Source organism: Pholcus phalangioides, unplaced genomic scaffold (assembly GCF_987345545.1).
Source record: "Pholcus phalangioides strain wild (caught in Gottingen) unplaced genomic scaffold, Ppha-v1.0 ptg000024l_1, whole genome shotgun sequence".
Lineage (NCBI taxonomy): Eukaryota > Metazoa > Arthropoda > Arachnida > Araneae > Pholcidae > Pholcus > Pholcus phalangioides.
The window spans coordinates 17239815-17301095 of NW_028301616.1; the positions used below are offsets into that span (position 1 = coordinate 17239815).

Here is a 61281-nt window from a genome sequence, read left to right on the forward strand (position 1 = left end):
ATCTCTCCACTATTATGGAATCACACTTATGTCTCCTCCCTTATGGAATCAAAGTTATCACACCTGCATTGTGAAATCACCGTTATCTCTCCTCCATTATGGAATCACCGTTATCTCTCCTCCATTATGGAATCGGTGTTACCTATCCTCCATTATGGAATCACCGTTATTTCTCCACCATTACGGAATCACACTTATGTCTCCTCCATAATGGAATCACCTTTATCTATCCTCCATTATGGAACCACCGTTATCTCTTAGTCATTATAGAATCACCGTTATCTCCCCTCCATTATGGAATCACCGTTATCTCCCCTCCATTATGGAATCACCGTTATCTCTCCTCCATTATGGAATCACCGTTGTCTCTCCTCTATTATGGAATCACCGTTATCTCTCCTTAATTATACAATCACCGTTATCTCTCAGTCATTATGGAATCACTGTTATGTCTTTGTCATTAAGGAATCACCGATTTCTCTTCTCGATTATGGAATCACCGTTATCTCTCCTCCATTATGGAATCACCGTTACCTCTCCACCATTACGGAATCACACTTACGTCTCCTCCATTATGGAATCAAAGTTATCACACCTGCATTGTGAAATCACCGTTATCTCTCCTCCATTATGGAATCACCGTTATCTCTCCTCCATTATGGAATCGGTGTTACCTATCCTCCATTATGGAATCACCGTTATTTCTCCACCATTACGGAATCACACTTATGTCTCCTCCATAATGGAATCACCGTTATCTATCCTCCATTATGGAACCACCGTTATCTCTTAGTCATTATAGAATCACCGTTATCTCCCCTCCATTATGGAATCACCGTTATCTCCCCTCCATTATGGAATCACCGTTATCTCTCCTCCATTATGGAATCACCGTTGTCTCTCCTCCATTATGGAATCACCGTTATCTCTCCTTAATTATACAATCACCGTTATCTCCCCTCCATTATGGAATCACCGTTATCTCCCCTCCATTATGGAATCACCGTTATCTCTTCTCAATTATGGAATCACCGTTATCTCTCCTCCATTATGGAATCACCGTTACCTCTCCACCATTACGGAATCACACTTACGTCTCCTCCATTATGGAATCAAACTTATCACACCTCCATGGTGGAATCACTGTTATCTATTCTCCATTATGGAATCACAGTTATCTCTCCCCCATTATGGAATCACCGTTATCTATCCCCCCATTATGGAATCACCGTTATCTCTCCACCATTATGGAATCACCGTTATCTTTCCCCCATTATGGAATCAAAGTTATCACACCTACATTGTGGAATCACCGTTATCTCTCCACCATTATGGAATCACACTTATGTCTCCTCCCTTATGGAATCACAATTATGTCTCCTCCATTATGGAATCAACGTTATCACACCTGCATTGTGGAATCACCGTTATCTCTCCTCCATTATGGAATCACCGTTATCTCTTCCCCATTAAGGAATCAAAGTTATCACACCTCCATTGTGGAATCACCGTTATCTCTCCACCATTAAGGAATCACCGTACTCTCTCCACCATTATGGAATCACATTATGTCTCCTCCATTATGAAATCACCGTTATCTATCCTCCATTTTGGAACCACCGTTATCTCTTAGTCATTATGGAATCACACTTATGTCTGCTCCATTATGGAATCCCCGTTATCTATCCTCCATTTTGGAACCACCGTTATCTCTTAGTCATTATGGAATCACCGTTATCTCTCCACCATTATGGAATCACCGTTATCTCTCCCCCATTATGGAATCAAAGTTATCACACCTCCATTGTGGAATCACCGTTATCTCTCCTCCATTATGGAATCACCGTCATCTCTCCTCCATTAAGGAATCACCATTATCTCTTAGTTATTATGGAATCACCGTTATCTCTCCCCCATTAAGGAATCAAAGTTCTCTCACCTCCATTATGGAATCATCGTTATCTCTCCTCCATTATGGAATCACCGTCATCTCTCCTCCATTATGGAATCACCATTATCTCTTAGTCATTGTGGAATCACCGTAATCTTTCCACCATTATGGAATCACACTTATGTCTCCTCCATTATGGAATCACCGTTATCTATCCTCCATTGTGGAACCACCGTTATCTCTTATTCATTATGGAATCACCGTTATCTCTCCCCCATTATGGAATCACAATAATCTCTCCACTATTATGGAATCACACTTATGTCTCCTCCATTATGGAATCAAAGTTATCACACCTGCATTGTGGAATCATCGTTATCTCTCATCCATTATGGAATCACCGTTATCCATCCTCCATTATGGAATGACCGTTATCTCTCCACCATTATGGAATCACACTTATGTCTCCTCCCATATGGAATCACAATTATGTCTCCTCCATTAAGGAATCAACGTTATCACACCTGCATTATGGAATCACCGTTATCCATCCTCCATTATGGAATCACCGTTATCTCTCCTCCATTATGGAATCAGCGTTACCTATCCTCCATTATGGAATCACCGTTATCTCTCCACCATTACGGAATCACCGTTATCTATCCTCCATTATGGAACCACCGTTATCTCTTAGTCATTATGGAATCACCGTTATCTCTCCTCCATTATGGAATCACCGTTATCTCTCCTCCATTATGGATTTACCGTTATCTCTCCTCAATTATAGAATCACCGTTACCTCTCAGTCATTATTGAATCACCGATTTCTCTTCTCGATTATGGAATCACCGCTTACTCTCCTCCATTATGGAATCATCATAGTTTCTCCACCATTATGGAATCACCATTATCTCTCCACAATTATGGAATCACACTTATGTCTCCGCCATTATGGAATCAAAGTTCTCACACCTCCATTATTGAATCAAAGTTCTCACACCTCCATTATGGAATCAAAGTTCTCACACCTCCATTATGGAATCAAAGTTCTCACACCTAGATTATAGAATCAAGGTTCTCACACCTCCATTATGGAATCATCGTTATCTCTCCTCCATTATGGAATCACCGTTATCTTTCCAACATTATGAAATCACCGTTATCTCTCCCCCATTAAGGAATCAAAGTTATCACACCTGCATTGTGGAATCACCGTTATCTCTCCACCATTATGGAATCACCGTAATCACTCCACCATTATGGAATCACACTTATGTCTCCTCCATTATGGAATCAAAGTTATCACACCTGCATTGTGAAATCACCGTTATCTCTCCTCCATTATGGAATCACCGTTATCTCTCCTCCATTATGGAATCGGTGTTACCTATCCTCCATTATGGAATCACCGTTACCTCTCCACCATTACGGAATCACACTTACGTCTCCTCCATTATGGAATCAAAGTTATCACACCTGCATTGTGAAATCACCGTTATCTCTCCTCCATTATGGAATCACCGTTATCTCTCCTCCATTATGGAATCGGTGTTACCTATCCTCCATTATGGAATCACCGTTATTTCTCCACCATTACGGAATCACACTTATGTCTCCTCCATAATGGAATCACCGTTATCTATCCTCCATTATGGAACCACCGTTATCTCTTAGTCATTATAGAATCACCGTTATCTCCCCTCCATTATGGAATCACCGTTATCTCCCCTCCATTATGGAATCACCGTTATCTCTCCTCCATTATGGAATCACCGTTGTCTCTCCTCCATTATGGAATCACCGTTATCTCTCCTTAATTATACAATCACCGTTATCTCTCAGTCATTATGGAATCACTGTTTTGTCTTTGTCATTAAGGAATCACTGATTTCTCTTTTCGATTATGGAATCACCGTTATCTCTTCTCCATTATGGAATCACCGTTACCTCTCCACCATTACGGAATCACACTTACGTCTCCTCCATTATGGAATCAAACTTTTCACACCTCCATGGTGGAATCACTGTTATCTATTCTCCATTATGGAATCACAGTTATCTCTCCTCCATTATGGAATCACCGTTATCTATCCCCCCATTATGGAATCACCGTTATCTCTCCACCATTATGGAATCACCGTTATCTTTCCCCCATTATGGAATCAAAGTTATCACACCTACATTGTGGAATCACCGTTATCTCTCCACCATTATGGAATCACACTTATGTCTCCTCCCTTATGGAATCACAATTATGTCTCCTCCATTATGGAATCAACGTTATCACACCTGCATTGTGGAATCACCGTTATCTCTCCTCCATTATGGAATCACCGTTATCACTTCCCCATTAAGGAATCAAAGTTATCACACCTCCATTGTGGAATCACCGTTATCTCTCCACCATTATGGAATCACCGTACTCTCTCCACCATTATGGAATCACACTTATGTCTCCTCCATTATGGAATCACCGTTATCTATCCTCCATTTTGGAACCACCGTTATCTCTTAGTCATTATGGAATCACACTTATGTCTGCTCCATTATGGAATCACCGTTATCTATCCTCCATTTTGGAACCACCGTTATCTCTTAGTCATTATGGAATCACCGTTATCTCTCCACCATTATGGAATCACCGTTATCTCTCCCCCATTATGGAATCAAAGTTATCACACCTCCATTGTGGAATCACCGTTATCTCTCCACCATTATGGAATCACCATAATCTCTCCCCCATTATGGAATCACACTTATGTCTCCTCCATTATGGAATCAAAGTTATCACACCTGCATTGTGGAATCACCGTTATCTCTCATCCATTATGGAATCACCGTTATCCATCCTCCATTATGGAATGACCGTTATCTCTCCTCCATTATGGAATCAGTGTTACCTATCCTCCATTATGGAATCTCCGTTATCTTTCCTTCATTATGGAATCAGCGTTACCTATCCTCCATTATGGAACTACCGTTTTCTCTCCAATATTACGGAATCACACTTATGTTTCTACCATTATGGAATCACCGTTTTCTCTTAGTCATTATGGAATCACCGTTATCTCCCCTCCATTATGGAATCACCGTAATCTCTCCACCATTATGAAATCACACTTATGTCTCCTCCATTATGGAATCAAAGTTATCACACCTGCATTGTGAAATCACCGTTATCTCTCCTCCATTATGGAATCACCGTTATCTCTCCTCCATTATGGAATCACCGTCATCTCTCCTCCATTATGGAATCACCATTATCTCTTAGTCATTGTGGAATCACCGTTATCTCTCCACCATTATGGAATCACCGTAATCTCTCCACCATTATGGAATCACACTTATGTCTCCTCCATTATGGAATCACCGTTATCTATCCTCCATTGTGGAACCACCGTTATCTCTTATTCATTATGGAATCACCGTTATCTCTCCCCCATTATGGAATCAAAGTTATCACACCTCCATTGTGGAATCACCGTTATCTCTCCACCATTACGGAATCACAATAATCTCTCCACTATTATGGAATCACACTTATGTCTCCTCCCTTATGGAATCAAAGTTATCACACCTGCATTGTGAAATCACCGTTATCTCTCCTCCATTATGGAATCACCGTTATCTCTCCTCCATTATGGAATCGGTGTTACCTATCCTCCATTATGGAATCACCGTTATTTCTCCACCATTACGGAATCACACTTATGTCTCCTCCATAATGGAATCACCTTTATCTATCCTCCATTATGGAACCACCGTTATCTCTTAGTCATTATAGAATCACCGTTATCTCCCCTCCATTATGGAATCACCGTTATCTCCCCTCCATTATGGAATCACCGTTATCTCTCCTCCATTATGGAATCACCGTTGTCTCTCCTCTATTATGGAATCACCGTTATCTCTCCTTAATTATACAATCACCGTTATCTCTCAGTCATTATGGAATCACTGTTATGTCTTTGTCATTAAGGAATCACCGATTTCTCTTCTCGATTATGGAATCACCGTTATCTCTCCTCCATTATGGAATCACCGTTACCTCTCCACCATTACGGAATCACACTTACGTCTCCTCCATTATGGAATCAAAGTTATCACACCTGCATTGTGAAATCACCGTTATCTCTCCTCCATTATGGAATCACCGTTATCTCTCCTCCATTATGGAATCGGTGTTACCTATCCTCCATTATGGAATCACCGTTATTTCTCCACCATTACGGAATCACACTTATGTCTCCTCCATAATGGAATCACCGTTATCTATCCTCCATTATGGAACCACCGTTATCTCTTAGTCATTATAGAATCACCGTTATCTCCCCTCCATTATGGAATCACCGTTATCTCCCCTCCATTATGGAATCACCGTTATCTCTCCTCCATTATGGAATCACCGTTGTCTCTCCTCCATTATGGAATCACCGTTATCTCTTCTTAATTATACAATCACCGTTATCTCTCAGTCATTATGGAATCACTGTTATGTCTTTGTCATTAAGGAATCACCGATTTCTCTTCTCAATTATGGAATCACCGTTATCTCTCCTCCATTATGGAATCACCGTTACCTCTCCACCATTACGGAATCACACTTACGTCTCCTCCATTATGGAATCAAACTTATCACACCTCCATGGTGGAATCACTGTTATCTATTCTCCATTATGGAATCACAGTTATCTCTCCTCCATTATGGAATCACCGTTATCTATCCCCCCATTATGGAATCACCGTTATCTCTCCACCATTATGGAATCACCGTTATCTTTCCCCCATTATGGAATCAAAGTTATCACACCTACATTGTGGAATCACCGTTATCTCTCCACCATTATGGAATCACACTTATGTCTCCTCCCTTATGGAATCACAATTATGTCTCCTCCATTATGGAATCAACGTTATCACACCTGCATTGTGGAATCACCGTTATCTCTCCTCAAATATGGAATCACCGTTATCTCTTCCCCATTAAGGAATCAAAGTTATCACACCTCCATTGTGGAATCACCGTTATCTCTCCACCATTAAGGAATCACCGTACTCTCTCCACCATTATGGAATCACACTTATGTCTCCTCCATTATGAAATCACCGTTATCTATCCTCCATTTTGGAACCACCGTTATCTCTTAGTCATTATGGAATCACACTTATGTCTGCTCCATTATGGAATCACCGTTATCTATCCTCCATTTTGGAACCACCGTTATCTCTTAGTCATTATGGAATCACCGTTATCTCTCCACCATTATGGAATCACCGTTATCTCTCCCCCATTATGGAATCAAAGTTATCACATCTCCATTGTGGAATCACCGTTATCTCTCCTCCATTATGGAATCACCGTCATCTCTCCTCCATTATGGAATCACCATTATCTCCTAGTTATTATGGAATCACCGTTATCTCTCCCCCATTAACGAATCAAAGTTCTCTCACCTCCATTATGGAATCACCGTTATCTCTCCTCCATTATGGAATCACCGTCATCTCTCCTCCATTATGGAATCACCATTATCTCTTAGTCATTGTGGAATCACCGTTATCTCTCCACCATTATGGAATCACCGTAATCTCTCCACCATTATGGAATCACACTTATGTCTCCTCCATTATGGAATCACCGTTATCTATCCTCCATTGTGGAACCACCGTTATCTCTTATTCATTATGGAATCACCGTTATCTCTCCCCCATTATGGAATCAAAGTTATCACACCTCCATTGTGGAATCACCGTTATCTCTCCACCATTACGGAATCACAATAATCTCTCCACTATTATGGAATCACACTTATGTCTCCTCCATTATGGAATCAAAGTTATCACACCTGCATTGTGGAATCACCGTTATCTCTCATCCATTATGGAATCACCGTTATCCATCCTCCATTATGGAATGACCGTTATCTCTCCTCCATTATGGAATCAGTGTTACCTATCCCCCATTATGGAATCAAAGTTATCACACCTACATTGTGGAATCACCGTTATCTCTCCACCATTATGGAATCACACTTATGTCTCCTCCCATATGGAATCACAATTATGTCTCCTCCATTAAGGAATCAACGTTATCACACCTGCATTGTGGAATCACCGTTATCTCTCCTCCATTATGGAATCACCGTTATCCATCCTCCATTATGGAATCACCGTTATCTCTCCTCCATTATGGAATCAGCGTTACCTATCCTCCATTATGGAATCACCGTTATCTCTCCACCATTACGGAATCACCGTTATCTATCCTCCATTATGGAACCACCGTTATCTCTTAGTCATTATGGAATCACCGTTATCTCTCCTCCATTATAGAATCACCGTTATCTCTCCTCCATTATGGATTTACCGTTATCTCTCCTCAATTATAGAATCACCGTTACCTCTCAGTCATTATGGAATCACCGATTTCTCTTCTCGATTATGGAATCACCGCTTACTCTCCTCCATTATGGAATCATCATAGTCTCTCCACCATTATGGAATCACCATTATCTCTCCACAATTATGGAATCACACTTATGTCTCCGCCATTATGGAATTAAAGTTCTCACACCTCCATTATGGAATCAAAGTTCTCACACCTCCATTATGGAATCAAAGTTCTCACACCTCCATTATGGAATCAAAGTTCTCACACCTAGATTATAGAATCAAGGTTCTCACACCTCCATTATGGAATCATCGTTATCTCTCCTCCATTATGGAATCACCGTTATCTTTCCAACATTATGAAATCACCGTTATCTCTCCCCCATTAAGGAATCAAAGTTATCACACCTGCATTGTGGAATCACCGTTATCTCTCAACCATTATGGAATCACCGTAATCACTCCACCATTATGGAATCACACTTATGTGTCCTCCATTATGGAATCAAAGTTATCACACCTGCATTGTGAAATCACCGTTATCTCTCCTCCATTATGGAATCACCGTTATCTCTCCTCCATTATGGAATCGGTGTTACCTATCCTCCATTATGGAATCACCGTTATTTCTCCACCATTACGGAATCACACTTATGTCTCCTCCATAATGGAATCACCTTTATCTATCCTCCATTATGGAACCACCGTTATCTCTTAGTCATTATAGAATCACCGTTACCTCTTAGTCATTATAGAATCACCGTTACCTCCCCTCCATTATGGAATCACCGTTATCTCCCCTCCATTATGGAATCACCGTTATCTCTCCTCCATTATGGAATCGGTGTTACCTATCCTCCATTATGGAATCACCGTTATTTCTCCACCATTACAGAATCACACTTATGTCTCCTCCATTATGGAATCACCGTTATCTATCCTCCATTATGGAACCACCGTTATCTCTTAGTCATTATAGAATCACCGTTATCTCCCCTCCATTATGGAATCACCGTTATCTCCCCTCCATTATGGAATCACCGTTATCTCTCCTCCATTATGGAATCACCGTTGTCTCTCCTCCATTATGGAATCACCGTTATCTCTCCTTAATTATACAATCACCGTTATCTCTCAGTCATTATGGAATCACTGTTATGTCTTTGTCATTAAGGAATCACTGATTTCTCTTTTCGATTATGGAATCACCGTTATCTCTTCTCCATTATGGAATCACCGTTACCTCTCCACCATTACGGAATCACACTTACGTCTCCTCCATTATGGAATCAAACTTATCACACCTCCATGGTGGAATCACTGTTATCTATTCTCCATTATGGAATCACAGTTATCTCTCCTCCATTATGGAATCACCGTTATCTATCCCCCCATTATGGAATCACCGTTATCTCTCCACCATTATGGAATCACCGTTATCTTTCCCCCATTATGGAATCAAAGTTATCACACCTACATTGTGGAATCACCGTTATCTCTCCTCCATTATGGAATCACACTTATGTCTCCTCCCTTATGGAATCACAATTATGTCTCCTCCATTATGGAATCAACGTTATCACACCTGCATTGTGGAATCACCGTTATCTCTCCTCCGTTATGGAATCACCGTTATCTCTTCCCCATTAAGGAATCAAAGTTATCACACCTCCATTGTGGAATCACCGTTATCTCTCCACCATTATGGAATCACCGTACTCTCTCCACCATTATGGAATCACACTTATGTCTCCTCCATTATGGAATCACCGTTATCTATCCTCCATTTTGGAACCACCGTTATCTCTTAGTCATTATGGAATCACACTTATGTCTGCTCCATTATGGAATCACCGTTATCTATCCTCCATTTTGGAACCACCGTTATCTCTTAGTCATTATGGAATCACCGTTATCTCTCCACCATTATGGAATCACCGTTATCTCTCCCCCATTATGGAATCAAAGTTATCACACCTCCATTGTGGAATCACCGTTATCTCTCCACCATTATGGAATCACCATAATCTCTCCCCCATTATGGAATCACACTTATGTCTCCTCCATTATGGTATCAAAGTTATCACACCTGCATTGTGGAATCACCGTTATCTCTCATCCATTATGGAATCACCGTTATCCATCCTCCATTATGGAATGACCGTTATCTCTCCTCCATTATGGAATCAGTGTTACCTATCCTCCATTATGGAATCTCCGTTATCTTTCCTTCATTATGGAATCAGCGTTACCTATCCTCCATTATGGAACTACCGTTTTCTCACCTAGTATTACGGAATCACACTTATGTTTCTACCATTATGGAATCACCGTTTTCTCTTAGTCATTATGGAATCACCGTTATCTCCCCTCCATTATGGAATCACCGTAATCTCTCCACCATTATGAAATCACACTTATGTCTCCTCCATTATGGAATCAAAGTTATCACACCTGCATTGTGAAATCACCGTTATCTCTCCTCCATTGTGGAATCACCGTTATCTCTCCTCCATTATGGAATCAGTGTTACCTATCCTCCATTATGGAATCACCGTTATTTCTCCACCATTACGGAATCACACTTATGTCTCCTCCATAATGGAATCACCGTTATCTATCCTCCATTATGGAACCACCGTTATCTCTTAGTCATTATAGAATCACCGTTATCTCCCCTCCATTATGGAATCACCGTTATCTCCCCTCCATTATGGAATCACCGTTATCTCTCCTCCATTATGGAATCACCGTTGTCTCTCCTCCATTATGGAATCACCGTTATATCTCCTTAATTATACAATCACCGTTATCTCTCAGTCATTATGGAATCACTGTTATGTCTTTGTCATTAAGGAATCACCGATTTCTCTTCTTGATTATGGAATCACCGTTATCTCTCCTCCATTATGGAATCACCGTTACCTCTCCACCATTACGGAATCACACTTACGTCTCCTCCATTATGGAATCAAACTTATCACACCTCCATTGTGGAATCACTGTTATCTCTCCTCCATTATGGAATCACCGTTATATATTCTCCATTATGGAATCACAGTTATCTCTCCTCCATTATGGAATCACCGTTATCTATCCCTCCATTATGGAATCACCGTTATCTCTCCATCATTATGGAATCACCGTTATCTCTCCCCCATTATGGAATCAAAGTTATCACACCTACATTGTGGAATCACCGTTATCTCTCCACCATTATGGAATCACACTTATGTCTCCTACCTTATGGAATCACAATTATGTCTCCTCCATTATGGAATCAACGTTATCACACCTGCATTGTGGAATCACCGTTATCTCTCCTCCATTATGGAATCACCGTTATCTCTCCCCCATTAAGGAATCAAAGTTATCACACCTCCGTTGTGGAATAACCGTTATCTCTCCACCATTATGGAATCACCGTAATCTCTCCACCATTATGGAATCACACTTATGTCTCCTCCATTATGGAATCACCGTTATCTATCCTCCATTTTGGAACCACCGTTATCTCTTAGTCATTATGGAATCACCGTTATCTCTCCACCATTATGTTTTCACCGTTATCTCTCCCCCATTATGGAATCAAAGTTATCACACCTGCATTGTGGAATCACCGTTATCTCTCATCCATTATGGAATCACCGTTATCCATCCTCCATTATGGAATGACCGTTATCTCTCCTCCATTATGGAATCAGTGTTACCTATCCTCCATTATGGAATCTCCGTTATCTTTCCTTCATTATGGAATCAGCGTTACCTATCCCCCATTATGGAACTACCGTTTTCTCTCCAATATTACGGAATCACACTTATGTTTCTACCATTATGGAATCACCGTTTTCTCTTAGTCATTATGGAATCACCGTTATCTCCCCTCCATTATGGAATCATTGTTATCTCTCCTCCATTATGGAACCACCGTTATCTCTCTTCAATTATAGAATCACCGTTATCTCTTAGTCATTATGGAATCACTGTTATCTCTTTGTCATTATGGAATCACCGATTTCTCTTCTCGATTATGGAATCATCATAGTCTCTCCACCATTATGGAATCACCATTATCTCTCCACAATTATGGAATCAGACTTATGTCTCCGCCATTATGGAATCATAGTTCTCACACCTCCATTATGGAATGAAAGTTCTCACACCTCCATTATGGAATCAAAGTTCTCACACCTCGATTATGGAATCAAGGTTCTCACACCTCCATTATGGAACCACCGTTATCTCTTCGTCATTATGGAATCACCGTTATCTCCCCTCCATTATGGAATCACTGTTATCTCTCCTCCATTATGGAATCATCATAGTCTCTCCACCATTATGGAATAACCATTATCTCTCAACAATTATAAAATCACAATTATGTCTCCGCCATTATGGAATCAAAGTTCTCACACCTCCATTATGGAATCAAAGTTGTCACACCTCCATTATGGAATCACCGTTATCTCTCCCCCATTATGGAATCACCGTAATCTCTCCACCATCATGGAATCACACTTATGTCTCCTCCATTATGGAATCAAAGTTATCACACCTCCATTGTGGAATCACTGTTATCTCTCCTCCATTATGGAATCACCGTTATCTATCCTCCATTATGGAATCACCGTTATCTAACCTCCATTATGGAATCACCGTTATCTCTCCACCATTACGGAATCACACTTATGTCTCCTCCATTATGGAATCACCGTTATCTATCCTCCATTACGGAATCACCATAATCTCTCCACCATTATGGAATCACCATAATCTCTCCACCATAATGGAATCACACTTATGTCTCCTCCATTGTGGTATCAAAGTTATCACACCTGCATTGTGGAATCACCGTTATCTCTCCTCCATTATGGAATCACCGTTATCCATCCTCCATTATGGAATCACCTTTATCTCTCCTCCATTATGGAATCAGCGTTACCTATCCTCCATTATGGAACCACCGTTATCTCTCCATCATTACGGAATCCTACTTATGTCTCCTCCATTATGGAATCACCGTTTTCTCTTAGTCATTATGGAATCACCGTTATCTCTCCTCAATTATAGAATCACCGTTATCTCTTAGTCATTATGGAATCACTGTTATCTCTCCTCAATTATAGAATCACCGTTATCTTTCAGTCATTATGGAATCACTGTTATCTCTTTGTCATTAAGGAATCACCGATTTCTCTTCTCGATTATGGAATCACCGATTACTCTCCTCCATTATGGAATCATCATAGTCTCTGCACCATTATGGAATCACCATTATCTCTCCACAATTATGGAATCACACTTATGTCTCCGCCATTATGGAATCAAAGTTCTCACACCTCCATTATGGAATCAAAGTTCTCACACCTCCATTATTGAATCAAAGTTCTCACACCTCGATTATGGAATCAAGGTTCTCACACCTCCATTATGGAATCATCGTTATCTCTCCTCCATTATGGAATCACCGTCATCTCTCCTCCATTATGGAACCACCGTTATCTCTTCGTCATTATGGAATCCCCGTTATCTCTCCACCATTTTGGAATCACCGTTATCTCTCCCCCATTAAGGAATCAAAGTTCTCACACCTCCATTATGGAATCACCGTTATCTCTCCTCCATTATGGAATCACCGTCATCTCTCCTCCATTATGGAATCACCATTATCTCTTAGTCATTATGGAATCACCGTTATCTCTCCAACATTATGAAATCACCGTTATCTCTCCCCCATTAAGGAATCAAAGTTATCACACCTCCATTGTGGAATCACTGTTATCTCTCCACCATTATGGAATCACCGTAATCTCTCCACCATTATGGAATCACACTTATGTCTCCTCCATTATGGAATCACCGTTATCTATCCTCCATTGTGGAACCACCGTTATCTCTTAGTCATTATGGAATCACCGTTATCTCTCCACCATTATGGAATCACTGTTATCTCTCCCCCAATATGGAAGCAAATTTATCACACCTCCATTGTGGAATCACCGTTATCTCTCCACCATTATGAAATCACCATAATCTCTCCAATATTATGGAATCACCATAATCTCTCCACCATTATGGAATGACCGTTATCTCTCCTCCATTATGGAATCAGTGTTACCTATCCTCCATTATGGAATCTCCGTTATCTTTCCTTCATTATGGAATCAGCGTTACCTATCCTCCATTATGGAACTACCGTTTTCTCTCCAATATTACGGAATCACACTTATGTTTCTACCATTATGGAATCAACGTTTTCTCTTATTCATTATGGAATCACCGTTTTCTCTTATTCATTATGGAATCACCGTTATCTCTCCTCCATTATGGAATCACCGTTATCTCTCCTCAATTATAGAATCACCGTTTTCTCTTAGTCATTATGGAATCACTGTTATCTCTTTGTCATTATGGAATCACCGACTTCTCTTCTCGATTATGGAATCATCATAGTCTCTCCACCATTATGGAATCACCATTATCTCTCCACAATTATGGAATCAGACTTATGTCTCCGCCATTATGGAATCAAAGTTCTCACACCTCCATTATGGAATCAAAGTTCTCACACCTCCATTATGGAATCAAAGTTCTCACACCTCGATTATGGAATCAAGGTTCTCACACCTCCATTATGGAATCACCGTTATCTCTTCTCCATTATGGAATCACCGTCATCTCTCCTCCATTATGGAACCACCGTTATCTCTTCGTCATTATGGAATCACCGTTATCTCCCCTCCATTATGAAATCACCGTTATCTCTCCTCCATTATGGAATCATCATAGTCTCTCCACCATTATGGAATAACCATTATCTCTCAACAATTATAAAATCACAATCATGTCTCCGCCATTATGGAATCAAAGTTCTCACACCTCCATTATGGAATCAAAGTTGTCACACCTCCATTATGGAATCACCGTTATCTCTCCTCCATTATGGAATCACCGTTATCTCTCCTCCATTATGAAATCACCGTCATCTCTCCTCCATTATGGAATCACCATTATCTCTTAGTCATTATGGAATCACCGTTATCTCTCCAACATTATGGAATCACAGTTATCTCTCCCCCATTAAGGAATCAAAGTTATCACACCTCCATTGTGGAATCACCGTTATTTCTCCACCATTATGGAATCACCGTAATCTCTCCACCATTATGGAATCACACTTATGTCTCCTCCATTATGGAATCAAAGTTATCACACCTCCATTGTGGAATCACCGTTATCTATCCTCCATTATGGAATCACCGTTATCTCTCCTCCATTATGGAATCACCGTTATCTAACCTCCATTATGGAATCAACGTTATCTCTCCACCATTACGGAATCGCACTTATGTCTCCTCCATTATGGAATCACCGTTATCTAACCTCCATTATGGAACCACCGTTATCTCTTAGTCATTATGGAATCACCGTTATCTCTCCCCCATTATGGAATCAAAGTTATCACAACTCCATTGTGGAATCACCGTTATCTCTCCACCATTACGGAATCACCATAATCTCTCCACCATTATGGAATCACCATAATCTCTCCACCATAATGGGATCACACTTATGTCTCCTCCATTGTGGTATCAAAGTTATCACACCTGCATTGTGGAATCACCGTTATCTCTCCTCCATTATGGAATCACAGTTATCCATCCTCCATTATGGAATCACCGTTATCTCTCCTCCATTATGGAATCAGCGTTACCTATCCTCCATTATGGAACCACCGTTATCTCTCCATTATTACGGAATCACACTTATGTCTCCTCCATTATGGAATCACTGTTATCTCTCCTCAATTATAGAATCACCGTTATCTTTCAGTCATTATGGAATCACTGTTATCTCTTTGTCATTAAGGAATCACCGATTTCTCTTCTCGATTATGGAATCACCGATTACTCTCCTCCATTATGGAATCATCATAGTCTCTGCACCATTATGGAATCACCATTATCTCTCCACAATTATGGAATCACACTTATGTCTCCGCCATTATGGAATCAAAGTTCTCACACCTCCATTATGGAATCAAAGTTCTCACACCTCCATTATTGAATCAAAGTTCTCACACCTCGATTATGGAATCAAGGTTCTCACACCTCCATTATGGAATCATCGTTATCTCTCCTCCATTATGGAATCACCGTCATCTCTCCTCCATTATGGAACCACCGTTATCTCTTCGTCATTATGGAATCCCCGTTATCTCTCCACCATTTTGGAATCACCGTTATCTCTCCCCCATTAAGGAATCAAAGTTCTCACACCTCCATTATGGAATCACCGTTATCTCTCCTCCATTATGGAATCACCGTCATCTCTCCTCCATTATGGAATCACCATTATCTCTTAGTCATTATGGAATCACCGTTATCTCTCCAACATTATGAAATCACCGTTATCTCTCCCCCATTAAGGAATCAAAGTTATCACACCTCCATTGTGGAATCACTGTTATCTCTCCACCATTATGGAATCACCGTAATCTCTCCACCATTATGGAATCACACTTATGTCTCCTCCATTATGGAATCACCGTTATCTCTCCACCATTATGGAATCACCGTTATCTCTCCCCCATTATGGAATCAAAGTTATCACACCTCCATTGTGGAATCACCGTTATCTCTCCACCATTATGGAATCACCATAATCTCTCCAATATTATGGAATCACCATAATCTCTCCACCATTATGGAATGACCGTTATCTCTCCTCCATTATGGAATCAGTGTTACCTATCCTCCATTATGGAATCTCCGTTATCTTTCCTTCATTATGGAATCAGCGTTACCTATCCTCCATTATGGAACTACCGTTTTCTCTCCAATATTACGGAATCACACTTATGTTTCTACCATTATGGAATCAACGTTTTCTCTTATTCATTATGGAATCACCGTTTTCTCTTATTCATTATGGAATCACCGTTATCTCTCCTCCATTATGGAATCACCGTTATCTCTCCTCAATTATAGAATCACCGTTTTCTCTTAGTCATTATGGAATCACTGTTATCTCTTTGTCATTATGGAATCACCGACTTCTCTTCTCGATTATGGAATCATCATAGTCTCTCCACCATTATGGAATCACCATTATCTCTCCACAATTATGGAATTAGACTTATGTCTCCGCCATTATGGAATCAAAGTTCTCACACCTCCATTATGGAATCAAAGTTCTCACACCTCCATTATGGAATCACCGTTATCTCTTCTCCATTATGGAATCACCGTCATCTCTCCTCCATTATGGAACCACCGTTATCTCTTCGTCATTATGGAATCACCGTTATCTCCCCTCCATTATGGAATCACCGTTATCTCTCCTCCATTATGGAATCATCATAGTCTCTCCACCATTATGGAATAACCATTATCTCTCAACAATTATAAAATCACAATCATGTCTCCGCCATTATGGAATCAAAGTTCTCACACCTCCATTATGGAATCAAAGTTGTCACACCTCCATTATGGAATCACCGTTATCTCTCCTCCATTATGGAATCACCGTTATCTCTCCTCCATTATGAAATCACCGTCATCTCTCCTCCATTATGGAATCACCATTATCTCTTAGTCATTATGGAATCACCGTTATCTCTCCAACATTATGGAATCACAGTTATCTCTCCCCCATTAAGGAATCAAAGTTATCACACCTCCATTGTGGAATCACCGTTATTTCTCCACCATTATGGAATCACCGTAATCTCTCCACCATTATGGAATCACACTTATGTCTCTTCCATTATGGAATCAAAGTTATCACACCTCCATTGTGGAATCACCGTTATCTATCCTCCATTATGGAATCACCGTTATCTCTCCTCCATTATGGAATCACCGTTATCTAACCTCCATTATGGAATCAACGTTATCTCTCCACCATTACGGAATCACACTTATGTCTCCTCCATTATGGAATCACCGTTATCTAACCTCCATTATGGAACCACCGTTATCTCTTAGTCATTATGGAATCACCGTTATCTCTCCACCATTATGGAATCACCGTTATCTCTCCCCCATTATGGAATCAAAGTTATCACACCTCCATTGTGGAATCACCGTTATCTCTCCACCATTATGGAATCACCATAATCTCTCCAATATTATGGAATCACCATAATCTCTCCACCATTATGGAATGACCGTTATCTCTCCTCCATTATGGAATCAGTGTTACCTATCCTCCATTATGGAATCTCCGTTATCTTTCCTTCATTATGGAATCAGCGTTACCTATCCTCCATTATGGAACTACCGTTTTCTCTCCAATATTACGGAATCACACTTATGTTTCTACCATTATGGAATCAACGTTTTCTCTTATTCATTATGGAATCACCGTTTTCTCTTATTCATTATGGAATCACCGTTATCTCTCCTCCATTATGGAATCACCGTTATCTCTCCTCAATTATAGAATCACCGTTTTCTCTTAGTCATTATGGAATCACTGTTATCTCTTTGTCATTATGGAATCACCGACTTCTCTTCTCGATTATGGAATCATCATAGTCTCTCCACCATTATGGAATCACCATTATCTCTCCACAATTATGGAATTAGACTTATGTCTCCGCCATTATGGAATCAAAGTTCTCACACCTCCATTATGGAATCAAAGTTCTCACACCTCCATTATGGAATCACCGTTATCTCTTCTCCATTATGGAATCACCTTCATCTCTCCTCCATTATGGAACCACCGTTATCTCTTCGTCATTATGGAATCACCGTTATCTCCCCTCCATTATGGAATCACCGTTATCTCTCCTCCATTATGGAATCATCATAGTCTCTCCACCATTATGGAATAACCATTATCTCTCAACAATTATAAAATCACAATCATGTCTCCGCCATTATGGAATCAAAGTTCTCACACCTCCATTATGGAATCAAAGTTGTCACACCTCCATTATGGAATCACCGTTATCTCTCCTCCATTATGGAATCACCGTTATCTCTCCTCCATTATGAAATCACCGTCATCTCTCCTCCATTATGGAATCACCATTATCTCTTAGTCATTATGGAATCACCGTTATCTCTCCAACATTATGGAATCACAGTTATCTCTCCCCCATTAAGGAATCAAAGTTATCACACCTCCATTGTGGAATCACCGTTATTTCTCCACCATTATGGAATCACCGTAATCTCTCCACCATTATGGAATCACACTTATGTCTCCTCCATTATGGAATCAAAGTTATCACACCTCCATTGTGGAATCACCGTTATCTATCCTCCATTATGGAATCACCGTTATCTCTCCTCCATTATGGAATCACCGTTATCTAACCTCCATTATGGAATCAACGTTATCTCTCCACCATTACGGAATCACACTTATGTCTCCTCCATTATGGAATCACCGTTATCTAACCTCCATTATGGAACCACCGTTATCTCTTAGTCATTATGGAATCACCGTTATCTCTCCCCCATTATGGAATCAAAGTTATCACAACTCCATTGTGGAATCACCGTTATCTCTCCACCATTACGGAATCACCATAATCTCTCCACCATTATGGAATCACCATAATCTCTCCACCATAATGGGATCACACTTATGTCTCCTCCATTGTGGTATCAAAGTTATCACACCTGCATTGTGGAATCACCGTTATCTCTCCTCCATTATGGAATCACCGTTATCCATCCTCCATTATGGAATCACCGTTATCTCTCCTCCATTATGGAATCAGCGTTACCTATCCTCCATTATGGAACCACCGTTATCTCTCCATTATTACGGAATCACACTTATGTCTCCTCCATTATGGAATCACCGTTTTCTCTCCTCAATTATAGAATCACCGTTATCTCTTAGTCATTATGGAATCACTGTTATCTCTTTGTCATTATGGAATCACCGATTTCTCTTCTCGATTATGGAATCATCATAGTCTCTCCACCATTATGGAATCACCATTATCTCTCCACCATTATGGAATCACCGTTATTTCTCCCCCATTATGGAATCAAAGTTATCACACCTCCATTGTGGAATCACCGTTATCTGTCCTCCATTATGGAATCACCGTTATATGTCCTCCATTATGGAACCACCGTTATGTCTTAGTCATTATGGAATCACCGATTGCTCTCCTCCATTATGGAATCCGCATTATCTGTCCACCATTTTGAAATTACAGTTATCTTTCCTCCAATTTAGAACGACCGTTATCTCTTAGTCATTATGGAATCACTGTTATCTCTCTCCATTATGGAATCACTGTTATCTCTTTGTCATTATGGAGTCACTGTTATCTCTTTTTCATTATGGAATCACCGATTTCTTTTCTTCGTTATGGAATCACCGATTGCTCTCCTCCATTGTGGAATCCGCATTATCTCTCCACCATTGTGGAATTACAGTTATCTCTCCACGATTATGGAATCACACTTATGGAAGAATAAAAACAGTAAGTAGTATATTTTAACAATTTTATGCATATTTTTATTCCACGCGTGTTCCTTTTTTTACATATACACAATAATTTTTAAATAGATTTTAAAATTCTATTTTCAATTCTCGCAACCATATTTTCTATATGCAACACAAAGGGATCATCCCCTTCAATGAATTTTTTTTAACACTGAAATTCAAAATTTCTATCCTATTGTTTTCAAATCTGGTGGGGGGCCGGTAAACCTCTAAGCGGGACGTAGTTTGGTTTGCCCATCACTAGTATACACAATAAAAAAATCGACTTCAGTAAGATTAATGCACTTGAAACAGCGTTTTCTCAACCTATTTTCTGCGGACTGGAAGTGGGTCCTCAGACAGACTTAAAAATTCAATCGTATTTCATAATGAAAATTACGGATCACTTAAATAATCTGGGAATGTTCCGCGGGTAAAACTTGAGTGATGTAGAACCGCACTGGGGACCGCATAAGTGCTCTGAAATTGTGTCACATGTCACTCAAGGGATCTCTAAATGTGCCACGGATCGTTCAAGTGTTCTGTAACTGTGTCGCGGGTTACTTAGGTGATCTTTGAATATGAAAGTGATCTTTGAGGCCTACTTCTGGGATCTGAAAAAGTACCACGGGCCATTTAAGGGATTTTTAAATGTGCCGCTAAGTTCATTTTTACAAAATTAGGTTTGGGGGTTGGGGGAGCAAGCCACATCAGATAACCTTCAGGACCACATTTGGTCTGCGGGGTCAAGGGTTTACCAGATATTTCTTAAAGGGTGGGTTGCAATGAATATTTTTAGAGAAATTTCGAGTTCTTACCCTTTAAATAGCATTGAAATTAACAGAAATTGATTATAATGGCATATAAAGATTTTCTTTCGAAATTTTAATTTGAAAAAAAAACATTTCGACGGGGGGGGGTGCACCAGTCTCCTATGCACCCACCCACCATTATGCGTTAGTGATGACGAAATTTTGCTGACAAGGGAGGTCAAAAAAGGGGTAAAAATTTGCGTACGTAATACTTGAACGGTCCCTAATAGCGATAAGCAAATTTCATCTCCCAGTTCACAGCCACGATGACTTCGGACCGCGATTAGCAATCAGTGAATGTTCATTTCTAAAAACTAATACTTACTTTTTCTATGTAAAATATTTCTTCGTTTTTATGTTGAAATTAATATTTTAATGCTAATAATTGATTGAAAAATAGTATTTACATACCATATTAACATATCTTTTCTTTTTATCAAAAAAAACTGCATGTGATAATCTATTTCATCTATTCAAAAACGATATATGAGTTGATAAAACTTTTCTATAAACGCAGCACTAGGTGACGCTAGAAAAATTGAGTGGCCCGATGACCTATAAGATATTTCCACACTTTTTTATGTCCACAGCACCCTTGGGAATAAGATTGGAGCATGTCTTGCAGTACCTCTGCTCACTAGACGATGAGCCTAGGCCATCGACGATGATGACTGCGACTAATTCACCGTGATTCGAAATTTTATATTCCAAGATTATCGGCAATCATTCGATCAATTGACGATTACTATATTCTTATGGGATGGACGGCTATACACCACCATCTTATAATCCCGTTTACAATTTTGATTGCCCATTGGCGTTGATTGTTTAGATTTTATTTATTTGTTACATGACTTCAGTAGTTGACGATCAATTTTTATGTAAATTATTTTATTTTGCTGCCTTCGTCTGAGGTGGTCATGTTATGTTGTTTTTAATAAAACTTTCCGGAGAGGGAAACTTTCAGGAACTTTCCTGAGATGGGAAGCGGGGTGTGCCCGGTCTTCAAAGGTCAAAGTACCTCTGCTCAGTCTCAAAATTCTTCAGGAACCATTTTGAGTCTCCGCGACGCACTTAATAACAAACGATATTGATATTTCAATTTAATTTTATCCCTAAAAGATCTCGGCCCCACATCCTAGAACCAGACCCCTTGGGCCGTATTCACCGACATGGTTTAAACTGTAGTCACAATTTTTGGATAAGAGATCAACATAGATTGGTTAAAAACCTGAATTTAACCAATCCGTGTCGATCTCTTATCAAAAAATTGTGACTATAATTTACACCATGTCGGTGAATACCGCCCTCAGTCGGACCCAAACCAGGATTTTTAGACGCCCTTCGATATCATAAATGCAAAAAGATAAAAATATTATCATGGGTTCCAGGGCTGGAACCGGTTCAGCTATGGGTGGACTCATCATCACTATGCGCCATCATAGATCCACTTTCAACTCGACAGATCGCTCGAAACAATATGTTCACTATCATAATAAGGGCGGTATTCACCGACATGTGGTGTAAACTATCGTCACAATTTTTTGATAAGAGATCGACACGGATTGGTTAAGTTCAGGTTTTTAACCAATCTATGTTGATCTCTTATCCAAAAATTGTCACTACAGTTTAAACCATGTCGGTGAATACGGCCCTAAGTAGCCCAAATATACACCTCTCATGGATTAAGCGGGGAAACGAACAGGCAGACGCACCGGGCAAAGAAACAACAACGAGAGACGACATCGAACACATATTGCTATACCCCCAGATTGCATATCAAGGATAAATTCTCCTATATAGTATGGACTCCCTATTTCAGCATCCAAAAGCAGATCAATGTACAGGGCGTCCATAGTTAAAAGACCCTATTTTAAAGCAGCCTACAAGCGAAACCAGTCATCAGAAAATTGTGAAATTTTGTGGAGGACTTCATGAAATGGAGAGATGGGAATTTGTTTCAGGGAGAAAAATAAAAATAGTTGCACATGTCGCCACCCGATTGCGTTTTATTAAAAAATGACACATTTAGGCAAACGTTTACAATTTTAACAATTGTTACTGCAGCAAAACATGTTCCACATGATGGCCATCATTTTCAGATACCCATGTGAAATCGCGAGATGGCATGTGGCAGGTTTCCGAAGTGTGGCTTGAAATGCTGCTTTTAAGGTCAGGTGAAGTTTTTGGATTGCCGCGACTTACCCAGAAACGCATTCTTAACCTTTTTCAGCCTCGACCCAAAATCAACAACAGAATCAGCTTCGTGGATCCATACGGGTGTTTGTTTTTTGAAATTAGTAAAACCAGTGGCCCAATAAATGCATTTGTAACAGAACCGTAAATGGAGTTTTACGACTCATCCTAGGAATCCCCTGCGAGTCAAATTTGGCCCGTGAATCATAGATCAAGAATCTCTGAATGTAAGTGGATCTGAACGACCCATCTGGGAACCCCCCCCCCCCATCCAAGTTTGGGTCACGACCCATAGGTTAAGAACCCCTAGTCTGAGGCTATATCTCTATCGATATAGGCGAGGGGCAAAAAGAGATCGGATGAAACGGACTGTTTTGACTTAAGGATGTACCCGGCCTCTTAAGCCGTGGCATCACTATTATTTTGTACAGTTTAAGGTACAACAGACATTAACTCGGTTTCCCAGATCGTTCCGAGATAGAACCGGGATTACTAGTGGCATCGGTGTAGTAAAGAGTAGGTGCAAAATATTTTAAAAGTTTATATATGTAAAACATTTCTTTACTTCTCTGTCATAATAAAATTTTATTACTAATTTGTTAAAATGTTGTTTTTTTATTATGTTGATATATTATTTTGATACCATTTTTGTGAAAATGTATGCGATATTTATATTGTATCTAATTGAGGAAAAAACATAATGCGAGTCAATAAAACTTTTGATTCTAAAACACAACATCAGGTGACGCTGAAAAAGCGATCGGGTCGATGACAGTAGAACCTACGGACACCCTTGGGACCAAAAATTTTGTCCGCTAACACGGAGTGTCCGCTAATGGGGAAGTGTGATAAATGAAATTCTTTTTATACGACTCTCGCAGTTATACGACGTTTGGCTTCGGTCGCAATTCGGTTTCTATACGTTTTAATATTGAAATGCATACGTTACTGTAAATGTGATGCACCGGTGATTATGCGTAATCACTAATCGTCTCGACAAAAAAATAGTTCGATTAAATTTCATTACATTTATTACTTTTACCGGTAATTATGCATAATTCCCAAACAAAGTTGGAAAGCTTGATAAATATGGCAAAATGTATATATATGATCTTTCGTCTCTTCATTAAACCAATTAGTTATGTTTGCACGTACATGATATATGAGCACTTCAAGTCTTTTGCAATAAAAATTAATTTAAATTAAGCATGAAGAAGATTAAAATATATAAAATCCATAATTATCAGTCTGGTAATGTAGGCTTTCTTTCACAGGTATCAACCATGTGTGAACAAAACCAACAGCACCCTTCAACTTCATCATCGTGGACCATAGTTGTGCTCATTTAATTTAGCAGTTAATTGACGATTTATCATAATTACCAATATGATCTTGGATTATACATAATCACCGTTGAGTGTGATAAATTATCGGTTTATGTGATCAAAAATTTATAAGTTAACAAAATCGTCAGTGATCATGCATAACCTCCAAAATATATCGTTTTTACCGTAACATATATATTCAATATTTACATATAAACTATATGTTGAAAAAAGGATCATCATAAAAGAGTATGTATTAAATAACGCAGCTGAACGCTCGGGGATAAAATCAAGAAAATAAGTGCATTTCTCCAGAAAGATGCGTATTGAGTAGGGTGACCAAACGTCCCGTATTTCCCGAGACAGTCCCAGTTTTCTTTGTTTTTCTGGCCGTCCCGACTTTTTTTGCAAAAGTGCCCCGGTTTTTACCGTTTTTTACATGACGCCCACTTGGATTTTTATTCTTTATTGAAGTCAAAGATTGAAATTATTTTTCATCTCATAAATTATATTATGATGGTTACAACTATAAATAAGAACATTAATCTCCCACATTTGTCTTGTTGAACGTTTTATTTCGTGGAATTCATTTTAATCGACTGCAATTTGCAGCAACGCTTCGTTTCCCGCCATTGCGATTTTTCCGTAATTTCAGCAATATTTGGCAACTTTGTACACTTTTGGCGTTGTTCTTGGCGATAATTGGCGATGCCCCGTATTTGGAATTCCAATTTCCCGTATTTCTCTCAAGGAAATATGGTCAGCCTAGTATTGAGTGAAAAATATATTATACAGAAGTTATATAGACTTACCTGGAATATCAAAAATATAGAGTTGAATCGCAATTTGAAACACTTAGTGTCCATATACACACGACCGAAAAGTAATTAAAAAAATCAGTCAAACGAGTTTGTTTCATTTGTTTGCCATATGCGATGTTTCTCTGAGCGTGAATTTCCAATCTGTTTGCAATAAGAAGATTCACTGTTTACCCCCCTTCTGCGAAACAAATGATTTCAATTTTGTCCAGTGGCGGATTAAAGTCGGTCGAGACCCCGGAAGCAAAAGAAAATAATGGGCCCCTTAAATTAGAAAAAAAGTGTTAAGTTTGGGGTTTTTCGAGGGGGCCCTTTAGAAATCGGGGTGCGCCACCCGTTAAATCCGCCACTGATTTTGTCTTTTAAAGTAAGTCGTTTTCAGTTTGAACCTGACATTTTAAGTGACACTAAATTACTGCTAAACAGGGCTGGACTTGGGCAGGTGCGAAGGGTGCGGCCACACCGGGGGGCCGCTAAATTTTTGGGGCCGCAAAAGGGAATAAAAATGTTTTGATTACATTTTGACTAAAATGCTTAAAATTCAGTCTAAGATAGAGAACCTCTAAGGTTGAGGGCATAGGCAGATAATCGGTTCTCTAGCCCTGAGAAACCCAAATCTTCGAGTGCATATTTGAGCAATGATCGAAAACCCGATTATTAAATTAATCCATCCGTGCATTAAACCTTAGGCTGGAGGAACAGCCAGAGGAAAGCTGCTCTCAGTGTGGCCTGAGTAAAAAAAAAAATTTCCCCCTTTTTTAGTTGTCTTTTAGGTAAGATAGATGGCATTCAAACTCAGGCGGAAATTGAATACACTGAATATAATCGAAAAAAGGGGTGTAATTCACAAACAATCTGGATTCAAACCTACAATCACCGACAAAATAGCGATTGGGGTAAGCAAGCATTCTACTATTGCCCAAAATGTACACCAGTCCAAATAGTAATTAAAAAGACCATAATATATGTGTGTGTGCACGCGATCGTGTACGCCATCTATACATCATTTAAAGAATTTCATCTTAAAAGACAAAACTAATCATCCCTGACCATGAATGATTGAGCATGTTACTACGCTGATCATCCCTGGATGATGGCAGCATGCTAAGGTTTAACAACGGATCAACAAACACTGTCTGTACATTCACGGAGATCGAATCATGCCGTCGAGATGACCAAATGACCTCACACCGTGGTCATTCTGGTGGCATTTAATGAGTGCAGTGAACGAATATTAAGAGTCGATGTGAGTTATTCGCTTTCTCCTAACGTCACTCTTCCTGCACTGGAGTATGGCGTAAGGTTTTGGAGACCATACCTATCTACAGAGGGACATAGACTTGGTTAGTTAGTTAGTAGACTTAGTTAGGAAGAGAAACTTCATTTCTTAGATATGTTCACATTAGAGGAGCCCAGATGTTGGGAGGAGGAGTGGGAATGTGATCGAAGTGTTCAGAATTTTCAACGGTATGGATAGGATTGACTACGAGTTATTAATACGACTGCTTCGATAAAGGAACATCAGTATCGATTGGCAAAGGACAACTCTAGGTTGTGGTGCAGTAGGGAGTTTTTCCTCCATAGGATTGTAAATAAATGGAATAGCTTTCATCCGGGGGTCGTGAATTTCAACACAATTGACACGCTTAAAAAAAAAGAAGTACGATAAAACATATTGGGATGAATCGAGAAGCTATCCATACTTAGAATAAGGCAACCATAATATTTTTTTATGGGTATCGTATTATATAGATTAATCATTAGTTTTTTCTTTCGTGATACAGTCGACGCTCGTTATAACGACCCCACATTATAGGGACCATTTCATTACAACGACTGGTAGGATAAGTCCCAAATGCTTTCATAGAACGACTATAATGTATGTTCTACTTTCGATATTACGATCCTACCAATATAATGTCTGTTTTCGACGAGACGAAGCTAACAGCTTGGGAGGTCGTTATATCGAGTATCAACTGTATATGCTTTTATATTAGGTTACTGTATTTTGGTTATACATATTTTACATCCATATTTTTCACGGGAATCTTTTTCCGGCTACCTCGTTGGGCAATTTGTCTGTTGTGGTCTTTGTGTTTGTATTTTATTCCATTCAAAATATTAAGTTGATTATGAATTTTATTGAATGTACATGAAAGCGAAATTTCTATCCATATAATATTGTTCTTTTAACAAGGCTCTAGCGTCCACAAAGATGAGAATCTTCAACACGAAGTGTCACTGAACATGCTCGACCTCCGACTCGACAGGACATCCACCGGTAGAAAAGCCAAATTCTCATACCCCGCTGAAGTCTCGCTACTGCTGGTGATACTCTCTGACCGTTGGTTGTTGTTGCTTTGCTCGAAATTCGACGGATTGTTGTCCCTTGGAGGGGACGATCTACCCTTGGCGATACTCTTGCTGGATTTATTGCTGTTGCTCCTGAAGAGTCCGCGAAGGCTGAATACCGAGGGTGTTGGCGAGATCCATCCTTTCTGGTTCTCGCCCGATTCTTTGGCTTCGATGCCTCCTTCTGGCATTATCCTCCTGCTGCTGACCGTCGACAACTCGCTGGAATCTTCCGAATCCTCCATGGACGACTCCGATTCTTGTTTCTGTAGATTCCGGTTCTTGTTCATGTCTATGGAAATGCCAGAGTCTTCGCTGCTATTGGCGTTTGGTGGTTTCGGCAAAATCTCAGCCGCCTCTACAGTTTCCTTGGGGTGGACAGTGTTCAGACGTTTCCGGTGCAATTCTCCCGAAGGTAAAAGACATCTTAGAGTCTTCAATATATCCATCGTTTCTTCGCATCTTTTGCCTTCAGTTGATTGGCTGTCCGTCCCGCCACGGACCTTTGACTGATCGCATGGGTTCTTGACTTTCTCTTTGGAACATTGGGGAAAGATTGAAATGGGTTCGATCGCGGTTGCGCTGAACGACCTCGGTTTTTGTGCGATCGGTTTTTCTATTATCTGTGGTTCGAACACGGAAGAGCTCCTCGCTGCTGTGTAGCCGATTCCAGTGTCCTTAATTTCTCGTTTTCTGCATTGTTCGGATCTCGTCGGGGAATTTTCAGCTACGTTTTTTGCACCCATCAACATTTTGATGCATTTGGAATCTTTGGGCACTGCCTGTCAAGAGAGAGAGAGAAAATTATACAAACTCTAATATTCTTCAATAAAAGTTTGCGAGCTTTTGAAATACAAAATACGTTAAAAACTTTAAAAGTTCGTAAAAAGAAGAGCAAATGATGTTTAAAAAAATTCATAACAGCTATATAATCGCATTTATCTCACTTATTCATGGTTACTCTAATATCTTACTCATGTATTATCTTATTTCTGCATAGCTTGCAATTGCATTTTCTCCTCTATTCTGCAATGTCAGCAGCAGCTTATTTTGTAATCTTCATCATTTTTATTAGCAAACAATAATAATGTATCAATCTTAGTTGAAATCGCACACAAATGCTGTAATCACAGTTCAGAAGCAGTTACATCTCATATTTTTGCATCTATCTCATTTATTCATGTTGCTCTTGTAATTTACTTTTGCGTTATCTTATTCCTACATAACTTGCAATTGTGTAGTCTTTCCATTTTCGCTATCAGCCATAAGGTTCTTTTTCGTATTCTTGGTTATTTTTTTGATGAACAAATAATGTATCAAATTTATGTGATAATAGCAACAATACCTGGTGCTGCCCGGGCTTTCTTCAATTACTGAGAGGATTGAAGAAGTGACAAACCATTTTGTAAAGGCATATACATGTCTGGAACGCATTGCTAGGAACCACGGTAACCCAAGTAAACGTTCCGAAAGTAGTGACTGTTGAGGCCCAAAAATCATTGTTGCCCGACAGTTTTTCGCCTATTTCGGGCATCTGCCCTGCTCTGACGAACTTTTAAAGTAGCCTATCATTCAAGTCGGGTCCCAATGCAAAATTTGGTTACGATCGATTTAAAATTGTAGATTTGTATAGAGAACATACACACACAGACGGAAAATCAATTGTTATATATATAGATGCAACTGCTGTAAATATCATACAGAAATGGTGTGATTCATGTCTTTACAAGTTTTACGTTAAATACAAATACAACGCCACAACAGGCAAAATGCCCAACGAGGTGGCTGAGAAAAAGATGCCCATAACAAATATGGATGTCATATATTTCAAAACGTACAGCAACCCAATTAAAAACACAATCACCAAAAATTATAAACAATATATAAACCCGGGTAGACTTCGTGTATCCCGGGACATACCAACGCTAACTGTGAATGGCACCACGATAACGGAAGATTATGAGAAAGCAAACGTTTTTGCGGACATATTTTCTGGTTCATATAATTTCAGTTGTTCCGGTTACGACTATCGTTATCAAGGCCTTATGAATGATCATCCCTTCTTTCGTGACATGTTCAGCACTCAGACGATAAAAGCCATTATTGCTTCTCTTCTCCGGGTCCTGACGGAATACCCAGTTGTTTCTACAAACGTCTTTCAGACCCGATATCTTCTCTGCTTAGCACCATCTTCACATCCTTCTATGACTACGGGTCTATTCCATGCTCTTGGAAATCTGCAGTTATTAGTCCAATTTATAAGAATAAAGGCTCCAGGGCAGATCCGAATAATTATCGCCCGATATCGTTAACCGATATATCCTGCAAAATTTTCGAGAGATGCATCGTCAATCATTTACTTCCATTTGCCGAATATATGGGCTTAATCCCCTCAGTTCAGTTTGGCTTCATTCCTGGCCGCTCCTTACCAGTGCAGCAGTTGATTTGTCATGATATATGGGAGAGTGCTATAGACTCTGGACAAGAGATTAATGTAATTTACGTCGATTTCCAAAAGGCATTTGATAAAGTAGACAGATTGCTACTACTGGGGAAGCTAGCTTGCATGGGGGTTCCGGATAAAGTTGTGAGGATAATTCAAGAACTGCTGTCAGACAGAGTTCATCAGGTTCGCGTAGCCAGCGTCATGTCTAGAGAATGTCAGGTGCCAAGCGGAGTTGTCCAGGGATCGGTGTTAGGCCCGATATTATTTACTTTGTACACTTACGATATTACTCAGGCTGTGTCACCCATCTCTCTATTGCAATTCGCTGATGACGTGAAGTTATTCTCTCCAGTGGAAAACACTAGGGGCTTAAGAATTGCATGCCAATAACTTTTCCAGTGGAGTTGTCAGTATAAGCTACCTATTTCATCATCAAAAAGTGGATCAATGCATTTAGGTAGACGCACCGATCCTGAATATTACCAACTAGGTAATGAAACGTTACAGCAATTGGATACATGCGTGGATTTAGGTATTGCAATGAGCCGCATTCTGGATTTCACTGATCATTATCATGGCATAGTCTGCAAAGCTAATAGAATTTCATATATGTTACGTACGGCATACCGTAAGTGTGATGCGCATACGTTGTCATATGCTTTCTGTGTGTACGTTCGCCCGACCCTGGAGTTCTGTTCGCAAGTATGGAGCCCTTACAAAATCAAGGACATACAGCTCCTCGAAAAGCCACAGAGGTCGTTTACTAAACGAATACCTGGCATGAGCGGTCTATCTTATTGCCAGAGACTTCAATTTCTGGGTTTACACTCACTGGAATGGCGTAGAATCGCTGCAGATCTGAAGATGTGCTACAAACTAGTCCACCAAATTGTTTATCTACCATCGAGAGAGCCTTTCTTTGAGATCATAGACAGGCGAGTTAACCTACGTAGACATCGCTTCCAAATAAGAATACCAATGGCTAGAAGGGATTGCTTTTTCCACGGATATAGATGCCGTGTGGCAAGAATATGGAACAGTCTTCCATCAGAACTTGTATGTGCCTCTTACGCTAGATTTGCTTCCAATATTGGGGATTTCGACCTGGCTCCGTATGCGAAGTGCTTCCCGTACTAACTATTATTATTTTTTTTTTTTTCTTCCAGTATAAGTGCATTTCATGCCTTCTGGGGTTATTGTAAATAAATAAAATACACATATTCCCGTACATATACACATATGCACACGTTCTTGAATATAATTATATAGCTGTTGCCAGTCTTACAGCATCTACACGCCCGAGTGGCAACACCGTGAAGGTTGCTGTCACGGTCCTGGGTTCGAACCCGAGGGAGGATATAAATGAGATATTTTTTGTAACGAACTTGAGGCGACCACCAATAGACCGCGCCTTCATTTCCAACACATGTCATTAATGGCAGTAAAATAGCGATGTATCCCAGCACCTCTTAGAGATAGAAAGCCTCCGCACGCTGCCCGTGACGTCAGTAAGTAGTCCATTTTCCCTCAGTTGTGTGGGAAAGAAATGATCGGGCTCAGAATTGGCGATTTTTCTATGCCCCACATCCAGTCACTCTATGCGGTATTTGTGAGCCAATCAGGAGGATTCTACGCAAAATAAGAAGGAACGAAATAGGATGCTTGTGTTTTGAAATGGCAAACTTGCTAGGTAGTCTGATGACGTTTATGGCATTCCGTGCGGAGGCCTTCTAGGTCTAGGAGTTGTTGCGTGGCCAGAGTTGGTGTTTGGTGAAGTAGCCTTACAGTATCTGTAAGTGCCGACTGAAACTGCTCACAAAAAATTTTGGCACCAACTCATCTTGTATTGATTAAATATCTCTGATTGGTGTGTTTCGATTGTGTAACATTTTATAATGTTTGGGTTTTTGGGTAGCATAACATCAGCTACTTTTTTTTCCTTTTTATGACTTTTATAATTCTTCGCACTATGCTGTTTTGTGTTTTATCTCGATGGTGGTAAAAGAAAAAAATTGTGGTTCGTGCTAATGGAGTAGGGAGAGGTCACACACACACAGATATACAGTATGGCGGAGGAAGAGGGGGGGGGGCAAAAATTCATGAAACATTTTAAACATCAATTAAGTTACATTTTTCATCCACCTTGTTTGTTTTTTTTTCTTTTTGAATAAGGAAAATAATTAGTTCAAAATGTTGATGATAGGCGGCGCAAACATTAAATATATGAAGTTCATGCAAATAATCAGGCTGCCGGCATCGAATAAAGAATTGCACGTGTGTCCCCATATTCTATACACCTTGCGTACTTCCATTCAATTTTTTGACGACATGATTTGTATAAATCTGTTTTGAATATCACACATCTCAGCATCATCTATCGGAAGGAAAGTACACGGATCGACCTTTGTGAAGGGAGAGCACAAATGTTTTCTCCTCGAGAAATTTTGAGTTACCACCCTTCAAAAGCATTTAAATTAACAGAAATTTTTTTGCGTAGCACATAAAAGGTATTTTCTTGCGATATTTCACTTTCTTCACCGAAATATTAATTTTTTTTCTTCTAATTTTTCGATGGCACGGGGGCCCTGAGTGCCCCCCCCCCTTCCCCCTCCGTGTGCGTCTCTGTCTATCGGGAGTCTTTGGAACTACAATAATTTTTTTTCAAAAAAAATCTAGTACACGCATCATGTACTAGATTTACATGTTACACACAATTTATTATTTTAGAGCAGGGGTTCTTAACCTTTTGTGTTCCACGGACCCCCTTTACAAAATAATATTCAGTACATAGCGATATAAAAACAATGAGTCAATTGTTTTCTCATTGAAGCTCGCGGACCTCTGTAACGGCCGTATTCACCAACACAGTTTAAACTGCAATCGCAGGTGAAAGGATTGAAGATCGAAAACGGATTGGTTGAATTGATTATTTTAACCAATCCGTGTCGATCGCTAATCCTTTAACCTGTAATTGTAGTTTAAACTCTGTCGGTGAATACGGCCATAAGGAGCAATTGTTAAGAACCCCTGCTTTAGAAAGAACATTGGCGAAACCCTTCACCTGAACTACGGTCTTCAATAACAGGGGTGTTTTTGGTTTCTTGACATCATGGCGAATGATTGGCTGAGCTGAATCGGCAACGTTGTTACTTTTGCTTGCTTTGTCCCGAGCTTCATTCTCCCTGATCAATATCCTTCCGAAGTAAAACAGAATTAATACAACGTGTAATCGATAGTTAAAGACATGGGAAAGTTCTTAAAAAGGAAAACATTTGATATACTACACACTAAAACAAACATAAAATATTCTGAAAATATGAAATTTCACTTATTCTCAATAGCTTATAATATCTTTCTTAATCCTACAATTTAGGACTGGTCCGATTAATTTGGTCTGTTAATCTATCATTTGAGTCGTTCAGTTGCAAAACTCGTTAAGAGCCAAAGAGATTTTTTTACAGAAAGTGAAATAGAAACTTTGGTAGCGTGTATTTGTCGAGCTGACTCCTTGAAATTTAAAATTTTAACGGTATGACACTAACATTTTAACAAGCGTCAACTTGAAAAGTACACTCTGAAAAAGTTTATTTTTCACTTTTTGTAAAAAAAAAACCTGGTTGGAGCTTAACGAGTTTTGCAACTCTCACAGTTGCTAATCGCAGTTAATAATTTCAGTTGAGTTAATCGACTGTATCGATTGAAACTTTTATCAAAAGTTTGTGAAGTAATTCAACTTGTTTAAAGAAAAACCATCTTTAGACGTCTTATAAATCGTGTTCTATACGGAACATTTCAGATAAGTGACTATATTAAAAAATATATGAATCAGTATTTTGATCAAATTCGAATCAACGGAAACTGATTATTTCACTTCCAAAGTGAGTTTGATGGGAATTTCAGAAAAGACAAGACCAAAAATTTATCGTCTCCATTATGAACAGTACATTTTTCGCATTCTTAGAAGCTCATCTCCTCTCGAGTACCATTCGAAAAGAGTTTTCAGGAAAATAAGCAAAACGGTATAATCGAAAGTAGTTTCGAAATCTCTGAACAACAACCAAAAATAACCATTTAAAAAAAAAACCAAGATCCAAGAGAAGAAATTACACGTTTTGGCAATTATTATGTTCAGAATATTAAATTGCTTGAAGCGCGCAGCCTTAATTTCTTAACCTATTCCTATATTTGTTTACATCTACCGAATAGGTGAGTGAAATAAATAAATGCTAAATAAATATTATTTTTATAGCATCTATTAATATTGTATGGTCACAAAAAATATTCGATTAAAATTCGATTAATCGATTAAAGTTTTCTTATTAACCACTTAAAAATTTTAATCGATTCCCAGCCCTACTACAATTGCGTTACCGAACAAAACATGTCTCCACGTGTCGAGTGATACTCACTTTGCTTTCTTTCGCAGTACTTTCTGAGCTTCGGGATAGTTTTTCAGAGCTTCCCATAGGTCATCTTTGCTCAGAACAAACAGGTTCGAAAATCCCTGGCTCCTTACATCGGCTGTCCGTCTACTGCAACCGGCAATTCCCAGGAGGCTACGCGCATTATTCAGAGAATCAGAATCACATCTTTTTTGATACAAAGTTTAAATTACAAAGAGAGCTTACAGTATTACACATTATTCGGAGAAACCTAGAAGTGAAGTGAGTATGTGTCCGGTGCTCTTACTTGCCGTATGTTCAGTAAGAACTGCCATCTACCTTTAATTTGATAGAAAGAAATTTTTTCATCATTCCTAATGAGTAGGGTGGCCATGACCGTATGATCCGCATTTCCCGAAATTTTCCCATATTTTACCGTAATTTTGGCCTTCATATTTTTCCTTAAATACTTTGAAAATTCCTGTTTTTTTTTAGTATTTCATTGAAAGACGACTTGCATTATTATTCTTTGCTGCAAATCAAGAATTAACATTATTTTCCAACTTATTAATTATATAATGATAATTATGACAACAAATATGAATATTAATCTTGCATATTTGTCACGTTAATTTTTTTTCTCCTGTAAAATTCATTTCAATTCACTGCGATTTACAGTAGCGCTTCATTACCCGCCATTGGCGATTTTTCGTTGATTTTAACAACGAGATTGGCTACTTTTCTCTCCTTTGGCATTAATTTTGGCGGCAGCTGGTGATTTCTTGTATATTTTTCGAGGAAGTATGGGTCACACAGAAAAAGGTATATTTTGTTTTTTACTCACCTGATTTCACCAAAGACGCTACCTTCAGATAGTGTCGCAAGAACCATGTCCCCATTTTCACTGTCAATCACTTGGACAAGTCCTTTGTTTACTATGTACATCTCTTTTCCAACTTCACCCTGTAAACCCAGAAAAAAGTTATCACCATCTTTAATTGACAAAGGTTAAGTAAGAAAAGATTATCGATTCCAGACTAAAGTCAAGAAAACCATCGACGTTTTCACCTAATTACCATTAATTATTGATACTTTGCTTGATCATTAGATATCCCCAAGTTGATAATATTTTTCGAGCTATTATATTATACTGCACATATATCCCAAAATATCCTGTTTACAATCTAAAAGACATAACTAAATATGGACATTTTCTTAAAAAATTAAGTTTTTTGTGGTGCTAAATTGCATAGTGACCTTTCGACAGATGTAATCTCCTGGCAGGAATAGCACCGGCTTCAATTGTAGCACCAAATCTCTGAGTAATGCTTTGTCACAATCCTAAAAATGGACAGTATATGAATGAATGAATGAATGAATGAATAAATGAATGAGTCAAAAAAAAACATGATAATTAGGATTATTATGATAATCATCTCAGTGAAAGTTGAAAAAAAAACTTTTTCATAAGGTAAACGTCCTATAAATATACGGACTGATTCAATTTGCAGATATTTTTAGAAATAAGTGCATCTACACCAGTTTTCTTCAACCTTTTCACATTAGCGGACCGGTGAAAACAGTGAAGCAATTTGGCGGACCGACAGGAAAAACGAGATATGATTTTGCGGACTGGAAAAAAAAAATAAATGGAAAGAACAATTTTGGTGTGGGCCGGCACAAAATAGATAAACAGGAGGAATAATTTGCGAACCGGCAAAACATTTCAATGAATAGGGAAATTAATTTGCGTTCCAGAGAGCAAAGGAAAAAGAATAGCGGGAATCATTTGTGGACCGGCAAAATATAAACAAATAGGGAAAATAATTTGCGGACCAGCAAAAATTTAAATAAATGGGGAAAACAATTTGTGGACCGGTAAAAATTTTAGTAAAGGGGGGGGGGGGTGTAGACTGGCGAAAGAAGAAAAAAATAACAGGAATATAATTTGCGGACCGGCAAAGGAAAAAAAAGGGAGAATAACTTGAAAACGGGCTAAAGATAAATGAATGGGAGAAAAAACTTGCTGACCACACTAAAAATAAGTAAACGGGAAAAAGTAATTTACAGACCGGTCGACGGCAAAAACAGAAACGAAAACAAATTTGGACACATACACACACACACAGCATATTATTATATTTAATTCTAAAATCATGTAGCGGCTACATAGATTGGGCGAAATGTTTTGCGGACCGGCAGAAATGGTCCGTGGACCAGAACCCCGATCTATACCATTTTTTACTTATGCCCCTGCAACGCACTTCTCCCATAGAGTTTGTGTATTCCAGCAGCATACAAATTTATAATTTGAAAATTTCACCTTCCAGATACCCTACTCAAAGCAATTAGGGGATACGTATTATATTTGTTTGAATTTATTAAACATATTTATTGAATTTATTGAATTTATTTATTTGAATTTATTGAATTTATTTATTTGAATTTATTGAATTTATTTATTTGAATTTATTTATTTGAATTTATTTATTTGAATTTATTTATTTGAATTTATTGAATTTATTTATTTGAATTTATTGAATTTATTTATTTATTAAATTTATTTATTTATTTGAATTTATTGAATTTATTTATTTGAATTTATTGAATTTATTTATTTGAATTTATTGAATTTATTTATTTGAATTTATTGAATTTATTTATTTGAATTTATTGAATTTATTTATTTGAATTTATTGAATTTATTTATTTATTAAATTTATTTATTTATTTGAATTTATTTATTTATTAAATTTATTTATTTATTTGAATTTATTGAATTTATTTATTTATTTGAATTTATTGAATTTATTTATTTATTTGAATTTATTGAATTTATTTATTTGAATTTATTGAATTTATTTATTTGAATTTATTGAATTTATTTATTTGAATTTATTGAATTTATTTATTTATTAAATTTATTTATTAAATTTATTTATTTATTTGAATTTATTTATTTGAATTTATTTATTGAATTTATTTATTTATTTGAATTTATTTATTTGAATTTATTTATTTGAATTTATTTATTGAATTTATTTGAATTTATTTATTGAATTTATTTATTGAATTTATTTATTGAATTTATTTGAATTTATTTATTTGAATTTATTTATTTGAATTTATTGAATTTATTTATTTGAATTTATTGAATTTATTTATTTGAATTTATTGAATTTATTGAATTTATTTATTTAAATTTAATTAAATTTTAGTTTATGATTAACTATTGTAACACAAGATTGTGAATAGTACCCAACAATGTTCTTTGTCAATATTTTATCAAATAAAATGTTCAAAAATCACAGTTAAATAAAAACTACATTTCTCCTAATTATTTCGAGCAGTGTACGCTCAATACAAAAGGTGAAAAGTATCTAAAAAATTATACTTGAGTTATTTGGGCCACATTTTACTAGATTTTCCCTCTGCATACATGCTCTCTGGAGTTTCTAATGATGCATATACAAATCAATTATATTTTAAGTTTTTTTAAATTAAAATAATATTTATCTTCTCAGGACTCACCTTGAACAGCTGTACTTTCACCAGTGTGTTATAATGAACGTTGATGGCGACGTCTGTTTTCATTTTCCGAGGCAGCGAGTCCAGAATTCCACTCTCATCTAAGAAAAAGTGCATCGAATAAATAAAAATGGCAATAAATGCCGATTATAATTAAAGAATCTCTGAAATGAATAAATTTCTCATCAATATACGGTTCAACTTCACGGTCATATTCAAAGATCCGGTACGTCGGTAAATGATGAAAAATTATCATCGTCTTAGGCCGGGATTACATTATAAAAGTTTCATAAAAGAACTTTTATAAAACTTTTATAGTTTCAGAATTCTTGAAAAATTCTGAAAAAAACTTGAAAAATTCCAACCAATAAGGTTACCCATTGCATTTGCTCGAATCTATCCGTTCACTTTATTGGTTCCATTTTTCAAGTTTTATAAATGAACATTTATGAAAGTTTTATAAAAGTTCGTTTATAAAACTTGAAAAATGCAACCAATAGGCGGATCAGTTAAGTTCGCTCGAATGTAACAGATGTGTTTATTGGTTACATTTTTCAAATTTTATAAAAGTTTTATATCAAAGTTTTCTTAAACGAAATTCTTGAATAAAATAATTTTTTCTCATATACAATTAAAAAAAATCCTCTTTTACGGACAATCGCGGGACAAAAAAAAAATTTCTGTAAAAAGGGGTGACAGTATCAGAAGCAGTTCCTGTTTAAATTGTATTACATAGAATAACAATAACAGAAATATGGTTCTTCATTTGTACATGAATGAAATTCTGACAATATGAGATGCGTTTAAAAGTCATGAAAATACATAATTATTGCGTAGACACGAAATTAGAATTACAAAAGAAATATTATACAAAGTTTATATGCTGAATTAGCATCTTTTGGAAAAACTGATCGATCGATGTTTGGTGGGTTTTGCTGCGTATTTCGATACGCTCAAAATGTATTTCAAGCTGTGATATTAAATACCACTTTCCGTCATTACGTTTAAAGGAAAATTTATTTAATCAATGTATTGAATTCACTTGCAACAGCACAAATTTTACATTCGAGACATCAACTTTTCTCTCAGTGATACATAGAACACATAGTCATATTGAACACCGTGAGAAAATATACGAGCACAACCAGAAACACGTGATTTCAGATACTAAACAGACATCACAGTTGAACATTGAAGGACCGGACACACCCCCGCTGCCCATCTCAGAGAGAGATATCGAAGCGTAGACATCAGAGCTGCAAAACATTAACGTAGTCACACAATTTCATTCAAAAGTAGAAAAACTTAAAAAAGTTGATTAAATAATTAGAACTTCTACTGCCATCTAGTGAGCATATTTCGAACCAAAATAGCAATTATTGGCGTCCGGGGTGGGGGTTTAGTCCAATGCAATGAATGATGAAAATCGTGTCCGTGACCGTATTTGAGGGTCACCGTTATACCTGGGTTCGAAATACGTTATTTAAATAGTCATTTCGCGCGAGAAATTTTTATTCGGTCGTAAATTATATTATTCCATATTTCTCACTAATAAAGTGTTGCTGTTGTGAATGAAAGCCGCTGTGGTGGCCGAGTGGTCATAGTGACGGACTCGCATCGCGAGGATCCCCACAGTGATTCGAACCCCACAGTGGTGGTCGGCTGAAGTTGGCTTTCTGTGGTTCCCAACTTCAAGGCGCGAATGCGAGCCAATCACCCCGTTAAAAAGTCTCGCCACAGAGAACAACAGGCCCTCACGTTACAAATATTCAATCATTACACTTCGCTCCCAATTTTCAGTATAGATGGCAGCACTGAAATATCAGACGCAACACTAGCTACACACTCAGACTGTTCCAGACTCTGCCACGAAGCTGGGCTGGGAGAGATCTCGGCAACGGGATAAGTCCGGTGGCAGAAACCCTGGCGTTCATTCATTCATGTTGTGAATGAAAACCAGGGGTGAGACCGCATCTGAGGAGGAGTTGACCGTTAAAAGGGGTTTTACTGTGTAAGCTTATTATGTACTTAGAATACGCATGGATATTTTACTTTGAATTACAAAATTTTTCGGGTGACACGAGGATTCTTTATATTTTTAGGAGTCGTATACATGAAATAGTAAAAAAAAACCGTGTGCGCAAATTTCAAATTTATGAACATGCTCTGAAAAGTCATTTGCAAAAAAAAAAACTCCATGTTTTTAAACGCAATATTTATCGAAATATTAAAGATGAAAAACTACTGTTTTGGCAACTCAGCCTCTGTGCATTGGCAAGTTTATTAATTATTTACTTTTTAAAAAGTTTTTTACACTTTGAATTTAATTTACGTTTTTGCAATTTGCGAATCGCCCCCTCAATCATTAGCGACAAATGCCTAGGACTCCAAAGTCGAGTCTCTGAATGAATATAAAATTTAAGAATATATGGAATTTTCGGCAAATAAATTTTCAGAGCAGGTTTTACATTTCGTTATGCAGAAGTTTTAGCACGCGGGGACTGTATAAAAAGTTAATTTCTTTCTTTTATTTATGTATAGGTCTACTATCTATCGTAAAATTACGTCATTTTAAGAAATCAAGTCATTCAGGGGCGTAGCGCGGGGGGGGGGGACTTCGGGCTCTGGTCCCCCACCGAAATATGAGAAAATGACCGAAAAAAGGGAAAAAGATGACCAAATCTGTTGTTCTATCACTTTGGTTTCCCCCCCCCCCCGAACGAAATTTCTGACTACGCCCCTGATGTAATTTGAAAGATTTTGTAATCGAAAGTATTATTCTAAAGTCAACGGTTGCAGAGATAATGCTGTGGACACGCAATACAAATTACCCTGTAAAGCCGGGTTTTCCTAGGAGCAGGTTTCTACAGCGCGTGCAGCGTGAAAACACTGATTGGTCAAAATACCTGAAAAAAAAAACCCTGAATTTCAGGTTTTCAATCAATCAGCGTTTTCGCGCTGCACACGACGCAGAAATTCTACTCCAGGGAAAACCCGGCTTTATACAGAATAGTGTCATAATTATCGAGATTCAACTTACTGAGTGTCTTCTGCTGTTCCCAAGTATGGTTCAGCCACAGCCTGACCCTCCTTTGAAGATCATCCGGCAGGTTCAGATTCCTCATGTACATCACGGTTTGGTCCATCAGCTGTCGATATTGGGTTTTGCTCTGCGTCGCTGTTGCCACAATGTCCCTGATCTGATTTTGAACGACAAATGTGTGAGCTTGACTTCAACTTGTAAAACAATTTTAGCTGATGGTCATTATCATATACAGTCAAACTGGGTTATACCTGGTAGTGCGGGGCTGATTCTCATAGAGAATAATGCGAATGAACCTTGCATACGACGTCTGTGAAAACGCGATGACCGGATATAACGATAACTTTTTCGTCGGTTTTGCTTTCGTTTCTATAACGTTTTGGAAGATACTTAATGCATAATCTTTACTAGAATCGGGGGATAAAGGTAATTTGCATGACTTATAAATTATGTTATAATGTGAATATGACTATAAATGTTCACCTCACATATTTACCATGTTCCTTTTTTTTCCCCGTGAAATACATTTTGGTATACTTGCTACGACACCGTATTTTTTGACAAAGCTTTAGGTTATTTTGCCGACTATTGGTAGCCTTTCTGGTGACAATCGGTGTCCCGTATTTCTGATCCACTATTTCTTGTATTTTTCTCGCCTAATATGGTCACCGCTGATCTTAATGGAATAGCAGTGCCATGCACAGTATTTGGTAGCATCAATTTATATTTTAAGGAAATTAAGTTCTCTTTAAAAACGTCAACCTCGGTTATAACGACAAAATTTCATAGCATCTTCAATGTCGTTTTAACTGAGTCTGACCGTATTCTTTGTACGGAAACGGTGCAATAACCGAAGTGTGTTTTGCTACTCACCTGGCCGATAAGGAACGCGAATATGAAGACACCCATCAACCAAGAGATTGTCATGAAAACGTACTCGTACTCGTTCTCCGGTTTCGGATTTTTGCCGATAGAGGTCGCGGTTTTCGTAGCGAAGTAGAAGCAGCGGATGTACCTATCGGAAAATAATTACGGAATTCCAAAATGGCACCGGATTCATCGCCTCATTAAAATCTAAGTACTACAGTACCATTAAAACAAATGAAAACAACATACGCATTTCCTTCTCCTTGGAAAACCCAACCGTTCGATCCAATGCCTTCCCATGTTGACATGGCATAATAGGCGCAGGCATTCAAGTGGATCAGGTACATCATATACAGCAATGTTCGGATGATCCTGTGGGTTTCAAAAATGGATAAGTCTCAATTTAATAACCAAAGTGGGTGGTGGTGGGGGGGGGCTGGGTAACAGAAGACCCTGAAAGTGTTAGATGGCCAAGGCAACCCCTCACTCAACAGAAGTGGGGCTCGGTTCGATAGGGGGGGGGGGGTTCCGATGATTTGCTGACTTTTGATGACAAGTGGGAGGGGGGTTTGGATAATGCTTACGTCATCGACCACTCTTTATGAAAATATGAGTTAGGATTCAGAGGGGCAGAGCTGATGACGAAATTTTGCTGACAAGAGGGGCGAGGGGGTCAGCGTTTTGCTGACATTTGCTGACAAGGGGGGTGGGGGTGTCAAAAATGGCTAAAAATTTGTTTACGTAATACTTGAACGGCCCCTTAGCAGCGTCAGGGGCGTCTTGATGATTTCGGGGTGCTAAAAATGCTTAAGGGTCACTTTTAGAACATGTATTATATACTTTGCGGGTGGGGGGGGGGGAGAATCGTCTTCTGAAATGTGATACATTATTATTGCTGAATGTATTGGAATGTTAAAAAAAATATTCACACAAAAAATATGAACCCACAAGTAAATGTAAATTAGCACAGAAATTATTAAAAATTTTGAATTGATAAAAACTTAGATTTGAAAAAAAAAAAATTTAATAGATGGAAGAAATAATTCCACCACCTATTCAAATTCAGAATTAATGAATTAAATAATTTCAAATTTGATGAAAGAAATAATTTCGGAATTGATGAATCGCCTTCAATGATGACTGTTTGCCCGGACAATTACCGGTAGGTACTGTATAGCTCAATATGAATACGTACCTTATAACGTATGGGGTTTTGGCCACGGCATCTACCCTGTGGAAGAACTCCCAAAACGTCTGCGTCTGAGAGTGAAAGAAGAAACTGTACATTAGTACGAATCAAAACAGTATAATAATTATTCAATTTGAATTAGTTTAGAAAGTATCAAATGATCGCCAAAAGGATCAATATATTGACGACATAAGATAATTCCGTCCTGCTTTCGTCAACGTGAAATATGGTAATCTGTAATTTATCCATGTTTTGTGAGTAGGAAACCTGGTAACCCTATGCTACGAGTAGATGAATATACTCTTATTTATGTATGTATGCAAATACAATAATTACTTTGAGTAGTCTGGGAATGCGGAAGAGTGGATTCACTCCATACAGGAAGTACAGCAAATCTAACGGCAGTAACGAAAGGACGTCCATCTAGGGAATCGAAAAATCAAAATTTGCATTAATTTGAAACGTTAACACATGAAAACCAAGGTACAGTGAAACATGTCTGACGAGGAAACAGTCCCAAGGTGTCGTCCTCAAAATATGGTGAACAAATTTATTAGTACATTTATCTCTCACCCGGAAACACACAAAAACAAATATGTAAGCTGCGGAGTGCAATTATCAAAGCCGCAAAAAAAAAAAATTATAACGGCTACTTATCGCCTCTCGCGCTTCTTGGCGAATTATCTATTAAAAAACTTGTTTTCACTTCCTTTTCCTTTATTTCCTCCAAGTTTTATGTTCTAGAAACGAATTATTTCCCTTTTTCTTTCTTTTTCTGTGCTGTACCCGATCATGCGTTTTTTTTGAATGATGTCACTCCAACACAGTGGTTCTTAAACGTTTTTTAAACCCCGCAATCCCAGTGCAATGCGACTTGCCTTCACATACTCCTATGTATAATAATGAGTTTTCTATCTATTAGAAAATTTAGTTTTTCTGCAATTAATTACATTAATTTCCGATTAATTAATTTCTATAAACATTTTACTTATTATTCAAAGCCGTTTCTTTGGCTTTTTCTTTTAAATATGAAAATTAATTCAAACTAAACCAAAAAAAAAATCACTTTTTTTAACATTTTTCGAAATTTGGGAAAAAAGGTTCAATGAATAGTTTTTCATTTATCGATTCCAGCTAGACGCGGATCCAGGACGATGTGTCGCGAGGTATCCCGTATTTTACGGGACAAACAAATTTTCCCATACTATCTCTTCGGCGGTGAATGAAGTGGAGGCAGGCATCTTCAGCTGCGAATGAAGCGTATGCAAACGGATCCAGGTAACACCTTCTATAGCAGAAAGCCTCTGCGTGAAGCTCGTGACGTCACTGAATTCGTCGATTTCACCTATAGTTATTGAAGCATACTGCAAAATAAATAAATAAATAAATATTTCCCATTCGTCGACCTGCAATATCCAATGGCTACAGGTGAAATAGACGACTTCAGTGACGCCAAAGCTTCGCGCGGAGGCTTTCTGCCATAGAAGGTGTTGATCCAGGGCGATTTGTCGGAGAAGAGACTAACAGGTGGATTCACATCTACAGACACTCACCGTGTCGCGTCAGACACGGCGAACATTCTTTAACATAAAAAATGTCTGTCTGCGCCTGCTGCAGCCACGGTACGATAGGTATTTTCGTTGGCCTTATGTTAAAGAATGTTTAGAATGTTTGCTGTGTCTGTGTTACACGGCACGGTGAGTGTCTGTAGATGTGAATCCAGTCTTATTGTGTAGGTGCATTAAATCACCCCATATTTTACGGGACAGCCAAATTGACCCCATATTAGTCGTCTCTTGGGGGAAGGGAGCAATCGCCTCTCTCTGGATCGGCTCTTAATTACAGCCGGAACAACAATATAAAAGTGTTTGTTTTAACACTTGATTAAATTTTGTGACGTTTTTCTTTAGTCATACTCACGACAGTGAGTATCAAATCTAAGCGTAGCATGCTAACAACACAAGGTTACATTTTGGGTATTAATAGTATTTTCTTTTTAATCGAAACAGAAAAACACGTACGATTGCCAAATCGAAAAAAGAAACTTTAGCATTTTTGACATAGACATATTTTCTGCAAACGAAATCTGAGAAATAAGATGCCAAAAAATGTCAGTATGATTCATATTTCTTGAAAAACAGAAAAATTCAATTGCTTTATAATAATTTAAATTTTCCTGAATAATTAGTGAACGTGTAATTTTTTCCCCCCATCTTGTACGCCCAAAAATGCTCTCCCTCACCCACTGGTTAAGAACCAATGCTCCGGGGTTGCGGCGTTCTTGGCCTTTTTTGGCATTCAAAATATTTATATTTATATTTTTCTTTTTGAGTGACTCATAACAATCCCGCCGGATTTTTTTAGATTTTTATGCGCGTTTTAATGAGTAGAATCAGTGATAATTTCTTCCACGACGTTTTGAACGTCACCTTGGGACCCTTTCCTTGTAAGTTGGACACCTAAAGTTCCATTAAAAGCTGTCCAAGTTAGGGAGGTGTCCAAATTGACAGGTTCTTTTTACTATACTAAAGTAAGCTCTGGGTCAGTATGTGTGCAGAGGATGATTTAAATTCTTCAAATAAAACTCACCTTGAACATGATTTTCCTGAAATAGTTTTTCCTTGTTTTTTCCGGATCATCCTAAATTAGAAGAGAGTTAGTTCTATACCGCTTAATAGTTTATATTGAAAAGGAATTAATGACAAAAATATTAATTAGAAGTAATTGGCGTTTGTAATTTTGTACCATGCGTACTCTTCCCCCCGGCAGCATGCATGCTCGTTTTAATGTTCGGTATGCGTTGATTTTTCTTGTTGTCGCATTTCTCTTGCGGTCAGGAAGCGATCCTTGACAGAAGCGGATTTATGGTTTTGCGGGCTGTTCGCTACAAAGTTTTTTGCCACCCTAGGCAAAAGCTTGTTTAGCTCCCCCACCCCGCGCCTCTGCCTCTAAGTCACTCTTTTGGTCACACGCATGCTCACACATTTTTCAGGACACTCACTGACCTGATTCCTCACTCTTTAGGTCACTCCTTTGGTCATTCACATACAAATACAAATACAAATACAAATACAACGCCACAACAGGCAAAATGCCCAACGAGGTGGCTGATAAAAAGATGCCCATAAAAATATGGTTGTCATATGTTTCAAAAATACAGCAACCCAATTAAAAATGCAATTAACACAAATTACAAACAATATATACACATGATAAAATATTATACGATGCCCATAAAGATTACTTATGGTTGTCTTATTCTAAGAATGGATAGCTTCTCGATTTACCCCAACATGTTTATCGTATTTCTTTTTAAACGTGTCAATTGTGTTACAATTTACTACCTCCGGGGGTAAGCTATTCCATTTATTAACAACCCTATTGGAGAAAAATTCCCTGCGACACCATAACCTTGCATTGTCCCTCACCAATCGATACTGGTGTCCCCTTGTAAAAGCAGTCGATTGGCGGTGTACTAAAAGTTCATGGTCCATCCTATCCATCCCATTGAAAATTTTGAACACTTCGATCATATCTCCTCGACACCTGCGTTCATCCAATGTAAACATATTCAAAAAATGAAGTCTTTCTTCATAACTCAAGCCCTGTGTGCCAATAAGGACACGCGTAGCTCTTCTCTGCACCCCTTCAACCAAGTCTATGTCCCTCTGTAGGTATGGTCTCCAAAACCTTACAGCATACTCCAGTCCAGGACGAACTAAGCCTCGAAAAAGAGGAAGAATGACTTTAGGAGAACGCGAAGAGACCTTTTTGAAAATGAGACCAAGCATTCTATTCGCTTTTTTGACAACCGCTGAACAATGTTCAGAAAACTTAAGTCGCTCGTCAATGAGAATTCCCAAATCGGTGACTCTAGTTGCATCCGGGATAGTGACAATGCTTGCACACTGTTTTGGTCACTGACATGCTTGAAAACTATTTCGGTCACTCACATGCTTTCACACGCTTAGGTCACTTTACATGCTTAAACACACCGTTGATCACTCTTCTGGTCTCTCACCGTCTTGTTCCTCAATCTCCAAGTCACTCTTTTGATCCCTCCCATGCTCTCACACTCTCCAGGCTCTAGGTCACTCTTCTCTTTTAATCACTCATTGATCGAGTTCCTCGCTTTCTAGACAGAACATAACTTTACAAGTTTTGCCGCCTTTGTAAATCCTACTAATTTTGCTTAACCGTTCATTCCTGAACTTTGCTGCCCTGGGCTAGGCCACTTACTCCCCACACCTGTCTCTCCTTTGGTCACTCACATACTTGCAAATTTTCTAGGTCACTCTTTTGGTCGTTCACTGACCTGCTTTCTCACTCGCTAGATCACTCCTTTGGTAATTCCCATGCTTGCATACTTTCTAGGTCACGTTCACGCTTATGGTCACTCACACAGGTCTAGTTTCTCGCTCTATAGATCACTCCTTCAGTCATTCATATGCTTGTACACGTTCTACGTCACTCGTTTGGTCGCTCACCGTCTTTGGTCATTCACTCTTTTGGTCTGTCACCTTCCTTGTCACTCACTCACTCTCAAGACATATTTTCAGCGATAGTTGGCATCTTTACTTGCTTTTCACCATTTTTCTTTTTTATCATAATTCGCAACTTCGCTTGCTTTACACAATTTTTTTTGGCTGTACTTGGCATTTGACAATTGCTTTGGCGATAATTGTTGATAATCCGTATGGATCCCGATTTCCCGTATTTTCATAAAGGAAATATGATCAAGCGCAGGTATTTATTGTGTTGCGTGTATGAATACGTTTCTACCGGAACACCTTAAGCGGGCCGGATGGACTCTCTTGGCTGGCCGCATTTGGCCCGCGGGCTGGGGGGTTGTTGTGCACCCGTGATCAACATTATTCTCTATGGGAATCAGCGTGAACAGCCAAATATTGACGTTACAACCGAGGTCGTTGTAATCGAGTTATTAGACTGCGTGTACAAGTGTGAAATGTCAAACTTAAAATTTGCATCGAATTTTCTCATTAGAAACGCTTTTGAAATTGATAAAGCCTGAATATACGAAATTAAACGAGCGGTTGTAAAATACTGGAACTTAATTGGTCGAGCCCTCAGTTACGTCACGTGAAAGATTTCCATATTTGGTAGTAAAAGTTTATGAATGAACAGTGCAAAGTTGTGAATGAATGACATCAGAGGCAAACTTCCATATATAGATATCACCTTCATTTGACCTTTATTGTTTACATCCGTATAGTACTACGTTTGCTAGTAGTAGTACTACGGTAGAGGTCATTGACCAATCAACGTCTTTCATCGTTCATTCATAAAAAATATTCAGGAATTCATTCATTAATGAATGGCGGGATTTTCCCCGCGCTTTTTTCGTTGCCTAGGTGACAGAATAAGAACTTGATCAAATATATAAACACCGTGCCAACATCGTCTATAGCAGAAAGCCTCCGCGCGAAGCTTGTGACGTCATTGAAGAAGTTATTTCACCTACGTCATTGGACGTACTACAAAAAAAAGGTAAAGATATCGCATATGACCTGCTATTTCCAATGAATACAGGTGAAACAACTTCTTCATTGATGTCACGAGCTTCCGGCGGAGGCTTTCTGCTACAGATGGTATTGGTTGTGCTCGGTTTGAAAAAAAAGAAAAAGTACAATATGCTACGACTGTTTTCTGGCCGCTCAAAGTTAAGATTTCTTAATTCTAGACCAGGGCCGCAATTAGATACTTAGTCGGCAAGAGGAAGCGCGCATTTTGCCCCTCCCCACCCCATATAATGTAGAAGAAGCAGCTAAATGGTAAAGCCGCTGTGGTGGTCGAGTGGTCATAGTGACGGACTCGCATCGCGAGGAACCGGGCTCGAGCCCCACCGGCGCCACAGTGGCGGTCTGCTGAAGTTGGTTTTCTGTGGTTTCCAACTTCAAGGAGCGAATGCGAGCCGATCTCCCCGTTAAAAAGTCTCGCCACAGAGAGCAACAGACCTACAACGTTACAAATATTCAATCATTACACTTCACTCACAATTTGAAGTATAGATGGCAGCACTGAAATATCAAACACAACACTAGCTACACACTCAGACTGTTAGGTGTACTCACTTTGTCCCAGACTCTGCCACGAAGCTGGACTGTAAGAGATCTCGGCAACGGGATAAGTCCGGTGGCAGAGCCCCTGGTGTTCATTCATTCAGCTAAATGGTAAATTCTTCTCCCCTACGGTCCAGGGTGCTGGACCGTAGGGCTAGACCCGCCTGCTCCCTACTAGTTGCGACTCTGTTCTAATTAAATAGCATACAATCAATATTGGTTTCCTGTTTATCATCAGCAGGTCTATGAACTCACTTATTGCTGGTGCGCAAATTATCCCCGCCCCTCTTCACCCCCCCCCCCTTTCAACCGATTCGCCAAATTTTTCACCTGTTTCAACCGTTCTGCAGGTTTAGAGAAGTTGAAGAACACTGTTCTGATCAGCCAATCCGCATAAGAGCTAATCGAGAAACGGATGGTCTGAAACTTCTCAGCAAGGAAACTAAACTTGCAGTGAAGTTCATCAAAGGGTTGTACCGAGAAACTATCCAATGTTCACGCGATAAATGTCTGGTGTTCGTCACACCACGGTCATTTTATGCACAAGAGAGATATTTAGGCCAGGTTCTACGGCGCACATGCTCAACCCACGGTCTTCGGAGTAATCTGATGTGGTCCGCGACCTAGAACCTGATTTTGTAAAAATGAGCCAAGCGGCACATTCCCAAAGGACTTCAGTGACCCGCTGCACATTGACAGATCACTTGAAGGGCCTGGAACGCTGTTCCGGGTAGCTGAAGTAACCCGCGTCACATTCTCACTTCAATTAAGTGGTCTACGGCATATTTACAAATCGAGTGACCTGGGGCACATTTAGAATTACTTTAAATGACCTGGGGGAGCTGTCGAACTTCTATCGTCATCACTAAAGTGACCCGCGCCACTTTTCCACTTCAATTCAGTGGTTTCTTGGTGCATTCCCATATCATTTAAGTGGCCTGGGCGTTATTCCAAATCACTTAAGTGGACGGTGGCAAATTCTAACTTCAATTAAGTTGACCTTGGCGCATTCTTATTTCAATTAAGTTGACCTTGGCGCATTCTTATTTCAATTAAGTGAACCCTGGTAATTTCTCAACTGTAGATCAAGGCCGCAGTAAATCACTTAAAGGGGCTCGGGACACGTTTTCAAACCAATGAAATGACCGGCATTTTTCAAAAGGTTGAACACCCCTTGATCTATGATTTCAAACTATCAGGCAGCTTATAAGGCCCCGTTGCAGCTTGTGGGACATCACCACAACGTTAATTAAAATGCTTAATTAACAACTACTCACCACCCAGAAGCCATCGTGCAAAAACTGCAACCTGACTTTGAAGAGGAAGATGTCAATGACGTATATGACATCCGCCAAATAGTCGAACGTCAGGAAGATCGGCAGGTTGTCGGGTGTCTGGTAAGGAAACACGGCCCTGAGGACGATGACCCATGCGTTGTAAACATAGCTCATCATCACAAAGAACAGCCACGAGATGTAGATTTTACCTGCAAACAAGGACTCCGTGTTACATTTGAATACTATTCATAAAATTGAGTAGACTTGTTGTTTGGATTGAAGGGTGTATGGACAATTCTAAATTTTTGGCGTCGAAAAAAATTGTCGAGACACATATATTCCTGGTTCACGCGATCAGAGTCACCTTCAGGGGGGTATTGCCACTGGCGCGGTCGCACGAAGTCCCGCAGTTACGGTAGTGGAAGTGAAAAATACATACAGGGTGTCCAATAAATTCGCAAACAGTTTAAAAATTCATAAAAATTGAAAGCGGCTTGTGAAAAGTTATTCTCACTAAAAGGGATTTTTTTTTGGTACAAAAAAAAACTTCGATAGAGGGCGTGGGGAACCAATCCGACAGGAGTGATTGGACCCGAACCTTTCTTTTCTCTATTCTGTGTCCGAAACGTTCGTAAAGCTCCAGCCAGCAATTCGTAGCTGAGGTAAAACAACTTCAACATTAATACTCAATCCGCCAATGTTAACATCACAATGGCAATTTGTGCGTGCCAGTAACAGGAAAATTCAGAAATGAGCTGCTAATCCTATACCCCGCATTTTATAGGACTCCGATTCGAATATTTCCAGTGATTAAATTTTGTGAAGAGCCCTCTATCGACAAAATTTTGAACGATTTTTTGTGTATCGGAAAAACAAAAATATCCCTTCGTGAAATAGTCTTTTCTCAATGTCTGCGCATTCAAATATACCAATTCCTTCAATTTTTTTAATTAATTTTTAAACTGGTTACGAATTTATGGGACATCCTGCATATCAAATACTTTTTTTGCGGTAAACAAGGCGTCTGAGCTTCAACTACGGAATTCTGAATTTTGTTTTTTTCAAAAATTTTGAAATTACCTTTTGCACAAATTTTAGAATTATTTATTTCATAATTTTTGTTTTTTCATGAATTCTGCAAATATTTCTTATATAAATTCTGATTTTTGACTCATACTGGAATTATTTCTTTCAATCATTTCTCAGATAATTTCTTTCGTCAGTTCTCAAATAATTTATTTCATCAGGTCTCTCTGCCGCCTGGCAGTTGAGGTGGTTAGAGAACTAGCTTCTCACTGTGCAGGTCTGGGTTCGGGCATGGATATTTACTAACACTAACAAATTCCCTGGACGGATCATGCTGATCCCTTGGGAATACGTGAGGATCACGTTATTATTAAAAAAAAATTCTTTCATTAGGTATCGCATAATTTCTTCCATCAATTCTCAGATAATTTTTTTCATTAGGTCTCACATAAATTCTTTCATTAGGTATCGGATAATTTCTTTCATTAGGTCTGAGATAAATTCTTTCATTAGGTATCGGATAATGTCTTTCATAAGGTCTCAGATAAATTCTTTCATTAGGTCTCAGAAAATTTCTTTCATCAGTTATCGGATAATTTCTTTCATTAGGTATCGGATAATTTCTTTCATTAGGTCTCAGATAAATTCTTTCATTAGGTCTCACATAAATTCTTTCATTAGGTATCGGATAATTTCTTCCATCAATTCTCAGATAATTTTTTTCATTAGGTCTCACATAAATTCTTTCATTAGGTATCGGATAATTTCTTTCATCAGGTCTCAGATAATTTCTTTCATTAGGTCTCAGATAAATTCTTTCATTAGGTCTCAGAAAATTTCTTTCATCAGTTCTCAGATAATTTCTTTCATTAGGTCTCAGATAAATTCTTTCATTAGGTCTCAGATAAATTCTTTCATTAGGTCTCAGAAAATTTCTTTCATCAGTTCTCAGATAATTTCTTTCATTAGGTCTCACATAAATTCTTTCATTAGGTCTCACATAAATTCTTTCATTAGGTATCGGATAATTTCTTTCATCAGGTCTCAGATAATTTCTTTCATTAGGTCTCAGATAAATTCTTTCATTAGGTCTCAGAAAATTTCTTTCATCAGTTCTCAGATAATTTCTTTCATTAGGTCTCAGATAAATTCTTTCATTAGGTCTCAGATAAATTCTTTCATTAGGTCTCACATAAATTCTTTCATTAGGTATCGGATAATTTCTTTCATCAGTTCTCAGATAATTTCTTTCATTAGGTATCGGATAATTTCTTTCATTAGGTATCGGATAATTTCTTTCATTAGGTATCGGATAATTTCTTTCATCAGTTATCGGATAATTTCTTTCATTAGGTATCGGATAATTTCTTTCATTAGGTCTCAGATAAATTCTTTCATTAGGTCTCAGAAAATTTCTTTCATCAGTTCTCAGATAATTTCTTTCATTAGGTCTCACATAAATTCTTTCATTAGGTCTCACATAAATTCTTTCATTAGGTATCGGATAATTTCTTCCATCAATTCTCAGATAATTTTTTTCATTAGGTCTCACATAAATTCTTTCATTAGGTATCGGATAATTTCTTTCATCAGGTCTCAGATAATTTCTTTCATTAGGTCTCAGATAAATTCTTTCATTAGGTCTCAGAAAATTTCTTTCATCAGTTCTCAGATAATTTCTTTCATTAGGTCTCAGATAAATTCTTTCATTAGGTCTCAGATAAATTCTTTCATTAGGTCTCAGAAAATTTCTTTCATCAGTTCTCAGATAATTTCTTTCATTAGGTCTCAGATAAATTCTTTCATTAGGTCTCAGATAAATTCTTTCATTAGGTCTCACATAAATTCTTTCATTAGGTATCGGATAATTTCTTTCATCAGTTCTCAGATAATTTCTTTCATTAGGTATCGGATAATTTCTTTCATTAGGTATCGGATAATTTCTTTCATTAGGTATCGGATAATTTCTTTCATCAGTTATCGGATAATTTCTTTCATTAGGTATCGGATAATTTCTTTCATCAGTTATCGGATAATTTCTTTCATTAGGTCTCAGATAAATTCTTTCATTAGGTCTCAGATAAATTCTTTCATTAGGTCTCAGAAAATTTCTTTCATCAGTTCTCAGATAATTTCTTTCATTAGGTCTCACATAAATTCTTTCATTAGGTCTCACATAAATTCTTTCATTAGGTATCGGATAATTTCTTCCATCAATTCTCAGATAATTTTTTTCATTAGGTCTCACATAAATTCTTTCATTAGGTATCGGATAATTTCTTTCATCAGGTCTCAGATAATTTCTTTCATTAGGTCTCAGATAAATTCTTTCATTAGGTCTCAGAAAATTTCTTTCATCAGTTCTCAGATAATTTCTTTCATTAGGTCTCAGATAAATTCTTTCATTAGGTCTCAGATAAATTCTTTCATTAGGTCTCACATAAATTCTTTCATTAGGTATCGGATAATTTCTTTCATCAGTTCTCAGATAATTTCTTTCATTAGGTATCGGATAATTTCTTTCATTAGGTATCGGATAATTTCTTTCATTAGGTATCGGATAATTTCTTTCATCAGTTATCGGATAATTTCTTTCATTAGGTATCGGATAATTTCTTTCATTAGGTCTCAGATAAATTCTTTCATTAGGTCTCACATAAATTCTTTCATTAGGTCCTATTTTTTCTCTTAGTTCCGGAATTATTTCTTTCATTAATTTAAAAAACTTCAGTTTCAAATTTTCATCAATTCGAAAGAAATTTCCATTAATTTTTGTGTTAATTCACATTTAATTGTGTCTATATATATAAGATATTTTCGGCATTCCCGTATATTATGCATTAATTTTTTCGAATGCCGATTCTCCTCTCTCCAGAATATTTAAAATTAGGGCCAAGGGACCCCTAAATTGTGAAGGCGCTTCTCTGGTCCTGCTATCGATTTCGCTACGGGCCCCGCGTGGGGTGAGGGCGGCCCTGCATGTGTGATGTGTTAGAATTTTTGTTAATGGCTCACTTTGTGGGTCAAGAACCTTTGGAAATATCGGCAAAAACTTCTTGTGGACTCTGCAGCACCCGAAGTTGACGGTACGCTCTTGGTGAGCTTCTTTGATCTCTTCGAAGTCTTCTTGTCGGATGAGGGATTCGAGTCTCGGGCGATTACCTCGACAAGAATCTGCACTTCCCCTGGATATTCCTGGTGGAGGTGCTGTAAATGCAAAGAAAAATATCTCAGATATAGCAAATCCAGACCATAAAATAATGATGTCTCCAGGTTGTCTAATTAGTAGAGAAGTCACTGTGTCGTGATAAAGCAATCCGACAAGACTTATTTGGTACTCATTTCTCTCCTTTATTTATTTTTTGCAGCCCGCAAATCCTTCCTCCCATTCATTTACTTTTTTTTTAGCCGGTCCATAAACTATTTCTCTAATTTACTTTTTTTTGTCATTCGGCGAAATTGCTTCTCCCATTTATCCAGTTTTTTCCGGTCCGAAAATTAATTCCCTTATTTTTGCCAGTACGTAAAATTTTTCAACCACTGCAGTTGTAAAAAGATCGAGAAAGACTAAATAAACGACAATAAGTTGCCACGGAGTGAAAAAAAGATCCAGAATGCAAATGTAGGGAGTCTGAGATGATACATTATAATATCTAGTGCTATCGATATTAAATAGATGGCGCACCATACGTGACCGCTAAAAATTGTTTGCGCGTGCGTGCGTGCGTGCGTGCGTTTGTGTGATTCCGGGAATTTTTCGTTGAAACTGAGTAAATAGGATAGGAGTACAGTAGAATCGACTATCTCGACTATCCTGCTTGCGACTATCCGGCCTAGTCTCTTTGCGCCATGACGTTGCTGCCAAATCATCTTAGCTGTCACCAAACTTCTAAGTTTGTTGCTAATTTGGACATATTTACAGAGTTAATGCGTTCATTTTCATTTTCACATAAGATAATTTTCACATACAGGCAAAAAATGGCATAATAAATAATAAATAAGAACTATTTGTATAGTTTTCGTAGCAATATCTATATTCTTGGACTTCGTTTTTCTGTAACAAATTTTTAAAATGTGCATAACAAACATTGAAATTATGTGTACATTTATGTATAAAGTACATTGCATTTATGCATGATGTACTGACCCAATATGAATAGGAGCAGTTTTGATTTTAAAATGGTATTTTTAATGGTATGGTGGGGGTATGAAGTGAGCATTTATAGAACTCCGGCCTATCCGGCTTTTTCAGTTATCCGGTCCGCCTTATTAGGCCTGATTCTACTGTATTTTATACAGGGATGCTAGATGTGGACCCGATGACTTACTCGGTGAAGGCGTAGGCGGTTGCGTTATTCTCTCTTTGACTTTTTCTGCCCTCTCTTGGAAAACTCTCACCAACGTGTGCACTTTGCGGAGGATGAAGCTCCTGTTCTTCATCTGTTTCCTACACAAAATGAAAGAGGGTAAAAACAACAAAAGCAATTGACCAATTCTTTGATTCCGACCGAAAAAGAAGCACAATAAATAATTGATTATCTCGAGTTAATTCTAGTCATGTATACAAGTACCATTCGGTATCTTCGGACGAGGCACATTCGGGGATTTCAGATTTCATCTTGATCGAAGTGATTTGACTATCTGTCTTGTGATTGGTAGCTTCTTTGTCTTTTTCTTCTTCTTCTTTTTCAGTGTCGGAACCCGGCTGATTTTCGTCCAAGCTGGACTGTTGAGAAATAATATTTTCTGGATAACCTGTTTTATATACAAAAAATAAAATAAAATAAACGTTAAATATTTATCCATCAAATAACATTGCTGCGAAGTTTGGCTCCGTCACTTGGTAAAGTCAAGAAACTTGATCAAATAGACAAAATGTAAAAACCCAAATAGAAGCTCGCGTTTCTCTGATTTAGGTACGGAAACATTCTGTTTTCGACTCGTGACAAGTTATGGGATATCGGTGCGACACGATAATTGGCGTCGTGCGTGATCGCCATTTTCCCCTATCAAAATATTTGAACTTTTGCGATTGCTTAGTCATATTAATCAGAAAGAGATGCGTTTTTTTTTTCCAGCTTTTACTATGTCGTAGCTTCCACTTTTCATGCACATAGCAGACGAAACCTCTACGCCACGTCTTGGCTTACGCTGGGAGGCGTCAGACATTAAAACAAATTAATAACATTCTCACTGTTCGCTAAGATTAGAGCTTTTTTGTGGGGTAGAAGTAACATCTCAAAAAAGAGAAGAAAGAGGTAGAAGTTATCTCTCACTTCTTTTGCGGCCTTTCGAGTGCCAAGTGTTGCCTAATTTTGCGGGAGCTCGTGATTTTCGAGCAGAGGACCCTTTTAAAATAATTAAAATGTAGCTATACCGTTTATGGTCTAATTCCTGGCCGAAAGGAAGCATAGTGATGACCAGCCTTTGGTACAATTGGCGAACTTTTGATGCCCATGAGGGCCCCAAAACACGTCCCTATACTACCACGACCTCATAAATTACACATCAAGTTATTAGAATTCCTAAATTACACATCTAGTTATTAGAATTCCTAAATTACACATTTAGTTATTAGAATTCCTAAATTACACATCTAGTTATTAGAATTCCTAAATTACACATCTAGTTATTAGAATTCCTAAATTACACATCTAGTTATTAGAATTCCTAAATTACTCATCTAGATATTAGAAATTTTTGTCTATCTTGCTTAGATTTCAATATAACACGAAAAGTTCCTAAATTCTCCACTAGATGGCGTTCTAACCTTTCTTATCATTAGGTGCATACTCGTATTACTATACCACTACGAAACTTCCATGCTTCTATCTACCATATTTTAGAAATTATCCAAGATATATATTATGTGAAATTTCCAATGTTCCTTACTTTTCTTAATATTTATCCTTTTTGCTCCCGGACATCCCAAAATAACTCTTAGAGGTTGAAAATGATTGCAAGAGGTTGCGCATGTGTCACTGCATACGAGATTTTTAAATGACCATAACACTTTTGAATGGGTGATGATAGAGCGATGGAAGAAGTTTCCGGCTGTACGAAATCGGACATGCACTGCGCGATAAGAACAACCATAATGCCACCTGGTGGAAGCTTCTTGAACTTTTTTTTAACTTGTCTTGACAAATCAACGGGTTTTCAAGAACAAAATTATAGATTAAATTTGTGGTAAACTATTTAACAAGATGACAACATATAATGCTTACTCAGAATATGTAAACTGACTGTCAAAATGTTTAACATTTAATACCATCTGCTACTACTGGTACTACTTTCAACCATCGATGTCTCGGAACATTTTCTTCAAAATTTACGGGGTGAATTTTTCTCGGTACAAATAAAAAAAATGAGAGTTGCAAATTGAACAGATTTGCATTTTTTTACTATAAATCGCATAAAATCTTTGATTTTTCACACGTTTCTTCAAATTTTAATTTCAAAGAGGTGAAACTATTACAACTAAATTAGAGCTGATAATTTCCCATACGTCGCTTTAACTCTGAAATGCTTCCGTGGAGAACTTTATCATATTTTTGTACACTTTGTAAATGTATTTCCGTACAAGAGCGATATATGGCATCCATATTTGCTATGGCCATCTTTTTCTCAGCCCCCTCGTTGGGCATTTTGCTTGTTGTGGTTTTGTATTTGTATTATATAAGAGCGAGATATCTCAGCGTAGATCGTAGAAATATATATTCGAGTTTTCTCTTTGTGTTCTCCCTCATCAAAACGCTTCATTGGTAATCCTGTAAACGGAAATTCATTTTTTTCTTCTTTACCTCAGCATTATTTTCTCCCTCAGTACGGTATTACGAGTGAAAAAACATGCAATATACAATATGGAACCCATTTACCCCCTCCTTGTCAAAACTCCAACTTGAACCATGGGTCAAGTGTCCTAGGCTCCAAACATGTACGTGCGACCCTTTAGATGCCCATTCTCCAAGTGTATTTGACTGGTGCGACCCATTCTAAACCCATGGCTTATCAAAATTTTAACTTGAACCATGGGTCAAGGGTTCTAACCTCCAAATATGTACATGCGACCCTGTTGTGTATTTATATATATATATATATATATATATATATACTAATAAGAGGGTGGTGGTTTAGAACACAATGGAGAACCTGCTTTTATCATCTTCTGCCTTTTAATTTCTTAAATATTGAATAAAGATATCGGTTTCAAAGATTTATCGCCGTTACTGCAATTATATACCGTTCAAACTTTTTTACAAAAAGCCTGTATGAAAAGGGGTTTGTGCCTCCAGTGCTGTATGAGAAAAAGGGGGGTTGACATATACACAGATGCAGGTGAGTAGTGCTATAAGATATGCATATTGTTGTCTATTTATCTCTAATTCTGTGACACTTTATTGTATCAAGAGTCGTTTAAGTGTTTTGAAAATTAGTGATTTTCGTGATGAAACTTTCTCGTAAAACGTTTGTGTGTGGAAGAACCACGGCATCATCCCAACATTCAGTTTTAGCCAAATTTACGGTTTTAAACCGATTTAACTGAAAACAATCACTCGGTTTCTGTGGTCCTAGACGCCGTTATAACCGAGTTCGACCTCCATACAGTACAGGTATATTAAATACAGAAATCTATTTCTACGTAAGATCTTTTTCAATGAATTTTCGGTTTCGTTCACTTACAGCAGGGAGTTCTTAACCTTTCGCGTTCCACGGACCTTTTATGCCAATAAGAAGAAGGTACCGACACCTTTACAGAATAATATTCAGCGCATACATGATAATGCAAAAACTATAAGTTAATTGCATTCTCATTGAATCCCATCCAAGGATCCCCAAGGACGCCCCTGGTCAAGAACTACCGATCTATTAAGTAAGAATTTCTTTGGTAACTGTTAAGCTGACATATGGGATAAAAGGAATTTGAGAGGAGAGAAGAATCAAAGAGCAAATCCTTACCGAGTCGCTGCAAAAGTTTGTTCCTTAACTTGTGGATGATGGCTGTTTTTACAGAGACCATAAAGCACATGTTCGGATGACAGATGTAGAGGAAAAAGGAGAGGATACCATCCAAAAAAGAACTATCCTCTTCCTCTTTCCCCCCTTGAAACAAAAAGACTCGTCTCAAACAGCGTCTGCGTCTTCCATTCCCCTCCCACTATTCCTTTGTTCTTTATTATTCCGTCTGCGAGATTTTTCGTTCTGCCGAAAATGATATCGTGCTGCGAGCGCCCTCTGGATGTCCACACACAATTGAGGCGGCTTCTGCCTTAATCGATCGGTGTCACAGCAACCATGTTCCTGACATCGCGAAAAGCAGCTCCAAACCGTGGCGACTGAGCGATGATCTGTTGACTGATACGAGAGAATTGTGTGGCATAAACCCCGGAACTTGGCCTCCCTCCCACATAAGCTGTTTGAGACTTAATAGCTTCGTGCGCCCCCCCCCCACTCCCACACCAGGGTAAAGCGAATTTTCTGAGGCACCATACCCACACCGTCCCCTCCCGTTCTATAGATAAGATCATCTATGGGGGGGGGGGGGGCGATGTGTTGACTATACCGACAAACCAGTCGCGGCCCAGGCTCTGTCCCTCCAGGGATATAAGCCTTTTACCCTTGCGGGTTGGGTCGCGCTGGGGAGAGCTAGGGGTGCCGGGCCAAGACGCCCACCGGAGGGTGTCCGAAAGGCGCCCCTTCCCGGCCCCCCCCCCCCCAGCCCTCTGTCTAAGACCCTTGCTGCAAGCGCAAGGCCTGGTCTGTGTTGACTATACCAGCACCAGCTATGTCAATACCAGCTCTGCTATAGCTGGTGTTGACTATACCCGGCAGAGGCGTCCGAAGTGTTTTAGACCTGTGGGTGCTCGACTTGGTCTTTATACATGGGATTTTGATTTCTTGATTAATTAATTTTGGGGGGTGCTCAGTTCGGTGCTGCCAAATACTAAGGGTGCTCGAGCACCCACTGCAGCCCGCAGCTCCGACGCCACTGATACCCGGCTAGAAATGCCCACCTACCCGTTTATGCTTACTCTCGGAAATGTTTACCAATCTCATTCTTGTGAGAGCCCCTCTGAACTGAGACTCCCGGTGAGCCCAAGCGTCAAGGCGGCACTGTTCCCCCTTAATAATAATGCACATAGTAATTTTTTAGAAGGGGAGGGGGCGAGGGGGCTAAGCACCATAAAAAAATTCAA

General features: G+C 38.4%; 1 protein-coding gene across 1 annotated transcript; it reads right to left on the reverse strand.

The window, feature by feature from the left end:
* Positions 1–28020: 28020 nt before the first annotated feature.
* Positions 28021–60297, reverse strand: CngB (Cyclic nucleotide-gated ion channel subunit B). Its single transcript, XM_089250994.1, has 17 exons — positions 60044–60297; positions 56656–56839; positions 56413–56531; positions 55100–55291; positions 51059–51267; positions 46291–46341; positions 44038–44124; positions 43708–43772; positions 42762–42884; positions 42519–42660; positions 41643–41802; positions 38606–38703; positions 36332–36415; positions 35919–36037; positions 35102–35248; positions 33754–33886; positions 28021–29028 (listed from the first exon to the last, which is right to left on the reverse strand). The coding sequence occupies exons 1-17, from the start codon at positions 60111–60113 to the stop codon at positions 28120–28122; spliced, it is 2892 nt and encodes a 963-aa protein (XP_089107120.1). The 5' UTR covers positions 60114–60297; the 3' UTR covers positions 28021–28119.
* Between the last annotated feature and the right edge of the window lie 984 nt (positions 60298–61281).

What these genes read in the sequence shown, in the direction of transcription:
- CngB (XM_089250994.1), bottom strand. Translation starts at nt 60,113, where the DNA reads ATGTGCTTTATGGTCTCTGTAAAAACAGCCATCATCCACAAGTTAAGG. An exon ending in TCAGGAAAATCATGTTCAAG is followed by an intron (nt 44,125 to 46,290) that starts GTGAGTTTTATT and finishes TCGATTCCCTAG; the next exon opens with ATGGACGTCCTTTCGTTACT. An exon ending in AGCGTCTTTGGTGAAATCAG is followed by an intron (nt 35,249 to 35,918) that starts GTGAGTAAAAAA and finishes TAATGCGCGTAG; the next exon opens with CCTCCTGGGAATTGCCGGTT.